The sequence below is a fragment of the Diospyros lotus genome, chromosome 1 (genome assembly GCF_014633365.1).
Source record: "Diospyros lotus cultivar Yz01 chromosome 1, ASM1463336v1, whole genome shotgun sequence".
Taxonomy (NCBI): domain Eukaryota; kingdom Viridiplantae; phylum Streptophyta; class Magnoliopsida; order Ericales; family Ebenaceae; genus Diospyros; species Diospyros lotus.
The window spans coordinates 24,531,907-24,603,995 of NC_068338.1; the positions used below are offsets into that span (position 1 = coordinate 24,531,907).

Genomic DNA, 72,089 nt, shown 5'->3' on the forward strand with positions numbered 1-72,089 from the left:
TGTATTGTGAGCTGTCAAATAATCTAAGCCCAATTAGAAGTGACCTGTTAAGTTTTGGGTTTTAATGTATCTAATAAGGTGTGGGCTTTTAATGTGTAGATACTTAAAGGATAATTATGTTTTCTTGATGGGTTGAAACATGATTATCAATAGGGTAACGGGCTGTTACCTCTATAAATACAGTGGTTATGGTCCCCAAGTCAGACGAACGAATTAGCTCTATTTCTGTATCCCATCATTAGAAATAAGTTACAGAGAGAAACTTAAAGGATTCTCTCAGAAATTCGTATTGATTTGGAAGGCTCGTCGCACGGATCAAAAGAGATATAATTGTTATGGATTCATGTACGTTTTCGTTTATTGTTTATTTATTTTTGATGATTTGACATGATTACTCTTGAGTTTAGGTGATAGTTTTCACAAAAGATTCAAAGTTTACAACATAATAATCAAACTTAACTATATGCTAAGTTTGTCATAACATGTTTTTTATAAAAAAAAAAAATTGTTAATCTTAAAATTTTATATTTAAATCATTTTAATCTAACACAATCATATTACAAGATTAAAATTTTGTAAAGACACTCAATACAATTTTCAAAAGTAGGTAAAGTGTTGGTGAAATTGTAAGTGTAAAATAATTTATTTAAGGGTTTTTAAATATCTAAAATTTTCATTTGTAAATTGATTTTTTGATACTTAACCCTCTTAACTTTTTTTTTTTTTTTTGGACTTGAAATTTGATCGACCTTTGAAAAGTGCATTGAGTATCTTTGCGAAATTTTTTTATATGAATATTTATAGCTTAGGTAAGTTTAAAATATTCGGGTATGTTTTTATAAGGTTAATAAAAAATTAATTAAAAGTGTATGTTGTAACAAAGCTCGAGTATATTTATAAAATTATGTCTTATATTATTTATAATTAAAACAAAACAAGCATTTGGATTTAATTTTTTAATCTAAATAAAAAAATTTACAGCCTTAAACCTAGAAAGACCATTTATTCTGATGATTATCTTTCCCAAAGAACAAAAGGACAGTTGATGTAGGCCAAAGCAGTTTAAAATTTTGACATTCTATGCACAAATAAACAAATTGTTTGAAAAAAAGAAACAACTAAAAGATTCGAGCACTACATTTTAAGTCCAAGTGTCCAACTCGTGTCACAACATAGAAATTCTTCAAGAGTGAAATGTAAATGAACAATATGTTACAATATCCCTAATTACATTTTAATTTGGACGGCAACTATGAGCCTGTTTGGTAAAAATACAACAGTTTTTATCTGCTTTCTTGGCAAAGTAGTGTCTGATAAACAGGTTAAGATACTTTTAAACAAAAATAGGTCCTTCATATTTAAAAAAAAAAAAAAAAAAAAAACACAAACAATACAATCAATTATGCACTTTTAGCATTAATATGCCACAACAGTATACAAAGTTACTAAACGCTACTTTTATTAACACTACTTTCACACAGCACAATAACCACAGCAAAACACCACCAAACAGACCCTATATCTTCTCACTGGGTCAGCAAGACTGTCATTTTCAGCAAGGTTGGGCAACATTTTCAAATAAGCAAGGCAGAGTCAATATAGATAATATCATCAGCATTTTTGAAACCATTTTCAAATATTGTTTCTGGGTGCAGCAGGAAACAGCCCCATGTTTTCACAACCCCTGCAGTGTAATCCCTCAAAACCCAGTAAATGATCTGTGCTACCCTCAAGAATATGATGAACACTCCATCAAAGGTTGCTCCGAAAAAAGAAAACAGAAAACAAAAAACGAAAACGAAAACAAAAACCAAAACCTTCAGTTGTTAGTCATCTCCCCAAGCATCATCCCTCATGTTCTGTCTGGAAACGATTCGGTTCCTTCTGGCTTCTTCCTGTTTTCTCAGCTCTTTGGAACCGAAGTTTGTAGATGGAAGCTTTATCCCCATTCCCTGAGCAATAAGCCTTCTGGCAGTGCTCGTTGATGTCTCGGGCCTTATACGTGGAGGGTCCAGATCTGAAGAGGTGATACAATTAATGTTACTATTGAGCGCACTCCAGCAAGGACCAAACACTCTTTAAGGAGGATGAAAATGCAGCAGATAGAGCCATTATCATATGGTACCTCTTGGAGGGATTGACTTCAAGAGCACATCCTCCTCCTCAAGTACACGGACAGTGAATGTACACTGGATCCGATTACATGCCTCAAGTGCTGCATTATCATAAATTCATAATGTTATAGTACCTTGAGCTCAAGCTTAAAACATACTTTGGACCATATGGTAAATCACAACAATGACAATCTACCCAATATGGCTGAATGTGAAAGATGGAACGTGAAATATATCAACTGTGAAGCAAAACAAAGTATTTGTAATGAAAATGAGAAAAGAGACAAAATCAGGGTAATTTGAAAAGGACAATACATAAAACTCCATATGTCATATCTATCATAGCCAGTTGAACCCAGGAAAGGGGAGGATACGTAGGTGGTCAAACAAAAATGTATTAAAAAAGATGAAATGAATGATACAACTTATTATGGTTTCGTTAGAAAAAGATCTTTGATATAGCACAATAAAACAGGATATAAAACGCTCCTTGCTTTGTGAGGGTTGGAGACTGATTGTTTTTGCATGCAGTCTTACACTTCGAAAAGAAGCTGTCTCCACAAGTTCAACCCATAAAAAGGAGCAACCTCTCTATTGCTATAAAGGCCCACCCTCAAGACAATCATCATTAATTGCACCTTATCCTTACTGGGGGAGGGTCAGTGACACGGTATGCATAACGTCAATTGACTTTTAAAAGTCACATTAACAATACAAATTCATGAAAATGAACAATGTGGCAAAATTTTATGACAGATGCCTTTCATGACACGGCCCTCTAGTGAGGGAATGATGAGATAAAGTTCCAAGATGCTGATGAATGAAGATAACTAAAATGGTTGCGTTCCATCACATAGTTGATATCTTAAAACCAACCCAAGTTATTGGAAGAAAGTTTCCGTTGAGTTGGGTTGAGAGAACCACATGGGATACCAAGAAGACAGAAGGCTACTCTCACCCACTAGTTTGATCACTTCTAAGATTAAGGTTTGGATTAGAATTGCCCCTGATAGAAAGAAGGGAATGGAAGTGGCAGGGTATGATAATGTTTCTAGTGCGTAATTCATACTAGGTATTATAGTCTTTATGTTTTACATTCATGATTCAATCATTCAATAGGATTGGAACAAGAATTTCAATATTAACAAATAGGAATATTGATAGAGAAGCATTTGTCGTCATGTTTGGCATTCTTTCAGGGAGATGCAGATGTGCAAGTGAACAAATAATAATAGACATAAAGCACCGATGATTCTCCACCCAGCCATGATTCTTTGTGCTTTACATAAAATAGCAATCAGAAGTCACAATTCCAGCTAACAGTTAAGGCAACTGATACAAGTGCTACTAAGCACTACCACACTACATATCTCAGCCATAGTATGCATTCCACCTTGGAAGTGGTACTCTCATCAAGTGGTGCACTAGATCTATTATGAAGAAGAGAACCATCCCTCTAATGGAGCGGGATTTGAAGAGAAGTTGGTGAATGCAGAACCAACCATTCAGCTAAATAGCAGTATTGATCGAAGAGAAAACTCCGTACACAAACCCAAGCCAAAGTAGGCACCTATCTAAGTTAGAGTAGAATCTTGTATCAGTCTAATTATCTAAGTTCAACAAACAGTACTCGACTCTTATCACAAGAGAACACCAACTGATTATACAAAATAAGTAACAAAAGAATGACCATCAAAAAAGTGCAAAATTTAGGTACTTTTTTTTCACTATACCAGAAAATGTCTATTATCTGATCTTTAAATCAATTCACAAGCTAAAATACAAAACTATTGGTAAAATATAGCATTACCAATTTTTTGTGTTCTAAACACTGCAAGTGCAGTAGTGTCATTGATCCAACGAATCACAAATCCCTGGTTTTTGAAGTTCTCCAACAGCTTCTCTAAGTCAGCTGTTTTGGTACTTGGAGGAAAGTCAGCAAGAACAAGAGCGTGACTCACACCATATTTCACTGCAAACATGGGAACAAACCTTTCATATCCAAAGCAGCACACAAGGAATGAACTCTGACAATGTAATCTTAAAACCTATCACATAGTTCTTATTTTCTGTAAAGTCCTTGTTTTCTTAACTAGACATGGTCTTGAAAGAAATGACCATGAGACGTAACAGTTGAACCACAACTCACACTGAACTTGTTAATAATGCTTTGAATAACAATAAAGAGATAATGGTTGAATTATATAAATTTCCAAAATTTGAAGCATAAAAACCAAAATGCCCAGGGTTAGCAATTTCCTCAAGGATTCCCTGCTTCATGCAATTGGTAACCCAGAATATCATGGGGAACCAATAAAGAACAACCAAAGCATTCAATCATTTCTGAAGCACATCTGACTAATTTTATCAGCTCCATCCAAAAAAAAAAAAAGGCATGTCAAAAAGCAAGGATTAAAATGTCATTCTGATGTATTGTTTCAGTTAACCTAGAAAAGAAACTGCTTCAGAAACATCTTAGAAACAAAACAGAGATGATAACAACTATTACAGACATATCAAAGTGTCTGAAGGTAAAATGAAAACCTATGCAAATTAATGTTCATAAAAACGCATTGATTAATAGCCACACACACACACACAAAAAAAAAAAAAAAAAGTCAATGGTTAAATGCTTTAACATGCTTTGGATCCAAACATCCTTTTGCATAAGGCACACTAATCAATTAGATTGTAAATTCAACACAAAGCTAGAACATATACCAAGCAAATCAGCCTTATTAAGTACACTTGTATTCTATGTAAGTTCCAACAAGATTTTACAAAATTATCAGAAATGCAAATGACTATAGTTTTAGTTTTATCAAAGATTAAGTTGTTCATAAGCATAGGAGATCCTCGATGCAAGCATCTTGAAGTTCTTTTCCATTACCAAAACCAAGGATAAGAAGTAAGATTTAATAAAGATCAATGATTATTAGATACTCATAAACAGAAAGTCTAAATAACAGTTGAAAAGAGTGGTTCAAAAAATTTGTTAGCTTTAAGTGATAGAGGAATATGGAACAAGAATGAAGTATTTCAGTGTAAGGTATATATAAGGACAAAGCAAGAGATCTAAGACTTCAATCATATCCATGAGTTTTGGCTTTGTATTTCTTATCTAAAATAAATTTATGATTCTCTTTTTTCTTTAAGAGTCTCTCTGAAACAAAAAGGTGAATAGGCCATTAAGTATTACGAATGCATGTCATACCAACCCGTTGTTCTAGAGATGTTTCATAGAGTTTTGAGGCCACTACACTTCGGTGAGAAACAGTGAATTTTTTTATTTTCTTTATCTCTGTGGCGCAGTCTCCTAGAAAATTCAGCCATTTTGATAGAATGAAATTATTTTTTTGCCCTTTATCAAAACAGGAGCTTCAAATAAAGTATCATTCATTAAAATGTCTCATTCATTGCACAATTTACAGCTCTAAGATTATTAGAAATTTTATTATTAAAAGATGATAATGGATCTATAAACCTGAAATGACTGCCTTTGCTCGGCAGCTTACAAACACAAGCATATTTTGCTAAGATAAAAAAGAAAAGCCTTAATTTAGTACAATGCTAATGTGTGGTGTTTGATATTTTATTCTTTCCTACAAGGCTAATGTGTTCCAAAACAATTATACCATTATGTCTTAATCATAAAGTGGGGTGTATGATATGTGTGTTGGAAAAGGTTGACGAAGATATGGATGCATGGAGTTTTTTAGCATTCAGCACACATCATCACAGGAAACTCAAAACAGTACTAGCATGTATAACCCGCATTTACTAGAAAAGAATATATTATAGTAATTAATTATTAATATTTTGAAGGATTTATATTAATTAATTTGATAGGTAATTTACTAAGTTTTGAAAGGTCCATACTTCCTGGTAGATTTTCAAGTTTTCTGTCTTTCTAAAGATTCTTGTACATTATCTAACTAAGACTAACTAATATTTTGTTTATACATTTCTTCACAGTCCATTAACTGTTGAAGAAAGGAGATACGAAAATACTTCTTGTTGCACCGAAGGGAGATAGGATGATAAGAAGAGGTTTGAACGATTCAAAATTAAAGCAAGCTGAGACTATAAAGAAGGGATAAGAAGTTAGAGATAAAGTAGCTCCATAAAGATAGGATGGGACAATTAAGTTTAAAATCCTATCTTATCTCCCATCTTATCTGTTGTATCCTATTTTAATTTGTATTTTGTATTCCTATATTCTAGGAGCAAACTGAGGCCTGCTCATGTATAAATACCTCATCTATGTTCAATACAAATTGGGAAAACAGTTCATTTGTTCATCTCCAATTATCCCTAAGGTGTTTCTACTTAGGTTTTTTTGTTTTGTTCATGGTATCAGAGCCACTGACCTTGTGGCTGACTTCTTATCCTTCCCTTTCACCAAGCAGTGGTTTTACAATGGCTAGCAATCCACCAAGTGAGACTTCCACTACCAGCCTTACACCCACCAGAACCACACCAATTCCAGCTGTTCTGATTTCTCTAGACAGCCATACCCTTCAAATCAGACATAAGCTGAATGGGACTAAATGGTCTTAATCAATTTTGTTGGTCATTAAAGGGAAAGGAAAAGTGAGATACCTAACCGGTGCCACATCTATGCCAGATCCTGAAGCGGCCACTTATGGAGTTTGGCATGCAGAGAATTCAATTGTTATGGCTTAGCTCATTAATTCCATGGAGCCAAAGATAGGCAAAACCTATCTATTCTACAAGACATCCAAGGAGGTATGGGAGGCAGTGCAAGTTCTCTACTCAGATATGGAGAACGCGACTCAATGTTTTGAAATCTAGTCAGCCATTTGGACAAGAAGACAAGATAATCTTTCGGTTACTAAGTACTATAACTTGTTGAATGAATTATGGTAGGAAATTAACCTATTTTATGACATTAGATGGGAGTGCACTGAAGACGGAGTCAAATACAATAAAATGGTGGAGAAAAAACAGGTGTTTGATTTTCTTCATGGCCTTATTTCTGACCTAGACGAGGTATGAGGAAGACTACTGGGGACTAAACCATTCCCATCAATCCGGGAGGTGTTTGTAGAGATAAGAAGAGAGGAAAATCGTAAGAAGGTAATGATGAACTCATTTTCTACAAGTGAGAATAATACTCAAAATTCAGCCCCGGCTACTTCTAAACTAAAAACATCACCACTATGTGGTGAATCACAAAGAGATAAACAGTGGTGTGATCACTGTCATGAGCCCTATCATACTAGAGAAACTTGCTGGAAAATTCATGGTAAGCCAACAAACTGGAAGGCAAAGAATCCAAAGAAGGTGACTCAAACAGCCTATATAACGGAATCTGAGGAAGGCAAAACCACTAACCTCACCTTAACAATGGATCAATTGGAGATACTCCATTAGGTATTAAATCAAACAAAGGTCGCAAAGTCATCTGATTTAGCTGAATCTCCTAAACTGACTGTGTCACTAGCAAAACAAGGTACATCCTATCAGTGTCTCTTATCTAAAACTATGTCTACTAACGTGTGGATTGTAGATACAAGAACCTCAGATCATATAACAGTCTCATTACATGGATTGTCATCCTATAAACTGTGTGATAGGGTTACAACTGTGACAATGGCTGATGAGACAATGTCTTATGCTAAAGGAGAAGGATAAGTATATATGGTTAACCTGCATTTAAAATTTGTTCTATATGTGCCTAATTTGAAGTGTAACCTATTGTCCATCAGTAAGCTAACAAAGGACAAGAATTGCAAAGTGACATTTCTTCCATTTCATTGTATTTTCCAGGACCTAACTTCAGAGAAGATGATTGACAATGATGAGGGAAAAGAAGGTCTTTATTATGTCAATAGAGCAGTCTATATTTCTACTTCATCTAGGTTACATAACAAATCTTCTCTTTCTACTGTCTCAGATTTCAATATCCAGTTTGTCACAAACAGTTAGGTCATCCTAGCTTTAGGTATTTGAAAATCTTGTATCCTCATTTGTTTATTAATAAAGAGAGTGATTGTTTTCAATGTGAGCAGTGCATACTTGCTAAACAAACTAAAGTCTCACCTCCTATTCATTCTTACCAACCCTCCAAGCCATTTTATTTGGTGCATAGTGATGTATGGGGACCAATAAGAATTCCTAATCTAACCAACAGATGTTGGTTTGTCACTTTCATAGATGATCATACCAAGGTTTGTTTGGTTTTCCTAATGAAGGAAAAATCTGAAATTCATACAATTTTCAAAAAATTCCACCAAATGGTATGCAACGTATTTCAAACTTCAATCCATATCCTTTGATCAGATAATGGTAGGAAATATTTCTCAAATGAGTTTAACACCTATTTGAGTGAACATGGAATTCTTCATCAAAGTACTTGTCCATATAATCCACAACAAAATAGAGTGGTTGAGAGAAGGAATTGCCACCTCCTTGAAACTGCCCGATCCTTAATGTTTACAAGTTCAATTCCTAATTCGTATTGGGGAGAGGCAATTCTTACAACTGCATAGCTTATCAATAGGCTTCCTACCAGGGTTCTAAAGTTTAGGACTCCCTTGAGCACTCTCCTTGCTAACCATGCATTACATACTAGAATGCTTAATTCACTATCACCAAAGATCTTTGGTTGTTTAGCATTTGTGCATAACTATTCTTTACTTCACTCCAAATTGGAACCTAAGTCTATGAGATGTGTGTTTGTTGGCTACTCTCCAACACAACAAGGTTACAAGTGTTATTGTCCTAACACTAGAAAATTTGTTGTCTTAATAATGATTAACTTATCAACAGAAGTTATTCATAGGTTCATAAATGAATTTTTATGTTCTCTGCATGTCCCAAATTCTTCTGAATAATAACTAAATGAAGTAATTTCCCATAGGTTCTTGTACATTTATGCTAGCAATAGTATTTTCAACAAACTTCCAAGATGAATAGGGAACTGAGACAGTAAGACCATAAGAAAACAAAAAATGATTTAACAAGCATAAATGTGACAGTATATAGATGTGAAGGCTTAAAATGCATTAAAAAGTGATGACATACAATTTCTTGTTTGGGTATCTCCTTCTGCACTACAACTTTTTTCTGAACTATCTCCTTCTGGATTATGGCTCAAAGCTTCATTCTCTAAAGATTCTATAACAGAGCCATAAGATTGCTGGTCACTATACAAGCCATCACTAGTGTATGAGAATTTTCCCCTTCCACGCCTCTTAGGATTTTGGGCTTTATTATCTTGCAGTGAAAGCTTTGAGACTTCAGGTAAGCATTGTGAAGAAAGTAAGTCCTCTGGGGCACAATCTGCAATAGCTTCCCAATCTGCAGGTTTCAGAACATTAACTTGGTTAGTAAATCAACATGTAATATTGGGGATAATTAGACAGCAGGCTTATCATCAGTTAAACTTCCACCCAGTCAGCCTCCCTGAAAAGGCTGTTTTGTTGCTAAGAGAGAATAAAATTTAATTGAACCAACAAAAGCCTAAATAAAGACCCAGACATGAAGTAGCCAGTGCACAACAAAAGCCTCTAAAGAAATCTGAAGAACAAATCCTACATAAACCAAACCTAATTAATCATGAGAAAACCAAAGAAATAAGAAGTCCAAATTATAGCCACATCTCTAGCTAAATATGATAAACAACAGCAAAGCCAAAAACCTACCTTCCTGACCATCTCCATCACAAGCCTACATCCCACAAGGTGAGTTCAACTACATGAATTCTAGCTCTTCACTCGTCTCTATCCATGTCCGTATCTTTTGTAAAGTCGTTATCTTATCTCATGTCTAAATCATGTACAAAGGTTTTTTACTAAGTTTTCTTTAGTCTCTCTCTTTATTTTCTGTTGCAAACTATTTCTATGCTATACATTTTCTTCACAGGTGCATTAACCATAAAATACATTCTTCTCCCATGCATTTCTATGCTTTTATTGGCATATTAACCAATCCAATTATTTTACCATTTTTTTTTTCAGAGCTTGCTCGACTTCATTCAGGTAAATATGCATATAGAATTGAAAAAAACCTTCCTAACCATATTACTAAATTTATAAGCCTTCCTGCTAAAAGCCAAATCAAAATATAGCCTGGAGGGAACTTTCAAGTGTAGAACAAGAAAAGCTTCAATTGAACAACCTTCCAAAGATCATGATAAAATTGGCATCTGAGAAGGGATGCTTTTGGGCTCAATTTGCGGCACCGCAAACAAAAAGAAAAAGAAAAAAAAAAAAAGACCCTACAGTCAGACCCTTGTGTCAATCCACACATTTTTTATTTGCAAAATCTTTATTTCATTTCTAGCAACAGAATGAAAGAATAACAAGGGACAGACTCCTTCCATTGACTCCTACAACTAGGTCCCAACTAATCATGTAATGTCTTCAGTGTCCTTGGAAGTCCAAATTGGAAGATAGAAACCATAAACTTGTCATTCCTATTCCTACTTATATAAGGAGTGTGGAGGAATAGCCATCCTGTGATGGAGATCAAGAGTTCAAATTATTGTTAACCATTATCATTCTACTTACGTAAGGGTTTAGTTATTTAGTAATTTTAACAGAGAAGGAATTTATGTATTTGTTTCTCACTTCAGTTTAGAATCCTATTTTGGGAGAAATATGGGTGTTTTCTTTCTGTTTCTTAATGTAATTTGTTTTCCTAGCTTGGTAGGGATGTGAGTTTATAAATACCTCATACGGGTGGGGAATTTTTATTTGATGATTTGAGTATTAAATACAAGGTTTTGCTTCTTCTCTTTCTCTATTTCCGCTCTCCCTTCATCTTTTTCTTCTTTGATTTTACATCACCCCATCTGGCGGTACCAACGCTGCTTTCAACTAGGCTATTGCCACTTATTCTAAGAATAGTACATAACTTCTTATCTACCCCAAACTTGCATCAATAAGCCAATTATCTAATCACACAAGCTTTTAGATCTGTTTTTGTCTCAGCATATAATGTCCAGCTATAACTATAAGATTAATAATGTTTTCCAAAGACAATTAAAACAATCTTCAAGGATATCAATTCACCTACTCCCACCCTTGAACCAATGTATTTTAAGTCTTTGCATTCCAATAAATTTTGCTGGTAAGTACAAAAATAAGCTTCAGGACAAGTATCTCAGTCCACCCTCAACTTCTATATAAAGATGAACCACTTAAACCATGGACTTGCAAATTCTAAGCCAAACAACTTGGACTCTCAGAAGAATAACTTTAAGTACTTCTGATACACTTGCACTCCAAGAAATGCATCTCCCTGCCAAGTTCATAAGCTGAAGAGCACAATTTTTTTCTTTTTCTGGAATAAGTTGATGAGCAAATTCAAACAGGATTTAACCGGACCACAAGAGCCTTAGAGGATGAGAATTGTTATTCTTAATAGATCATAATGAAATGACCAACTTCTTGTAAGACGTTTCTATTACCACTCACTGAGAGATTTTCCACATTAAAGAACCCAACATTGAATAATTAAAATTATAAACTGAAGCCTAATTCCTAAATATTACCTTAACACAAAGGAAAATGACCCATGACTACAAGAGCCGTTAGAGTAATTACCCAAAAATTCCCCATAAATCAACAAAGGAAAATGATATGAGATGGCACTCACTGTCCCATTGAAAAAGCAGCACAAATTCACAAAAAACCGACTGCGTCTATTATGAAATATCATCTAAGGCCCCACTGGCTTAGATTCTAATGTAATCTTTGCACCCCCACTATTGACCATCAAAATCACATGCAATGACTTCATAACTCATCAACCATGAAGGGAGGACACTCATCAGATCTTGACCAGCCTTCTCCTACCTCAACCATAGCCAATGCCTGATGCTACCTGTAAGTTCTACAGGTTCTGCTACATTCCAATATAATATCAAAGCATCCTAATTCACTGCCAAAGAAAACACAGCAGGGAAAGCCTTTAGCATCCGCAGATCTGCAGTCCACCTATGACGACAAATTTGAAACTGAAGCATCTAATTTGCACTATTTTAAGCTGGATATATTCACTGAAGATAAATGGTATTACAACTATCACAAGGAGAACATAAATGTGTATTTAACAATAGAGCAAGTCTCTCATGGAGCAGATATGACTAAGCCAATCACAAATAAAAGTTATTTGGTTGAATGAAATCATGTTCCTCAATGAGGAATGCCATTTAGGAGGAAAGATGATAAAGACATAAAAATATACCATTGTCCAGGGATTCCTCCCGAGGCAAAGAATTGTCAGGTAATACTGATGATTTCTCAGGATGCCGTTCACCTAAGAAAAAATGTAGCCACTAGTACCAATAATCAGTTATTTCCAAGAAATTCATTGAAAACTAAAACAAAACATAAGGAGGTGGATCATCATTTGCACGTGACATCAAGGATCGTAGGCCCCGTTACAAAGTAACCAGTACCCATTACCAAGGAAACGCATTACGCAATCCACCCAAATTATTCAGAATAAGCTTATTTTAAGTTCACCACACTTGCAGAGGTCAAATTAACAAGCGTATGAGATATAGGGGGAAAAAAGATCCCCCCCCCCCCCCCCCCCCCCAAAAAAAAAAAAAAAAAAAAAAAACAAAGAAAGGAAAAAAGAAAGAAAAAGAAACATAACAACTAGGAAGAGAAAATAAACCATGATCATTTGGGAATCCATCACAAGCTGAAGCCTCATAAGGTGTACAATTCTGTCCGAAATCCTCTTTTGCAGTCCCTAAATCCCTGAAAGCCAATGTATCGTTAGACACTAAAAAAAAAAAAAATACAATAAGGACCCAAAAATTGACAGCAATATTTCTTCGGTATTGAAGAAAATTGATCTGCACAAAGAATTATCAAATTTCTAAGTGCACATCACCCAAATTTCGTGTGTATTTTCCAAGAAACCAAACAGAGGAGATGAGGAATAATCAAGAAAAGGAAAAATAACATATATTCTCACATTTCTCATCACATAATGCAAACATATCGAAAAGCCCATATACCAAGATCTTAAATGCTTGTTTTCTTCCATGTTCCCTCTATTTTCATGGCAACCAACCAGAGAGCATTAAGCATAAAAAGAAAAGACGAAATGGGTCCAAACCTTAGAGGAGAACGGGTGCCATCATACCGCTCTCTCACGAGCAGCGCGCGAGAGCGAGCCTCGTCGGCCTTGAGAGAAAAGCCTTTGGCAGAGTAGAGCTTGGCCAAGTCAAAGATAGCGCAGGACAGTTGAAGAGTATCCAATTGCGACGAATTTAGGGTTTCGAGCTTCGAAACGACGGATTCGAGAAGAGAAATCGCTTTATCGACCTCACCAGCGTTAACAAGATCTTCCACAACCTCGCTCCAGTTGCCCTCTTCCCCTTCCATTTTTGCTGCGAACTGGGAACAGAGTTCTCCAAGTCCTCCACTTATATTGTAGAATAAAAAAATAAGGGTAAAGTCAGTCTTTTAATTGAATGGTGAAAAAAAAAAATATAATTATATTTCTTTATTCTTAAAATAAATAAATAAATAAGTAAAAATAATTATATTTATTTTTCACTTTTTACATTTTAAATTGGGGCATGAATGAAATAAAAATACAAAGACCCTTTTTCTTTTTTTTTTTCCATTTTATTATAAAATCATTATCAAATAAGAGAAAAAATCTCCCTTCATTTCTTTTCTCATTCTTCCCCTTTCTCTTCATATTTTAATAATAATTATATAAAATTTTACCCGACTATGATCTATAAGTCAATTTTTTTTTTTATATTTTTAATAGTCATCAAATATCATGCTATATAATAATTTGTTAAAGATAAGATCAAAAGACATAGATTTACATGGATCGAATTGAATTTAGCAGATAATCCATTCATAGCTTATGGAACTAATGATACTATCTTCCTAATGATATTTTCTTTATACAAGCTTTTATGCCAACTATAACTATGGAAATAATAAAAAATAATCTATACTAAATTGGTTAAATTATTATGCTCAATAATAAAAGCAACCGCTAGTCCCATGAATGAAATATCATAATATGTCTAGTTTTTGTCAATTTCAAACACTTCTATGACCAAAGTCCCCAACTCTGCATTAATTACAAGGCTTTGACGTTTCGTAATTGCTAGTTATCAAATTGTGAAAATTAATGATGGTTGTCGTGGAGTTTTACTTATCCATCATTTTGGCCATATAGATGCTTAGAAAACTGGTTGACCAATTGAGGCACATTATGAGCCTATGGGACTACCAGTGACTTTTATTACTAGAAAGGATACTCCAACTAGTGTACCAGATATCTCCCTTTTATTTTTGTGATGTTTGGATCTTATGGTAACAAAAAAAAGGAAAAAACCATATGATGAATATTATTATATTATTAGGAAGATATATCGTTAGATTTTTATTAAAATTTTACGAAATGAAAATGACAAATAGAATGGAATGGAATGAAAAAAAAGCATTTTTGAATAGCCCCTTAATGAACAATAACATTTTTTTGTACTTTCTGTAGTTGGATTGATTAATATCCCTATAAAAGTGCAAAATCACATAGGGGAAGAATGCATTTTTTTGGTAAACAAACTTATTTAATATGATCTTTAAATCAAAAAGGATATTTGACAAATGGGACATTCACACAAAAAAAGGAGACAATATTCTTTGTGGAAGTTATAGAGGGATCAAGTTAGTGAACCATATTATGAACTATGGGACAAAGTAACTCAGCAATGGAAAAGAAGAGAAACTAAGGTCTTTGAGAACCAATTTAGTTTTATATCTACTAAGTTAACAATGTAAGCTATCTACTTTTTGAGGCCTCTATTGGAATGGTCTAAAGATAAACAAGAGGATTCGCATGTGGTGTTCTTGGATTTAAGAAGACTATATAGAATCTTCAAAGAAGTCTCAATATCATTAAGCATATATCATGATGTCCAAATACTTGTATATATATCATTAAGCATAAACATATGTTAGTACTCATGGAGGAGATAGTGCCACTTCTCCAATTATAATTAGATTAATTGAGGATGGATCATAAAACACATCGAATAAAAGGTATTTTGGCATATCTTATATGTGGATGAGACAAACAAAGGCATGAATTCTAAGTTCGAATTGTGCACACCCCTTAAAATCAAAAGGCTTCAAATTAAGCCCGCCAAAAATTGAATATATGAAATATAAGTTTAGTAAAAATAAAAATGTGGATCATATCATAGTAAGACTTGAACATAATATTATTTTTAGAAAGAAGTAGTTTAGATATCCTAAATCAATTGTTTAAAAAGAATGGATGAGGATATTCTTCATAGAATGAGAATAAGATAGTTAAAAGTAGAGAAGTGCATCTAGCATTTTATACAATCATAAAATTCTTTTATAGTTAAATAAAAGTTCTATTTGATAGGTATATGACCATTTTTTATAGCTCGGAATGCTGGGTAATTAAGTACTAATATCTGCAAAATATAACTGAAATGAAAATGTTACGATAGATGTGTGATTATACAAAGAAAAAATATAATTATAAGAGATATTATAATAGTGTATACAAAAGATAAGATGTGTGAGGAGATGCGGATGTAGGAGGGTTGGCACGGGCTTCATAGGAGGGGCTGGCACAGGCTAAAGCCCGTGTCCTAGCCCCAACTAAACAGTACTATATATATATATATATAAAAGCCTAGGCAGCCCAACCCAACTAAACATTAATATAGCCTAGCCCCAAGGCCCCCGTACGTCCGTTCCTGCGTGTGAAACACTATTAAGATGGTTTAAGCATATAATAAGAAGATCAATAAATGTAACAATGAAGCAAATGGACAAAATACAAGCAGTTTATACCAAAAAAAGAGAGAATAAAAAATTTTGTGAAAGAAAATCCTTTAGACATGATTTAGGCATGAAATATGGATATGAATAGAGACAAGTGAAGAGCTAGAATTTGTGTAGTTGAAGTGTTGAACGCACCTAGTGGGGATAAAGGCCCATGATGGCAGTGGTCAGGGAGGTAGTTTTGTGGCCCTTGTTTATCATATTTAAATAGAGTTGTGATCAAAGGAGATCTGAAAATGATTAATGAGATAAGAACTTGTGCTTTCATTGATCATAGAGGTTTTGTAATAGGTTTCTTAAGATTAAGAAGCTAGGCTGGTCCCTTGCTAAGCAGGATCAATGAGGATAGTCCACCTCCCAAGAGTTACAAATCAAGCTGCTCCTTAGGCAGGTTCTTTGAAGATTACTGCTGATTTAGATCCTAATAATGGCCTTTCTTTTGGCCCTGCTGATGTAATCTTCACTTTAAAAAAAAAGAAAGCCAGACAAACTCTTTCTCTCTCTCTCTCTCTCTAGTGGCAGCAAAATTAAAATGCTCTAAATATATAACTTGAGATTTCTTCTTTCCTCGGTTCTATCATGACTAATTGGGTTTACTTTGTGTAGGTTTTGTTCTTCCGACATTCTTTGGAGGCTTTTGTTGTACATTTACTAATTTGTGTCTGGGTCTTTATCTTAGGCCTTTGTTGATTCAACTAATTAATTGTGTCTGGGTTGAAGTTTTAATTGATGATAAGTCTACTGTCTAATTGTTGTTGCCAAAATACAATAATTAAAATTTGTGATGTGGGGTCCACTCGAGCTCGGTGTTAGGTGAAGTTAGGTTGCCGTAAGAGATGTCGCCTCAAGGGAGATTGTCGCTAGGATGCTCGCTGCAAGGATTTGCCACTAGCTCTTGCCACAATCTCTTATCACTAGTTCTTGCCATTAGCTCTTGCCACAAGCTCTTGCTACTAGCTTTGACCACAAGGTTTTGCCACTAGCCATTGCCACTAGCTCTTGCCACTAGATTTTGCCGCAAGCTTTTTCCTTCGCCGCTAGGTCTCACCGCAAGCTTTTGCCTTCGCCACGAGGTCTCGCCGTAAGCTTTTGCCTTCGTCGCGAGGTCTCGCCGCAAGCTTTTCTTTCATCGCTAGGTTCACCGCAAGCTTTTGGCCTTGCTGATGCTCAAAAAATGGGTTAGAAGACTCGTAGGAATCTTCCCCCGCGAAAACCCTCCGATGCCAAAGTCAGTCTTGAATCCCAATGACTATTCATGAAAAATAGTAAAAGTGCATTCAAAGTGTCTAAATTTTATCGAAATTGGAAGTCCTCATCAATGTCCTGTAGCTGGGTATTTATAGGGCACAATTCTCAAGAGTGGCTGGTGTCGACACGTGGCGATCACTGAGTGGGTTGGATTTAACAAAAATAGGGGGAAATAGCCATGAAGCTGCCATGAGGCCGCTCGTGGCAAGCTGTCGCGAGGCTGGTCCTCGTGGCTAACCTGGCCGCGAGGGCTCGCGGCCAACAAGTCGCGGCAGGCTGCCGCGAGGCTGGCCCTTGCGACTAGCCTTGCTACGAGACTGGCCATCGCGACCAGCATCTGCTGGCCGCGAGGTTGGCCCCTAGCAGCCAGCAACTCGTGGCTAGCCTTGCTGCGAGGCCGGCCCTCGCGGCTAGCATCTACTGACCGCGACTTTATCCTGCCGTGAGGCCAGCTTGTAGCCGCGAGCTTGGCCTTTTGCAGCCAGCCTTTTCCCACAAAAGGGATTTTCTTTTTTTTATTTAAAAATCCCTCACTTTCTCCTACCAATTTTCCATGGCACAACACTAATTATTCCCCAATATTGCATGCTGATTGATTGACCAAGTTAATGTTCTGAAAACTGCAGAGTGGGAAGCTATTGCAGATCGTGCCCCCGAGAAACGAACTTTCTTCCCAATGCTTACCTTAAGTCTTGAAGATTTGACTGGATGATACTAAAGTTAATATTCACTTACATTCCATGGGGCTGGGATGAATATGTACTATATATATATGGCTAAGATACGTAGCATGGTAATGCTTAATTAACTAACACTTGGATTTGATCGTCGATTGTGAGGTCATTTGCCAACGTCCAGAAATGTCGAGATTTTTTTTCCTGGCACTGGCTTTTTTCCGGGGTTGCACAATACGGGTGTTTTGTCCACTTAAAACTAAAGTTTTTTAACCCCACTTTATTAAATACTAGGCGTTATTCCACGCAATGTGCAAGATTTCTTGTGAATAAATAATAATGATATTTGAGTTATATTTTTTTATAAATATTGTTAGTATTATTTTTTAATTTTTTGAAAAATAAATTTTTGCTTGGAATATATTATAGATTTTGTTAGCTTTGTAGATTAGTGTGAAATATTTTTTGTTATTTTATTTTTGTTGTTTGATATATTTTTTTGTATAATATATATATTTTATAAATTTTAGTATTGTAGCGGGATAATCTGTTTGATTTTTTTTTTTTTTTTTGTAAGATTTGAATTAGGTTTGTGAAAATAAATAATATACTTTCAATTGGAAAAAAAACTCTAATAGACATAAAATGAACCTAGTACAATTATAGTTATTTTTTTTTTTCAATTAGTTTTTAGTATAGTACCATTGTTGTTTTAGTTATATACCATTCAATCTTTTCATAGTAAGTGGCTATGTATAATTAAGTGTAACTATTGACATGTCTTTTATTGATAAAGGTTGAAATTTAAAAATTTATTATGTTTGAATGGTAAAAAATTGAAAATATCATAACTAATAAGAAATACTATATATTTTTGTTACTCATTATAAGCACTTAGGCAATCACAAAAGATATAAATAAGATACGAACCCTAACACTATAGGTAATCTGTTAACTAAATTAAAAATTTTGGTTTTAGGTAGGAATTTTAAAAGATATGTGAATTAATGTATTAATATATAACATGTGGGTGCAAGTACTTTGGTTTCATAATATTTGTTTAGCTATTTCAACATCAACAATACATAATGGACATATTATGTCCATCTTTTTTTCTCCTTATATTGAACTTTTTTTCTCCGAATTCCAATGGGTTTCTCCTACTAAATGCATGTTTTTGTTCAATGAATGTATTCATTTTTGTGTGGTGCTAGCATGGTTCTGAAAGTTTTTCTGCATTCTTGTAATCCTTAGTTTGTTGTCTTGTGAAGACCCTAATAGAGATTGAAGCAAGTGCACTCCTTTGTAGTGATTTGTTGTTATTAGAGCAATGGCATAGTTATATGTCTCTTGAGAACTACCTATTTCACTTTTCATAAGGGAATGGTGTAATGATCTTGTTGAGATTATACAACAAGATCTTAGGGTATTCACAGAGAATGATCAACCTTGAATACGATACCCAAAACAGGAAGCATAAACATTCATACACAAAACAGAAATGAAAGGAAACGAAGAACGAAAATAGGCAAGGATTTTACCGTCATTGACCTCAAAATGAGACTACGTCCACGTTGAGCTCTAGTGAGAAGAGCTCACTGCACTAAGATATAAATCAAAGATTACACCCTTCTAAAATCGTCACGAACTCTCTCTACCAACAATGGTTCGTGAAACAAAAATGCCCAATAATCACACAATACAGATTAAAGGCAAAACATATCAAACCATAGAACTAAAGAAGCTATACAGAGCATTTATAGAGAATGAAACAGAGAAGCAAACCAGAAACCCTAACCCGAAAATGAAGACCCTCTCTACTCGATCTTTCTTTCCCCTTTTCTTTTCTTTCTTATCGATTCTTTCGTCTGACTGGTTCACATCCTGAGGGGCGAGATTAAAAACAATGATGGACGGCTAGGATCAGGCCTCATAAAGGATGGAAGAAGGGCTGAGATCAAATCGTGCAAGCACGATGATTATTCCAACAGAAATGGAAGACGGGCAAGAAATTCAATCGGGCGAGAAAAGCAATCGGGTGCCATCAGGGAACAGCTGATGGTTGCCACTTGTTGCCATCCAGCAGGCGACACTTGGTAGCCTGCGGTTGCTACACGTAACCCTTCATCCAGCTAATTCTAACTACGTCGTTTGGTGCTTCACAACTAACAATCTCTACTTTAAAGCAACAAACCATAAGTGAATCCAAATCCTCTCAAGTGTAGCATGCAACAATTCTCACCTTCATAGCTCTGGTTGATTTGATCAACCAATACCCACATGCAACAGGTCCAAGCAATGCTTGAACTTTGTTGCAGTTAGCACCTTTGTGCTCATGTCTGCTGGGTTGTTTTCTGTAAGAACTTTTAGTATAATAATAGTGCCATTAGCCACCAAATCTCTAACATAATGATACTTGACATCCACGTGCTTTGTGCGTTCATGGTAGCGGATTCTTGGTCAAATGAATTGCACTTTGACTATCTGAGTACACCACCACCTTGCTCTGAAGCATGTGGATTTCCTGAAGAATACCTTAAAGCCAAACAGCCTCTTTTACAGCATCAGTCACTACTACATACTCAGCCTTAGTGGAAGACAGTGCAACCAAATGCTACAACTGTGATTTTCAGCTGATGCAGTTTCCACCTAAGGTGAAAAACAGAGCAATAGTGGACTTTCGAGTGTCTCTTTCATCTGCAAAGTCAGAATCTACATACCCAACAAGATCAAGTGTGTCAAATCTTTTCTTATACCTTAGTCCAACATTTACAGAGCCATGAATGTATCTTAATAAATATTTCAAAGCATCACAATGTAGTTTACCAGGATTTGACATGAATCTATTAAGGGAAGAAATAACATAAGGTAGATCAGGCCTGGTACTAATCATGGCATACATAATAGTTCAAATTGCATTAGCATATGGAACATTTTCCATTTTAATAAGATCTGAGTTGGACAATGGGCTTTGAGATTTGGTTAGGATAAAATGTCCAGCTAATGGAACACTCACTAGCTTGCAATTATGCATGCCAATTTTTTTCACAACTTTCATTAAATAGTCATTTTGATGAACCTTTAAGCTGAATTTACCTCTATCCCTCTCTATTGTCATTCCTAAAATTTTCCGAGTTGACCCTAAGTCTTTCATATCGAAATTTGTGTTAAGCATTTGTTTTAATTCATTTATCTTAGACTTAGATTTGCTAATTAACAAGATATCATCCACATATAATAATAGATAAAAAAGGACATTGCAGAGAATAAAATAGAGACCTTTATCATATCGACTCCTAATAAACCCAATCCTTAGGACAAAATTATCAAACTTTTTATATCATTGTCTTGATAATTGTTTTAAGCTATACAGAGATTTTTTCAGTAAACAAACATGTTTAGGCTTATCTAAGTCAATATATCCAGAAGGTTGAATCATATAAATTTTTTCCTCTAAGTCTCCATGCAAAAATACTGTATTGACATTTAATTGTTCTAATTCAATATCAAATTGAACAACAACTGCTAGCATCATGCGAATGATTTTGAATTTAACTACAGGGAAGAAAATTTCAGTGTAGTCTATGCCCCCCCTCTGAGTAAACCCCTTTGACACTAATCTTGCTTTATACCTAATTAAGTCAGTGGGAGACATTCATTCTTTTAATTTGTACAACCATTTACATTTGATCAATTTCTATTTCTGTGGTCGAGAGACCAATTCCCAAGTACCATTAACTTTAAGATAGGACATTTCCTCATCCATAGCCTACTGCCACTTTACACACTCATTGGAGCTGACAGCCTCCTCATAAGTGGATGGCTTACTGCTCTTTAATTCTAACCCTGCTACTAGTGCACAATACACTAGGTTAGAATAGGCATACCTTGTAGGGGGTCTAGAAACCCTCATACTCCTATCACAGGTTAGCTAATAGTCACTAAGATCTCGGGTTGAGCTATGATGCTCCACCTCAATCTCAGGTTCATCTTCTTATTCCTCTTGATCATCATCAAGATCAGAGGTTTGATTTTCATTGAGCACTGGAACACCTTCTAGGTCAGGTTTTATTGGAGCAACTGGTAGGTTGTTGCCTGCAGCTTGCTCCACCTCAATCTGAGGTCCTCCTAGGATAACAAAATCATCTAATCTTCTAGGAATGTTGGTTTCTTCTAAGTTTACAATTTTACAAGGGAAAATGGCTTCATTAAATATGACATCTCTACTGATAATAATTTTTATCCCACCAGATTATCTTTCCCATAGTCTAAAGCCTTTGGTCCATTCTTGGTAACCAACAAACACACACTTAATGGACCTAGGTTCTAATTTACCCTCTGACTTGTGAGCATAAGCTTCACAACCAAACACTCTAAGGTAATTAAGATTTAATTTCCTACAGGTCCATTTTTCTTCAGGCCATTTAAAGCTTAGGGCAATTGAAGGACTTCTGTTTACTAAGTAGGCAACAGTTGACAGAGCCTCTCCCTAAAAGGACTTAGGCATATTAGAGGTGAATAGGAGGCATCTAACATTTTCAAGTAAGGTTTGGTTCATTCTCTCAGCTACCCCATTTTGTTGGGGTGTATACCTCACAGTTCTAAGCCTAAATATTCCTTGGGTATTACAAAATTCATAAAATTCTTTTTTACAGAATTCCAGACCATTGTAAGTTCTTAAGACTTTAATCTTCCTATCTAGCTATTTGGTTTTCAACTATGTTCTTCCAAGTTTTAAACTGCTCTAGAGTCTGATCTTTAGATTTTAATAGAAAAAACCCAAACTTTCCTAGTGAAGTCATCTACTATAGATAGGAAATACCTATTACCACCGTGGGTAAGAACCTGAGAAGGCCCCCACAAGTCTGCATGAATATATTCTAGGCATACCTTCGCCAAGTGAGTTCCTTTATGGAAACTCAGTCTGTGTTGCTTGCCTAAAACACAAAGCTCACAAAAATCGAGGGACCCAACAGGCATTGATCCAAGGTAATCTTAGTTAGACAATGCCTTGAGACCTTTTAGGCTCATATGGCCAAGTCTCAAGTGCCATAATTTTGTCTTATCAGTTTTCGCTATGCATGCAGAATGTACATTAACAGAAGGAAAATAACAACCATCCAAAATATATAATCCATTTCTCTTAACACCAGTTAGGATTAGATCATCCCCTTTAAACACATGCATAGATCCATTTTCTGCTTTATAGGAAAACCCTAGCTCATCTAAAGTGCCAAGAGATATCAAATTTCTTTTCAAGCCAAGAACATATCTTACATCAGTTAAGGTTCTAGTTTTGTTGTCATGCAGTTTGAGAGATATGTTACCTATGCCTTTAACACTACAGGATTGGTTGTTACCCATGTACATAGTTCCAGATTCTTTGTTGTTAAAATTTTGAAACCAATCAATGTTAGGACACATATGGAAAGAACAGTCTGAATCCATATCCATAATCTATTCATTATCAACAAAGAGATATGAAACAGTAAGAACTTCAGCTAAACAGTTTGAGTTATTAGCATTAGCATTTATATTTCCCCCTTGCTTTTGTTTTTTGATAAAGTCATATCAATATTTTTTAATGTCGCCTCTTTCCCACAGTGATAACATTTCTATTTTTGCTTACCCTTTTTGTCTTTGTTTTTACCCTTTTGCCCTAACCCACCAGATTGATCAGTGTTACTTGTAAAGTATTTTTTCTCATTCTTACTCTTTACAAACAAATTATTTCCAGATTTCTTAGATGTACCTAATTCCAGTTCCCTAGCCTTAATGCCCCGAAATTACAAGATCCAGATTAGGTACAATGCCAGTATATCTTAATGCATGCTTAACAACATCATAGTCATCAAGTAATGAATTTAACATAATCATAGCTTCACTAATGTCACCCAATGCTTGATCAGTACCTATAAGTAATAGTGTAAGCCTAGTAAATTCGTCTATGTTCTCATCCATTAACTTAGATGTATTCATTTTAAAGTTAAATAGCATGCCTTTCAAGTATACTAAATTAGGTGTAGTCATAACAGAAAACAAAGAATCCAATTTATTCCAGAGGTCTAGAAGAGTGGACATACCATCTACCTTCCAGATTACACTGTCACCCAAATGGACGAAGATCAGATTAAAGGCTTCTTCTCTGATCTCCTTTGTGCTCGCAAATTGGTCTACTGACCATTTGCGATCATCCGCCTAAAGTGCTATCAACACTTTATGATGAGAGAGTAACACTCTTATCTTCTTTTTTCAACTTCCAAAATCTCCTTTGCCTCAAATATACCGTTTTTATATTGGGTAGACGTCATCTTCGCCTTGCACAAAGGTAACCTAGGAAGCTCTAGACATTGACTGAGACCAACACAACAAACACCTTGCTAACAAGGATTCTCAGTAAAACCCAGACCACCCACAAACTAAAAACAACCCTAGATTTGAAAGAAAACGGATTGAACTTTCAAAACCCTAAGAGCCGATCTTAACACGGCTCTGATACCACTGTTGAGATTAGACAACAAGATCTTAGGGTATTCACAGAGAACGATCAACCTTGAATACGATAGCCAAAATAGGAAGCATAAACATTCATACACAAAATAGAAACGAAAGGAAACGAAGAACGAAAGCAGGCAAGGATTTTATCGTGGTTCACCTCAAAATGAGGCTACGTCCACGTTGAGCTCTAGTGAGAAGAGCTCACTGCACTAAGATATAAATCAAAGATACCCTCCCAAAACCCTCACAAACTCTCTGTACAAACAATGGTTCGTGAAACAAAAATGCCCAATAATCACACAATACAGATTAAAGGTAAAACCTATCAAACCATAGAACTAAAGAAGCTATACAGAGCATTTACAAAGAATGAAACAGAAAATCAAACCAAAAACCCTAACCCAAAGACGAAGGCCCACTTTGCTCGATCTTTCTTTCCCATTTTCTTTTCTTTCTTATCGATTCTTTCATTTAACCGGTTCACATCCCAAGGGGCTAGATTGAAAGCGATGATGGATGACTGGGATCAGGCCTCATAAAGGATGGAAAAAAGGCTGAGATGAAATCGTGCAAGCACGATGATTATTCCAACAGAAATGGCAGACGAGCATGGAATTCAATCGAGTGAGAAAAGCAATTGGGCGCTATCAGGGAGCAACTAATGGTTACCACGTGTTGCAATCCAGTAGGCGACACTTGGCAACCTGCGGTTGCTACACGTGGCCCTCCATCCAGCTAACCGTTAGGGGGTCTAGGTGTTTTCGGGTATTTTATTTTGACCTCAAAATTTTTGCTTTAGTTAATTAAAGATTGAAAATATTTTTTTTTTTTTATGGAATAAAGTGTAAGTGAAAATAAGAATTTAGGAGTCCATTCAAATGGTATTTAAAAATGTGGGAAAAGTCCAAATGAATTGGGCCATTGAGATGTGTTAGAATTTTAATTGTGAATGTGAGACGCCCACCTGAATACCCCAGTCAAATCGAAAAACCCGAGCGATTGTCCACGATGGGTGTGACCCCGTGATTAGTGGTTAATTTTATAAAAATTTTGTTATAATTATATCATTCTTTTGATCTTAAAAATAGTTTAAATTAGATATTAATATATATTTTATGGTTATATGCAAGTTTAAATTGAAAAATGAATGAAATGAAATTTTAAAGTAAAATTTAATAATAATAATAATAATATATAAAATTATATATAATACATATACATCATTATATGCATTCATGTAATATATATAATATAATATAATATATATATGTGCCATGTGTAATACATATATATAATATATAATTTATTAATAATATTAAATTATTTTTATTTTTTTTAGGCATGAAGAATTAAAGCCCATGAAGACTTAAAGTCCATGAAGAATTCAAGTCCATGAAGGAATCAAGTACATGAAAAATTAAAGTCCATGAAGAATTTAAGCCCATGAAGAATTAAGGCCCAATTTGAGCAACCCATGGAAGATATTATTTGGAGAAGGCCCAAGGATTATTTTTAATCCTAATGAAGATTAAAAATCAATTTATAGAAATCTATTTTTATTTTTTATGTGAGAGCTTTATTAGGTGTGTTTTTTAGCTAAAATCCACTTAACTATTAGGTGGATATTATAGCTAAAATCCATTTAACTTTATGAATGCTTTATTAGGTATGTATTTTAGCTAAAATCCATTTAATATTAGGTGTGTATTATAGCTAAAATCCATTTAACTTTAAGTGTGTGAGTGCCCATTAGATATAATTATGTCTAGTTGAATAATTGAAATTGTGTGGTTTGTATTGCATCTTGTGGCCTATAAATAGATCACTTGATTGCATTTGTAAGTGTGATTATTATTCTTGAATCAAAGTTTAGTTGTTTCCTTATAATTCTCTCTTTGAGAATTGTTCTTGTTCTTTCCCCTTTTCTTTAGTATTCTCTCTTGTGATCTTACTTCCTTCCTTTCTTCTTTTAAATTCTTATGTCATTTATTATTACTTTATTATTCACCGCCTAAATGGCCGGTTAATTTGTGCCTTTAAATTTCTGCAATTTTCATTCTTGTCATTTAATTGTTCACCGCCTAAATGGACGGTTAGTTTCTTGCCTTTAAATTCTTGCAATTTTAATTCTTGTATTTTAATTATCTACCGCCTAAATGGCCGGTTAGTTTCTTCTATTTTAATTCCTGTCATTTAAATTCTGTTATTTAAATTATGTCATTTAAATTGTTGTCAATTAATTTAATAGAGATGAGTAGCTAAATCTAATCTTGGGTTAAGGCAAGGACAGTGTCTAACGCCAATGATTCCCAAAGAAAGCTACGCTTTAAATGGGTAACATTGGTTTAAACTTCAATATGAGTGTGTTTTGATTATTGAAAAATCACTAGGTTTGGATTGGAGCGTAAGCCTAACTTAGAGCTTTCATGTCACGCATGAGAGTTACTAGAACTGGAAACGCTATCATACCCAAACCCGAATGATTAATTTAGTTGTTTTGTGTATTAATTGTAATTGAATTTATGGTAGTTTCTTAAATTAGAATCTCGCATATCATGTATGGGGATTGCTTAAACTAGAGCTATCATTATCTTTAATTGCATTTAATAACAAATCCTCATATCTGAAATTAAATTAATGTTGCTAATCTTTTATGCTAATATTTGGGAATCAACGGGTTGGCACTGAAATTGTCTTAACTCAAGTACTTTCCAATTTCATATTCTCACGTTTAGTATTTATTTCAACTTCTGTCTTGCTTTATTTTCTAGTATTTGTTATCTAAAAAAATCATAAAAAATCATGTTATCAATCCATCTAAATGCGTGTGCGTGTGTGTGACATTCTTTTTTTTCTTTTGCCATAAATAAATCTCTCAGTGGACGACCTGGACTTATCCAGAAAGTATAAATTTAAATTTGAACTACAACTGCACTCGTACACTGACGAGTATAAACCTCTCGCCTAAATAAATAAATAAAATATAAAATTTTTATTGTGTTTTGTTTTGTGTTTTAATTGCAGGGTGAGAGTGCAGTCAAATTTTGGCGCCGTTGCCGGGGAGATTGAGGCAAAAACAAAAAGGAAAAACAAAATATAAGAAGAAGCATCTCCTGATAAATTCGGTAACTCTGTTTCTTTTTACTTTATTTTTATTTTTGCATAGTGTATGATACTTAGGTCAGGTAAAACTGTAGAAAATCAGTCACTCATGTCTCAACACAATGAGAACATGCCACTTCCACAGAACATGTCTGCACGTGGTAGTGACCACGGTGACCCTGATCCCATTGATCAGGAGATGATCAGACCCCTTAGGGAGTATCTTCATCCTCCTAGGCAGACAACCCCCTCATGCATTATTCTTCCCATCAATCATTATAGGTTTAACTTCAAACCTGGCACAATCCAATTGTTGCCAACTTTTCATGGCATGGATTCTAAAAATCCATATACTCATATGAAAGAATTTGAGGAAGTATGTAGCACTTGCATGGACCATACAGCAAATGAGGATGTCATAAGATTAAAACTCTTTCCATTCTCACTGAAAGATAAGGCAAAAATATGGTTAAGCACTCTCCCACCTAGATCTATAGGAACTTGGAGAGAAATGCAAACAACTTTCTTAAAAAAATACTTCCCTGCCAACAGAATTGCTACTCTTCAAAGACAAATCATGAACTTTGCCTGTAAACCAAATGAGAATTTTGCGCAAGCGTGGGAAAGGTTTAAAGACCTTCTTCACACTTGTCCGCACCATGCTTTTGAGCAATGGAGAGTGGTCAGTTTCTTTCATGATTCACTCACTCCCCAATTGAAAATGCTAGTTTCTACAATGTGCAATGGAGAATTCTATGAGAAGACTCCAGAAGAAGCTTTCCACTTCTTTGACACATTGGCTGAGAATACAAGGAACTGGGAAGTTGGTCCAACATCTGCTCTTGATTCAAGAGAAAATCCACAACCTAGAGGGAGATACCAACTGAGTGAGAGTGACGATTTAAATGCAAGATTAACTGCTTTAACAAAGAAAGTTGAAAACATGCAACCCAAAAAGGTGCAATCTGTTAATCAAGTGGAAGTAAAGTGTGCTGTGTGTGATGCAACAGATCATTCAACTGAAGAATGTCCTACCCTACCTGCTTTCAAGGAGGTATTGTATGGGCAGACTAATAACAATCATTCACACAACTTTGAGGGGAGACAAAATCAAAATCAGAGTGGAGCCTATTATGGGAATAATCAGAACTACAATTCATACCATCCCAATAATAGAAATCACCCCAATTTTTCTTGGAGAAATGATTCTGGAAATCATTCTCAACCTCCCTTCCCTACACAACAACATACCTTCCAACAAAATCAAGGTTCTTCATCCAATGCTTACCAACCTCCTCATAGGAGATCTTTGGAAGATACCTTGCACCAGTTCATCCAAAGTCAAACAGGTATCAATAATCAGGTTGCTCAGCTTGTCAAAAATCAAGACCAAACAAACAGAGCCATAGAAGACATTAGGAGCCAGTTGACCAAGATAACACAAACATTGAGTGTGAGAGAACCCGGGAGGTTTCCATCCCAAACTAATCCTAACCCAATTAGGCAAACCAACCAGGTAGAAGCTTCAAATAGTGAAACCAACACTCATGAACAAGTGCAAGCAGTGACTGCCCTAAGAAGTGGAAGAATAATTGAGAAACCAACTGATCCTAGGATAAACCAACATATTGATGAAGAAAAAGAACCAAAAGATCATGAATCCACCGATGAAAAAAATGAGAAAAATGAAAAAAATGAGAAAAATGAAAAACAAAAAGAAGATGAGAAAGAAATTCAATACAGAACCAAACCACCTTTTCCACAAAGGTTGAATCATTTGAAAAAAGAGCAACAAAATGCAGATATATATGAAGTGTTTAAGCAAGTGAGAATCAACATCCCGCTGTTGGATGCAATCAAACAAACACCTTCATATGCAAAGTTTTTGAAAGATCTGTGCACTGTCAAAAGGAAAACAAATGTGCATGAAAAGGCATTCTTGACTGAACAAGTCAGCGCCATTCTCCAATTGAAAACTCCTCCCAAATACAAAGATCCAGGCTGTCCAACCATTACATGCATCATAGGAAGTCAAAAGGTTGATCGGGCACTCTTGGATTTAGGAGCTAGTGTCAATTTGTTGCCATACAGTGTGTATCAACAGTTGGGATTAGGTGAGCTTAAACCCACTAGAGTGACCCTTCAGCTGGCTGATCGATCAGTCAAAGTTCCACGAGGAATTGTGGAGGATGTTCTGGTACAAATCGATAAGTTCTACTTTCCAGTGGACTTCATCGTTTTGGACACCCAGCCGCATCAGGGGCCTCAACCTCCTGTGCCAGTCATCTTAGGTCGACCATTCCTTGCCACATCAAATGCCATCATCAACTGTAGGAATGGTGTGTTAAAGCTATCTTTTGGGAACATGACTGTAGAAATGAATATCTTTAGGGTAGCCAAACATCAGGACACTGAGAGTGAAGTGGAGGAGGTAGACTTGATCCAAACACTGACCAATGACTGTTTTGAAGAGTTCATGAGAAGACCCAAAGAATGAAATCAAGATCTCGAAGAAATAAAAGAAGTGGAAGTCATAAGCAAAGAAAGTGAGAAGCCTACATGGATGCCTGGTTTAGAGCCATTAAGGAACTTGGACAGTAAGCTCATGGCTCCTGATAGCCATCAGTCCACGCCTGAGAGAAAGCCATTGCCCAGTGATTTGAAATATGTCTTTCTAGGAGAAGGGGAAGCATTCCCAGTGGTGATCTCTTCAAGTTTGACACCTCAGCAAGAGCAACAACTGATAAAAGTTCTAAAAGCACACAGGAAGTCATTAGGATGGACCATTTCAGATTTGCAAGGTATTAGCCCTTTGATCTGTACTCATAAGATATTCTTGGAAGAAGGAGCAAAACCAGTTAGGCAAATGCAAAGGAGATTAAATCCCAACATGAAAGAAGTTGTCAGAAAAGAAGTGCTTAAGCTATTGGATGCTGAAATAATTTACCCAATCTCTGATTCTAAGTGAGTAAGTCCAACACAGGTAGTACCCAAAAAGTCTGGAGTCACTGTTGTAAAAAATGAGAACAATGAACTGATTCCCACGCGCATCCAGACAGGATGGCGTATGTGCATTGATTATAGAAAGCTCAATTCTGTGACAAGGAAAGATCATTTTCCTTTGCCTTTCTTGGATCAAGTTCTGGAGAGAATAGCAGGCCAAGCCTACTATTGTTTCTTAGATGGCTACTCAGGGTACAATCAGATAGAAATTGCACTAGAAGATCAAGAGAAGACAACTTTCACATGTCCATTTGGGACATTTGCATACAGGCGCATGCCATTTGGGTTATGCAATGCTCCAGCCACCTTTCAAAGGTGTATGATGAGCATTTTCAGTGAAATGGTTGAGCAGATTGTTGAAGTATTTATGGATGACTTTTCTGTTTATGGAAGTAACTTTGAGGCCTGTTTGGAGAATCTGAAAAAGGTTTTAGCAAGATGTGAGGAAACAAATCTGATACTCAATTGGGAAAAATGTCACTTCATGGTGAAACAGGGCATAGTCTTGGGGCACATCGTTTCATCTAGGGGGATGGAGGTAGACAGGTCAAAAATTGAAACAATTCAAAAACTCCCCATCCCTAGGAATGTGAAAGACATCAGAAGTTTTTTGGGACATGCAGGGTTTTATAGGAGATTCATTGCTTCCTTTAGCACCATAACAAGACCCTTGTGCCATTTGTTGTCTCAAGATGTTCCGTTTGAATGGAGTCCTGCCTGTCAAAATGCTTTTGATAAATTGAAAGATGCACTCATTTCAGCACCTATCATTCAGTCCCCTGATTGGTCCCTCCCGTTTGAACTTATGTGCGATGCTAGTGATTATGCGGTAGGAGCTGTGTTAGGGCAGAGGAAGGATAAGAAACCTCATGTGATATATTATGCTAGCAAAACTCTTAATGAGGCACAAAAGAATTACACCACTACAGAGAAAGAGTTACTAGCAGTTGTCTTTGCCCTGGACAAGTTTCGATCTTACCTCGTAGGGTCACTAGTGATCATTTTTACTGATCACGCTGCTCTGAAGTATTTGTTCACAAAGCAAGATGCAAAACCCCGTCTGCTCCGATGGATCTTACTCCTGCAAGAGTTCAACATTGAAATCAGAGACAAGAAGGGAGTAAAAAATGTGGTGGCTGACCATTTGTTAAGGATTCCAAGTCAAGATCTCACACAATTTGATGAACCAATTCATGACAATTTCCCTGATGAGCAACTGTTTAAAGTGAATGTTATTCGTGCATCATCTGTTATCCCTTGGTATGCCGACATTGCGAACTACCTGGCAACTGGTCTGATCCCAGACCATTGGAGTAAGCAAGATAGGCATAAATTCTTCAGAAAAGTCAGAACATTCTTTTGGGATGAGCCCTACCTCTTCAAGTATTGTCCTGACCAAATCATCCGTAGATGCATACCCGATCATGAGCAACAAAGTGTCATCAATTTCAGTCATACTCTTGTATGTGGAGGCCATTTTTCTGTCAAGAAAACAGTTGCAAAAATTTTTCAGAGTGGATTTTATTGGCCGACACTGTTCAAGGATGTGTACAAGTTCTGTTCAAATTGTGATCGATGTCAAAGGTTAGGAAGTCTGTCAAGGAGAAACATGATGCCATTACATCCGATCCAAGTGTTAGAAGTTTTTGACTGTTGGGGTATGGATTTTATGGGCCCATTTGTCAATTCATTTGGTCATGAATACATCTTACTTGCTGTTGACTATGTGTCCAAATGGGTAGAAGCAATCCCGGCCAGAACAAATGACCATAGGACTGTCGTGAAATTTTTGAAAGAAAATATATTCAGTCGATTTGGGATGCCACGAGCAATCATCAGTGATGGGGGTTCCCATTTTTGTAATAAAGTAGTGGCAGGATTAATGAAGAAATATGGTGTACTGCATAAAGTTGCAACACCATACCATCCCCAAACCAATGGTCAAGCCGAGCTAGCCAATAGGGAGATTAAGCGCATATTGGAAAAGACTGTTGCTGCTAATCGTAAGGATTGGTCCTTAAGACTAGTAGACGCTCTTTGGGCATACAGAACAGCTTACAAAACAATTTTAGGAATGTCTCCCTATAGGCTAGTATACGGTAAATCTTGTCATCTGCCGGTGGAAATTGAGCATAAAGCATATTGGGCAATTCATAAGATCAACAAGAGTTTAACTGAAGCAGGCTTATCCAGGAAGCTCCAATTGAATGAACTTGAGGAAATTCGGAATGAAGCATTTGAAAATGCACGATTGGCCAAGGTTCACATGAAAGAGTTACATGATCGGCACATCATTCGAAAAAGCTTTCAGGTAGGGCAACGGGTACTCTTGTATGATTCTCGATTGCATCTATTCCCAGGAAAATTGAAGTCTCGATGGGTCGGCCCCTTTGTAATCAAGTCCATCTCAGGATATAGGGCATTTGAGATAGAAAATCCAGATTCAGGACAGCTTCTAACAGTCAATGGTCATAGGTTGAAACCATACCAGGGTAGTGTTGAGGAGAATGAAGGAGTTGTGGATTTAGATGATCCATCATCATCTGATGAATAGGGAAAGTTTCCTATCGTCTGGGAATCTGACGTTAAAAGACCACCTTTCCATTTAGGTTAAATGGATGTTTATAGATCTGAAAAAAAAAATAAAAAAAAAATAAAATTAAATAAAAAAAAGAAAAAAATAAAATAAAATAATAAAGAATTATATATATATAAGTTGTTCATTTTCTGCATTACTTAATTAACTTTGATTCAAATAGTGTTTCTCTGTGTGCAGTCTAAATAAATTTTTTTTTTTGCATACGAGTTCATGCATTGAAGACCACCAGGTATGCCTATCTTCTATCCTTTTATTGTCGATTGAGGACAATGCGCAATTTAAGTTGGGGGGTAAGGTGTACTTGATTTTATTGGTGTTTGAAACTGATCTATTGTGCAAATAATTTTGTTAGACTCGATAATATTGTCTTGTGTGGTATGTATGATTTTATTGGGCCCCTTTAAAAAAAAAAATTAAAAAAATAATAAAATAATAATAAAAAAAAATTTTGAATTGAGAGAGACAGAATTGACGCTGGTGGTAGCTATCTTTTCTTGGGCAGTGCAATCACACTGCCCTATAAAGGATAAGGCACACTACCAAATGTTGAAAAATGAGGCACCAAGCGTTGAAAAAGAGACGCCAAGCATAACCCTGTAATTATGGCATGCCTCGAGCCGAGTGTAAAATAGTGATGGTCATTGCTCTATAAGAGACTCCATATCTGTATAAGGCAAGCCACCCTTCTTGAGCTCAGTCTTCTCTCTTTTGTGTTATTCTCCGATCAGGTACTCTCATCCCTTTTGTAAAGTTTATAGTTCTTTACTTTTTTTTCTTAGTATAGTTAAAAAAAAAAAAAAAATGGATCTTTATCTCTCAAAAATTCACAAGTACTATCCATCTCTCCCGCAGAATGATTTGAAAAAAATTTATGTTGCTAGGTGTGAAAGACTTAGGTTGTTGATGCTTAATAACATCCCTGAAGATATTCGTTGGCTGATCGAAGCAAAAGTTCGATTAGCTGGTGAAACTTCACCTAGTTTTAAGCATTTTCCAGGCTTAGGGAAGAGTAGTTTTGCGAAGAAAAGAAGAGCGAAAAGAGTGAATGGTTGTTACAAATGTGCTCGATGGACCTGTAACACACGATGCAAATCTGTGGGGTTTACGTCCATAAATCGAGAAGATAAAATTAGTTTCATAAAGGATGGACTGAGGAAGGAGTCTCTGGATGATATCCGATTGACTCTTGAGACGCATCCGTGTGGAATAGTGCAAAGAGAACTTCTTGCTTTATGGACCCAGTTCAGAAGTGACCACCAACGCTATAGTCTTGGGAATCTGACTAAAAACGACCCTGTTTGCCAATCTATAAGAAAATTGGATGTGAAGCTTATCCCCACTTCATAGAAAGTGTTTAAGCCGTTTCTGGACGTAAAACCAGAGGAAGATGTGAGCCACAATCACAACTACTTATATATACGCAAGATTTTTGTTTGTATTTATTTCTTGTTGAATTGTTGTATAGCTACTTTTGATCTCCAAACTTTTTTTCAGGACATACAAAAGAAACAAACATGGAAGGGCAGTTCGTTCGTCAAATTAAAACCATATGTGTACTTTGTGGCTCTCAACTTGGGAGTGATATTTGTTACGCACTTGCAGCGAACGAACTTGGTAAAAAATTAGGAGAGAAAAAAATTAATTTGGTATATGGAGGGGGAAGTCGTGGATTGAATGGTTATATTTCACAAGCTGTACATCTTGGAAATTCATCTGTGGTAGGTATAATGCCAATCCCTTTAGCTGAACCACATATTTCCGGGATTACACGCGGTCAACTTATAGAAACGACTTCTATGTCTGAGCGCATGGCTTGTAAGATTTATCAGTCAGATGCCTTCATTGCTTTACCAGGAGATTTTGGAACACTTGAAGAAATCTTTTGTATAATCTCCTGGGCCAAGAGTAATCTCCATACCAAACCCATTGGACTTTTAAATGTTAACCATTTTTTCGATGGGTTACTCTCTTTTCTTGATCAGGCTGTGGACCAACAGTTCATTTCTCGTTCAGCAAGAAAGATTCTCATTTCTGCATCCACCATTGATAAGCTGTTAGAGAAATTACATGCTTATGTTCCACAGTACGATCCTCATGAGCCTCGGATAGACTGGTCTAAGGCAATTAGTAACAAGCGCCCAAGGGGTCCGATTAATTTAGATTTATCACTGTGAGAAATGCTCTTTATTAAGATGGCTGAGTAAGGAGTACTTTTTGTACTCTTGAGACGCATCTAGTTATTGTACAACTTGCAGGATTTTTTTGGTTGTGTTCTTGAAAAAAAAAAAACAAAAAAAACAAAAAAAAACAAAACTGTGGAATGTTGTTAGCAAAGTCTTTGATAAGATGGCTGAGTAAGGAGTACTTTTTGTACTCTTGAGACGCATTTTGCTTATCTTATGACTTGCATGAAATTTTTATTTTGGTGTGAAAATATAAATATATATCTATATGGTGTGCTCATTTGTTGTTTAAGTTTTAGCAGTTCACAGCAAATCTATGGACTTGTGGAGTTACAGGTATTCCTAACAACCCTGATTTATTACTGCAATTCAAGTTGGGGGGTGTAAGGTCTAGTCATGAATCATCTGGTTTATATTTAACTGTGAGTTTGTAATTACTAGTTTGTAGTCTTGTGGGAATTGATTGTCTTTATCTACTCTTATAAAAAAAAAAAAAAAATTTATTATGTGTTTTAAATAATGCTATTCCTAAAGCTTTAAAGTTATGCACTGATAGCCGGTTAAGTTTGCAATACGAAACATGAATGCATTGATTTCTCATTTGAAAACGTTTATGCATGAGAATAAGTAATTTACATTCATCAGGGATTCAAAATTTAGAAATTGGTTATCGGTCATAAAGTCAAAGGTAACAGTAATTAGCTGATTAGTACACTGTATGATCCCTCAACAGAAGTGGAGACTATTACCCAAGCAAGTGTTTGAGCCTAATAACCGTTAATTCTGAGTGAAATAACACTTACTCTAAATATGCTCTCTTGTTTATCTTATCTTTTCAATGGCTTCAAAATATCAATTCGCTTTGAATGTCTAGTATGATAGCGGATGAATTTGACTGGTTTCAAACTATGAATTAGATGACTGAGAAGCATGATAGGGGAATCAATTTCTTTCATTTTGAGCCTATTTTTTTAAATCAACCTCTTGTTAGCCCATTTGAGCCATTTGTAGTACAACTTCTTTCGTTATCCTTGTTTAACCCATAACCATATGAATTTTATCTAATCTGGTGTGATTTTGGGAATTAGTCTGTTTATCTATTTTCATATTTAAAAAGAAAAAGAAAAAAAAAGAAAAAAAAAAGAAAAAAAAAAAAGAAAAAAAAAAATTCCCGACACACCCTTTGCACACTCTACCTTTTCTTTGACAACCCGTATTAACCTTATAGCCCCATTACAACCCAGTCTGGTCCCTTTTGATGCTATAAATCATGTGATCTCAGAATTCGAGTTTGGAGTAGGGAATCATGTTTAAATTCAGAAGTTACTCATCTAGAGCATTATTCCAATCATGAAGCTATGTCAATTTCCTTATTCTTTCATGAAAATACGTTCCTTGTATTTGGGATGGCACCGAGTTTTGAACTTGTTCTGCATTTACTCTTATAACGGTGCACCCCCTTGTGTGTACACCTGAGGAATCCTTTTTATTGGAGAGAAAATCCATAGTAAGATTTGAAGTCAAAACTTCGAGGGAGTAAGTCTGTGTGTTGGTTATCCTAATTTCCATTCCTGAGATTGTATGACCTTTAACCAAAAATCTGATTTAGAATGCTAAATTATTTATTTAATTTTATGCATTTCGGTTTCGAATTTGAAATTTTTACATTCATACAGTTATTGTGAATAAAGTTTGGCAGGTGTATAATCTGATTGCTAAGGGACTAGCAATGTTTAAGTTAGGGGGTATGATTAGTGGTTAATTTTATAAAAATTTTGTTATAATTATATCCTTCTTTTGATCTTAAAAATAGTTTAAATTAGATATTAATATATATTTTATGGTTATATGCAAGTTTAAATTGAAAAATGAATGAAATGAAATTTTAAAGTAAAATTTAATAATAATAATAATAATATATAAAATTATATATAATACATATACATTATTATATGCATTCATGTAATATATATAATATAATATAATATATATATGTGCCATGTGTAATACATATATATAATATATAATTTATTAATAATATTAAATTATTTTTATTTTTTTTAGGCATGAAGAATTAAAGCCCATGAAGACTTAAAGTCCATGAAGAATTCAAGTCCATGAAGAAATCAAGCCCATGAAGAATTCAAGTCCATGAAGGAATCAAGTACATGAAAAATTAAAGTCCATGAAGAATTTAAGCCCATGAAGAATTAAGGCCCAATTTGAGCAACCCATGGAAGATATTATTTGGAGAAGACCCAAGGATTATTTTTAATCCTAATGAAGATTAAAAATCAATTTATAGAAATCTATTTTTATTTTTTATGTGAGAGCTTTATTAGGTGTGTTTTTTAGCTAAAATCCACTTAACTATTAGGTGGATATTATAGCTAAAATCCATTTAACTTTATGAATGCTTTATTAGGTATGTATTTTAGCTAAAATCCATTTAATATTAGGTGTGTATTATAGCTAAAATCCATTTAACTTTAAGTGTGTGAGTGCCCATTAGATATAATTATGTCTAGTTGAATAATTGAAATTGTGTGGTTTGTATTGCATCTTGTGGCCTATAAATAGATCACTTGATTGCATTTGTAAGTGTGATTATTATTCTTGAATCAAAGTTTAGTTGTTTCCTTATAATTCTCTCTTTGAGAATTGTTCTTGTTCTTTCCCCTTTTCTTTAGTATTCTCTCTTGTGATCTTACTTCCTTCCTTTCTTCTTTTAAATTCTTATGTCATTTATTATTACTTTATTATTCACCGCCTAAATGGCCGGTTAATTTGTGCCTTTAAATTTCTGCAATTTTCATTCTTGTCATTTAATTGTTCACCGCCTAAATGGACGGTTAGTTTCTTGCCTTTAAATTCTTGCAATTTTAATTCTTGTATTTTAATTATCTACCGCCTAAATGACCGGTTAGTTTCTTCTATTTTAATTCCTGTCATTTAAATTCTGTTATTTAAATTATGTCATTTAAATTGTTGTCAATTAATTTAATAGAGATGAGTAGCTAAATCTAATCTTGGGTTAAGGCAAGGACAGTGTCTAACGCCAATGATTCCCAAAGAAAGCTACGCTTTAAATGAGTAACATTGGTTTAAACTTCAATATAAGTGTGTTTTGATTATTGAAAAATCACTAGGTTTGGATTGGAGCGTAAGCCTAACTTAGAGCTTTCATGTCACGCATGAGAGTTACTAGAACTGGAAACGCTATCATACCCAAACCCGGATGATTAATTTAGTTGTTTTGTGTATTAATTGTAATTGAATTTATGGTAGTTTCTTAAATTAGAATCTCGCATATCATGTATGGGGATTGCTTAAACTAGAGCTATCATTATCTTTAATTGCATTTAATAACAAATCCTCATATCTGAAATTAAATTAATGTTGCTAATCTTTTATGCTAATATTTGGGAATCAACGGGTTGGCACTGAAATTGTCTTAACTCAAGTACTTTCCAATTTTATATTCTCACGTTTAGTATTTATTTCAACTTCTGTCTTGCTTTATTTTCTAGTATTTGTTATCTAAAAAAATCATAAAAAATCATGTTATCAATCCATCTAAATGCGTGTGCGTGTGTGTGACATTCTTTTTTTTCTTTTGCCATAAATAAATCTCTCAGTGGACGACCTGGACTTATCCAGAAAGTATAAATTTAAATTTGAACTACAACTGCACTCGTACACTGACGAGTATAAACCTCTCGCCTAAATAAATAAATAAAATATAAAATTTTTATTGTGTTTTGTTTTGTGTTTTAATTGCAGGGTGAGAGTGCAGTCACCCCGTCGCTAAATTTTAATTTTTATTTAATTTACTTTTATTTTTTAGTGACATGAATATCTTGTCGCTATATCACTACAAGAAAAACGACATTTAGCGACAGAAATATTCGTCGCTAAAATATCAAAATCCGTCGCTAAAAAATTTAGCAATTGGTATCTTCCTATTACTAAAAATGGCGGCGCTAAATTTTAGCAACGGATTTTGTGACAACACAAATTAGCAACGAAAAATTTCATTGCTGATTAAAAAAATAAAAAAGAAAAAAATATTTAAAAAATTAAAAATTATTTTAGTGACGAAAATTTTTCCATCACTAATACATAATACATAATAAAAAATTAAACATTAAAAAAATTAAAATAAATTTGAGTCAGCAATGGAAAAAGTTCTGTTGCTAATCAGCGACGGAAATAGTTTCGTCGCTGACTTTTATGTTTTAAAAAATAAAATAATTAATCCAATGATCAGACACGTGCACGCACCACCTTACACGCCAAGCAACACCCCCTTAAGCCGCCACGTATACATTGGGATTAATCTCCCAGCACAACTCATTTCCCTTCCCCTCATTAGTTTCGATCCCTAGTCTCTCGAGTGAGCGCCCCGGCATGACTGTCCGAGCTGCAAGCATTCTTATTACATATACTGCACATATTAATTATATACTATATTTAGCTGCCAGCCTTTTAATTTTATTTTAAATTTTAAATTTTTTAAATTCATAACTTAATACTTAAAAAATAAATATTGTAAATTTTTAACTCAACTAATGTACCACTTGTTGTAATTAATTAATCTTTTAAATATTTAAGTTTTATTTGATAAAAATTAGTTTAATACATATTTGTTATTATAAATTTTACAATATCATATCAATTTACATATTTAGATTTGTAAATAAAATACATAAAATATGCATGCTAAAGAATTTTAATTTTTATTTAATCTTTGTTCAATACATAATTAACAAATTTTATTTTTTTTATTAATTTTTTCTTTTTTAGTGAAGGGGTTATCCTGTCACTAAAGTTTCTAATTATTAATTTATTTTTTTAATTATTTAGTGACGAAATATTTTGTAACTAAATAATTTTAATTTAATTAGATAAAAAATGAAAATTTAGCAACGGGCTCACACTCATCGCTAAAAAATAAAAAAAACTAAATAAAAATTAAAATTTCAACGATGGGGTCACACTCGTCGCTAAAAAATAAAAAATTAGCAACAAGATAACCCCGCCGTTAAAAAATAAAAATAAAATTAAATAAAAAATAAAAATTCAGCGATGGGGTCATCTCGTCGCTAAAAAATAAAAATAATTAAATAAAAAATGAAAATTTAGCAATGGGATAACCCTGACACCTATCTCTAAAAAATTAAATAAAAATTAAAAATTCAGTGACGGTGTCACATCCGTGGCTAAAAAATAAAAAAAATATTTTTTTAAATTATTTAACTACGGAATATTCTGTCGCTAAATTTAAAATTTTAATAAAAAAATATTTAGTGATGGAATATTTCGTTGCTAAATTTTAAAAAAAATAAAAAATTTGGCGACGGAATATTCAGTCCCAAATCTGTCGCTAAAATTTAGCGGCGGAAAAATTCCTTCACTAAATTATGAATTTTTTGTAGTGATAAATTTTTTATTTTTTATTTTTTAGCGACGGGTGTGACCCCGTCACTAAATTTTAATTTTTTATTTAATTAAATTAAAATTATTTAGCGATAGAATATTCTGTCGCTAAATAATTAAAAAAATAAATTAATAATTAGAAACTTTAGCAATGGTACAAATTCGTTGCTAAAAAGGAAAAAATTAATTAAGAAATAAAATTTATTAATTATGTATTAAACAAATATTAAATAAAAATTAAAAATCTTTAGTATTAAATGCATATTTTATGTATTATATTTACAAACCAAAATATGTAAATTGATATGATATTTTAAAATTTATAATAACAAATATGTATTAAACTAATTTTTAATCAAATAAAATTTAAATATTTAAGAGATTAATTAATTACAATATCTAAGTGGTACATTAGTTGAGTTAAAAATTTACAACATTTACTTTTTAAGTATTAATTTATGAATTTAAAAGATTTAAAATTTAAAATTTTAATTTAAAATAAAATTAAAACGATTGGCAGCTAGATATGATATATAATTAATATATGCAATATATATATTAATAAGGCTCGCAACTTGGATAGTCGTGTGCGCGCACGCCCACACGAAGGATCAGGGATCAAAACTAAAGAGGAGATGGGAAAGAAGTTGGGTTTGGGATTAATTTCCCAACGCTGCATGTGGCGGCTTAAGGGGGCACGCGCACGTGTCCGCCCTACGCGTGCCATAATTATTTTAATATTTATAAAATAAAAGTCAACGATAGAACTGTTTTCGTCACTGATTAGTGACAGAACTATTTTCATTGCTAATTCTAATTTATTTTAATTTTTTTATTATGTATCAGAGACGAAATATTATGCCGCTGAATAGCAATGGAATATTCAGTGATAGAATATTCGATCATTGAATAGTGACGGAATTTTTCATCACTAAAATAATTTTAATTTTTTAAAATAATTTTTTTTTTTATTTTTTTAATTAGAGACATCATTTTTAGTGACGTGACGCTACCCATCGCTAAATGCTATTTTTCTTGTAGTGTTGTGGATAAAACTAGTCGTGTAAAGGAACCATACAATGCAACATATAAATGAATGCAATGGCTTTTGCAGGATAAATATGATGTCAAGGCTTCCATAAGCTAAGCATCAGACCATGCTACGCCCACATAGTAATTCTCACATATGAATACTCTACATGCATATGTTCACCTAACATACACAAGTCGATACTCAATAGGCCAACTGTGTCATGCCAATGCTCACGCTCCCAACACACACAAACATGACCCCCAATGAATGCAACCTATCTCCCAACATCATCATGCGAAGCAATGTAGTAACATAGTACAATGTAACATAACCACAATCAGAATTACACAACCAACCTAATATCAACATCTGAAACCTATCCCCTTAGCGTACAACATCATTCCATAAAGAAATATATGGAGAAACAAGCCCTTAGTGAATAAAAATGCAACCAGAACTGCTCAATAAGACTCCATCAATTCTCTAAGAAATTTGTTAACAAAAGAAGAAACACATAGACTATTAATGGCTTTCAACCATACTCAAATCATAACCTAAGAAATTTATTTATTTCTCAAAAATTGGAGAATGGCGGACTACCCAAAATAAAAAAATTTCAGATTCTGGGCAAAGATTGGCAGGGTTACTACGGGTTCAAAACATACCAAAATGATCCAAGAATTATGCCAAAATAAAGCTTAAAGAGTCTAGTTTATGGAGCAAAAAGCGGATTTTAATTTGGATATCTCTACAAAAATATTCTATTCCAAACCGAGACATGGTCGGATTATGATGAAACAGAGATTTTCAAATTCAAGCATGAAATTCATAAGGCTCCTACCGGTTCAAGACTTGGCTAAATGATCCAAATTCTATCTCAAAACAAAGCTTATCGAGTTAGGGTTGCAAAAAAAAAAAAAAAAAAAAAAGATCTTAATTCTGATATTGGGACAAAAATTTATGGTCTAAAGAGTAGAAAGTGCGCAATTTGAAAATGGAAAGTCGACTTTTGAAATTGAAAAGTCAACTTCTAGAAAATCGACTTTCGGAATTAGAAATTCGACTTCTAGAAGAAAAAGTCAACTTCTACATCAACTTGGTCGACCCAATCGAGAGCTTAATATATAGAGTCAACTTTTACTTAAAAGAGTCGACTCTTTAGACCTAGAAATGAAAATGGATAAAAAAATGCAATGCAAATCAACAATATTTGCATCTAACCAACAAAATGCCACTCCTTGAATAAAAATGGGATGAAATAATCCCGATGGAGACTTTTAACGAGACTCAATAACATCTTAAGAAAAATTTATAAAAATTCAAGAAATTAAAAGAAAAACCCATTACTACAACAATGGTCTTTTTCAATGTTACAACAAGAACAACCCATGATCATTAATACTATAAAGACATTTCAACCATCATTTAGAAGAGATGAATATTGGAGGTTTGCTCGAAAGAAGAAGGGTAAGAACTTGCCTTGATGATGGAATCCCAAAGAAGAAGTAATATGTTAGAAGTTTAAATCATCACCTCTTGAAGCTCCAATCAAGAAGAAGAAAAAGAAAAACAATTGGGAGATGGAGAGAGTAAGGCAAGAAGAAGAAGAAATGAGGAATGGGGGAGAGTGGCCTTCCCCCAATTTTCAACAACCTCCCATCAATTATTTGTTTTTCCATTTTGCCCATCTGCACAACACACCCAACTAAAATATCTTACCCCTTAGGGTAATTTGCCCTTTTTCATTTCTTTTCTTTCCTTTTTCTTTTATCAACCCACATTATAATACACATGACCCAAGCCCAAATCCACTAGCCCAACTCACATTGGGGCCCAAAGGGTTTAACCCTTCAACTCAACAACGTACACAATTTTGGATGTCCACATATGCTAATTCACTTACTATTTATTTTTTTCCCCAAAATAACAATAATTATTATATTTTTATTAATTCTCCCCATAATCCACTCTTAAAATATTTTTCACTCTTTATCTCAATAATACCGAAATTTAATTCACCACAATATAATACTAATTTAAATAAATGCTCTAGACCCATGTTGTTACATGTATATATATGTTTATTTATTTAATTATATATTATAATTAATAATTAGAAGAAAAATCAAAATTAGACATTCTTACAAATTTTAAACTTAACCTAGTTATGACTTATCATCTTTCTTCCCTCTCATTTTGTTATAGACAAATTAAGTTGGTATTTTTAATTGCTTGATATATTCAAATAATTTAAAATATTACGGTTGTTATTTTTAGGTTTTTGCTTGTATTAATGTCAGCTTTGTTCATTATGAAATTGTTATAAAAATTATTTAAATTATAAATATAAATTTATTAGAATGAAATATATCCGAGTATACGTTGAGTACTCATTGCTCTATGAATATGGGAATAGAGGGTTAAACAAAGTACCTTAATTAATGATATGTGTACGAGAATGGGACAATAATAAAAAATAGGAGTACAAGAACAGACAGAGAGATCCTTTCTCCATACTCTCCCATCGTCATTCCTAGATATTATATACTGAGAGCAACAACTGAAATGACTAATATTTAAAGACCCGCAAGTTACTCCAAGCATTTTTATTTATTTAGTCTTATTCATATTAAAGAGTTCAGTTTGGTTCTTCAAATCTTTTCTTGAACATTTAAATAAATTCTGCATTCTGATTATGTAATCTTCTTTTGCAAAATTTTGATGAGTGTATCAAAAAGATTGAGCCAATAATATTGCCGTCAATTATCTCTGCAAACGAGCTCAACAAGAAACTAATTAATAATAGTGGTTCTATAATTTCCAAAATTTATATGTAACCAATATTGCTCACCACTGTTAATTAATATCAGCTTTAAAAGAACTATATATGTTGCTAATCAAACTTCATTTTTTTATACAAAATTTAATCGTGAGTAAAAACCATCAATAATAAATTCAAGCTGACTTGAATTAATGATTGAGCAGTTAATGGTTGAAAATTGTTTTTTGTTGATCATGATCTGAAATCATTGAGAGAATTTGCTCGGAGTGTGACGTCGGAAAAGTCTGTTAATTTGCTCGGAGAAATTTTGGAATTGGCTCCAAAGTTTGGTTCCTCCCAATGGTGATAAACCTTGGCTACTCCTGGGTGATCTTAATGAATGTCGGTCTCCATAGAAATGATAGGCGTTGTTGCCACAAAAATGATAGGTACGTATGAGGTACTTCAATGAATTTTTGTTATAGTAGTGTGATTTATGGGATCACAACTTTGAGAGGGTTTTCCACACGTGGACTACAAACAAATTAGGATTATTAGCAAATCCTCCTGGGTGATCATTTTAGCAATATTTAGAAGCAGTAAAAGAATATTTGCCTCATAGAGTATCTTAGACCATTATCGATCCAGTGACATGATAGGCGTGCTATATAAAGCTAGTAGAAGGCAAGGTCTCTTTAAAATTCTTAACAACTTTTTAGAAAATCATTTGCTCTTTAGGGGTACGATCATGCAATCTAGCTAGTTGCTCCCAAAACTTTGATAGGTACTCTATGTACAAAGTTTTCAGGAAAGGTTAAGGCAATCAAGCATCAATTGAGCAGCTAAATAGTTAGGTGGGCAATATTTTTGTAAGAGTTGAGGTAGCTCCGGGGGCTTTGTCGATTGTCATCTCATTAAGTTTAGATTGGACAAACCAAACTGATGCTTTACTCCATACTCATGAGAGTGAATTGTTAAAGTAAATATTTTGAGGACTTTGGTGCAAGAGATGGAATTTTATAATTAAGTACTGGAAAAGAAAGGTGCATTGGCTAAGGAAAGGAATAAATCATGCAAAAAGTATTTGTCAAATCAGTTGTAACTTGATAAAATTGTAACAAGATTCTACAATTACAGAGGGTAGATGGGTCTATGACTTAAGAGTCCTCAAGAGGTTAAATTGAATATTTTGGACTTCTATAAACAATTATTGGGCACATATCATCTAGAACAATAATAATTTCTTTTGTAGATATTCAACCTTATATTCAGTGCTTTGTCCATGATTTACTCTTTCATGTGAAGTGACAAATGAAGAGATATATAAAAGGGCCATTTGTTTAGCATTAGTGATGACAAGGCACTTGGTCTGGATGGTTACAAAATGATTTTTTTTTTAAAGCAACTTGCAACCAACCGTAGGAATTATAATTATAGCTATCAAAGATTTCTTCACCATATATTAATTATGGAATTAAACGCAACAATCATTAGCTTCATTCCCAGGGTTATCGCCTTTCATCAGTTAGTTTAGACTTATCTTTTATAATCTATTCTATAATATGATTTTACAGGTGATTGTAAATCAACTTAAGCACGTCCTCCCGTATATTGTTAATTCATCTTAGATAATGTTTGTGTATGATAAGAGTATTAGAGATAATTTATTATAAGTACGAGAGTTACATACTATTTAGATATCATCATCGAGTAGGTTCGCCTAGAGGTGTTAAAATATTGGTCTCAACTGGAAAATCAGGTTGAAATAGTTGGTTCGATCTAAGACCAAGTACATCCTAGTCCGATCTTCGGTCTGGGATTTAGGAGGATTTACTTTTTGGTCCAATCCCAGTCCAAGAAAACCAAATTCTTCATATAATATATTATAAATCATTTATCTTATATATAATATATTATTTATATTATTATTAAACCCAAATTTCTTTTTTTGTGGAAAGAAAATTAGATGTTAAAATTATGTGAGTGTATATATATGTCCTTGTGTGTATGTATACATGCATATATATATATGCGTGTACTTTTTTCCAAATTGGTATTAAAAATAGAAGAAAGAAAATGGCTTGGACTCTGGACCGAGCTAGTTCGATCCCCCTTTAATCGGTTTGGTCTTTGATTTGTCAATTTCTCATTTTCTAGTTATGATATATTCAATCAAATCTGATTTGGATCAACTGAACACTCCAGTTTAAGTCAACCTCAATTTACAAGTATGAGAGTTGATATAATAATTAAAGCTTTATGATTTAGTTAGCTGGTAATTTTTGTTAACAACTTTAGAAGTGATGGGATTTCCACCGGCCATGATCAAGGATTTCTCATTGCATCACTTTGCACTCAGTAGTCAATCTCAAGCAATGGAGAATAATTGGTTATTTATGAATGATGGATGAATTTGATGATTTGGATATTTTACTTCTTGGTTTACCACTTGAGGGATGCCTGCTTAGTGATAGTTGTAATTTTTGTCATTTTGCTCGAGAGATGCCCAAGCGTATATATGTGGGATGTAAGTTTCAATTAGTGTTTCATTCAGCTTAAATTAGTCCAAAATTGGTGGATGTGTCTCAAACTCAGTTTTTAGCTCAGAATATGCTTTACCTTTTGTCTTATAAAAAGACCTTTAAGTAAAATTGCTCGGGATAATGCTCTACCTAGAGTCTTAAGACCCTATCTCTGTAAAATGTTCTATATTAATTTTCTTACTCAAAAAGGAGAATAGAACACCAATATGTAGACTCAAGCCTACATGGCAATATTCATCTTTCGTGTATATATAGGCTACGTACGGAAGAATTATGTATAAGGACATAATTGTGGCACGCTTTGTCTACGGGCATGCATGTCTACCTATTAATGACGTTTGATTTATATTCACATCAATATTGTTTTAAAGAGTTTAACATATTTCAAAAGTTTAATTATATTTATGAGGCTATGTGATTTTACAAAACAATATAATTAAGATCGATGGCTTTTCTTTAATATACAGTTTTAATTGTTATTAATAGAAAGAAATGAATTACGTACGTTTCCTAACAAATATGCATGTGAGGTACGTAGCCTGTTACGGAGGTAATTAAGATATGTCTAAGAAGCAAAAAATAAATAAATAAATGGATAAGAGATTTATTGTATTACGAGGATTTGTACTTTCCCAATTTTAAGCTACATTTGTTTTAGTCAATTTCTCTCAACTTATATATATTGTGATTCATGTGGATGGTACTCTATATATAGATTGAATCATATTAAATTTTGGGATAAATTTGACACTCTTGAGGTTTAGTGAAAAAATACAAAATTCTTTATATTTTTAAAAAAGACAAAGACCCTATAATTATGATTAAAAAAATTATTTTACCTTCCTTTGTCTTTCTCTTTCCTCTCTCTTGTCAGTTGAATGCGCCACTAGGTTTGACTAGAGTGAAAAATTAAAATTGAAAAAATTACTGGTGGCCTTCAACTATTATTATCAACCACCACCATGGCCAGATAAAACTTAGCATCATTGGGTTTGCCTAGCGACTAACATGGATTGTGGGAGAGAGAGAGAAAGGAAGAAACCTTATTGGCCTCTATCATCAATGGGGATGATTGCCAAAGAAAAAGAAACATATTGTCATTATTGTTAGTCTCTTTCTCCCTTCTCTCTCGCACTAACTTTTTATCTTCTTTCTCGATCCTTGCTGGTTAAAGTTGACTACTAGCATAAGGGAGAGAAGGTTGGGGGGGTGGAGTCATGCCCGCCTTCGAGTTCAACCATGGTTTTCTAACAAAGAGAGAGAGAGAGAGAGAGAGATTTAAGAATATTTAGTCATTTTAATTAAGACCCACAGCCACTACTAACTCTTTAGATTGGAACTATAATTTCTCTTAATGTTCTCTTAATGTAGGGTAGTGTAAACATACCTACATGCGCTTCAATATGCAGTACTTTTCCATGCGTAAATGTTGGAATGTACAAACGAAAAATTCTCACAACATATATGTATATATATGTAGATTCTGTATATCACCATATTAAACTCATTTTCACAGTTCAGAACTATGAAGCTTTATATATATATACCAACTACCAAAAGCTTCAATATATATAGAATATACAATCCTCAACCTTAAACACTAAATCTTTTAAGTTATATGAGCTATGGCAAAATATACTACTGATGTAACTTCCTTATACCATCTTTACACTAAACATATATAAATTCTCCTCTACCCGAGCTGGAGGAACAAGATTGATTAATTGCCTGTGAATTTTCTCCACTTTCCTTCTCTCCCTGCAACATTGGTCTTTATATAGAATTACCTGCAATTTATAATTAAGGCAGTAGTAAAGTGGTCTTTTTTATCGAGTCGTTCAAGCCACAAAATCTGGCAACAACTGGGCAGCAAAGCGCTTCCTGTTCTCAATGTTGATGCTCTCGTATCCAGAGTTGGAATGGGAGGGCTGTGTGCCGCCGCTGAGGCTGCCGTAATGATGAGCTTCGACAGGCCCGGCCATGTCGATTCGGGTTCCCAGATGGATGCTCTGGTTGGAGAGGAAACTTTGGGTGCCTGAGAGAGACAGGTTTTCACAGTGTGGAAGGCCAAGTGTTAGTGAGACACTGTTTCCATGGAATCTGGTGGCCAAATGCTCAGGATTGAATCTTCCAATATCCCCCATTGGGTATGCTCCAAATGCACTGCCATGGCTAGCAGTGCCTGGCAACAATGAGTAGCTCTTTTCATTGAATCGTTTGGTTATGGTCTCGCCATGCTTCATCTCCATGTCCATGGAAAGGATGCTACTTGGTGAACTTTGCAGGTCTGAGCTTCTGGGCTTCTTTGGACTTCTCTGAACAATCCCTTCCATTTCGGAGGATCCTATTAGGGTGAAGGCTCCTTGAGGTTGGTGGGATCCTCCGAGGGGGGACGTTGAAGCCGTGGAATTCGAGATTTCGGTGGGAGAATTAGCAGCCTGAAGGTTGGTTGGCCTCTCATGCATAGATTGATCCATTTGGAAAGAGGTGTTCTCTTGTGGAGCTGTGGACTTTAGCCCTGCTGGACCCTTCTTGTTGCTAGTGTTGTTTTCGGAGCCATTTTGGTCTTCATGGTCTTTCATCTCCTCCACATACATTTCCTCAACCATTGGCTTCCATAGACGCACCCGGGCGTTAATGAACCAGTTAGACACCTGCAAGTCATCATGTAATCCTCGGTTATGGATATGGTTTTCTTCAAGTGAAGATAAACAATGCAAGTTATGAAGATCCTTATGAGAAACACGGGACTCAAAATAATCCAACTTTGTATTGCTTTGAATGAAGATCAATTTATAATATAACTAATTCAGAGTTGAACTCAAAAATACCCCGAAGAGATCGATGAGCCAAATTATTATATTGAAATGGGACGTTATTTAACTTGTTACCTGGCTCCTAGTAAGCCCTGTTTGCTTCGCGAGCAACTGTTTGTCCGAGTCTTTAGGATAGCTGCGTAGCAAAGCGCCATATAATCAATTGATCAGTTAAATTGAAACTGAATATACCAGGACATATCTTAGGTAAGTTTTTTTTAATTATTCCTTGAAAAATTAAACACATACGGATGAAGGAAGTGCTCGAAGAGCCAAGCGCGAAGAACCGAGACAGCGCGTTCCGGCAATCCTCTCTGGGGTCTCCAAGCATTGTGCTGGATCATTCCCAACTGTTGAAGAGCCCGCTGCTGGCGAAGCTGATGATCCACAAACTTAAGCCTTGAACCCTCAGACTTCGCTGCCAAGTTGTCGTCTTCCCCGAGGCTCTTCGATGTGGCCTTGATTTGGCCGGCGATTGCATCTTTTAGACACCGGAACTGCTTCGAGATTGTCTGCAAAGCGAGGGCGGTGTAGGACTTTGCCGCCCCAATTCCGGCTGCTTGCTCGAACGATGAAACCACAATCTGCATTTGCTGATGGTACTGTCTGTATCTTCGCTCCACCTTTTGCACAGAACGCCCAAAATCATAAGTATTTCGGTTGAAATACTAAGATTACTTGAATAAGCCAATAAGATAGAATTCAGAGTTATATAACTAGTTTTGTACTTTATATATCAAAGTCCTATCTCTGTAGTTGTAGTTCTTGATAGAAACTGGCCGGGTCCAGGGTTGGACCTACTCTTCTTGACCCACACAAAAGGGTTAGGCCAAGTCTGTTGTCAATTCTGAGTTATCAAATTTACCCATTTTTCATCTGTAGCAATGGCAGTGAATCCCCTCCGCAGATGCAGCAGAAAGTGGTATTTCTTCCTCTCAAACAAAATGAAAATTCTTAGAAATTAACCTAATTTGGCAATATGGGTTTTGGACAAAGATCAGATCAGACCACTGGACTTTTAATTGAGAGAGACCCATTTCAAGTTTGAACCAATTTTAATCTAAATTCTAATTTTAAAGTTCGAAGATAATTGCAAACATAAAAATTCATTAAAACTTTGAATTTGAAATTTCAATTATAGAATTTTTTAAGTTTCAAACAATTAATTAGTGATGAAACTTGAATTCGTTATCAAATTGATAAAATCAAATGAATTTGTTCTTTTTTTGAACTTCTCTTACCTCATCAAGCATGGTGACAAGCTTTGCCTTCTTCATCTGAAGGTCCTGTCTTTGGGCCGTGGAGAGCTCAATCCCACGCCTAGAGCTGGTCTCTCCACCGCCGCTGGAGCAGTCACCGCCGCCGGCTGTCGATTCTCCGTTCATCTTCGTCTTCTCTCTGGTTCCCTCGCGGGCGTCGGCCTTAATTGGCTTCCCCACATTAACAACTTCATCAAGAAGTAGCTGCGCCGCCTTCAAATACTTGGAGCCCAAAATCAGGCTTTGCATACCGGAGATCCCGGTCGACACCGACGATGACGAACCACCGGAGCCGTGGACGTTGTCTCCGCTCGCGGGAGATATTACGGCCACCGGGGCCTGCCCGGAAACTCCATGCTTTCCAGCAAGTGACCCGTAACCCGGCTGTTGGGAAGAAAGGCTCAAGGACAGGCCTTGCTGGGTAGTCGGCGAGACCACCGGCCGATGAAAGTTGGAAACGTCGGGGCCGCCACTTTGGTGGTTTCCGGCGGCGGCTGGGTCGATGTTGCCCCACAGATTGTAGGGGAAACGGGGGATGACGCCATGCAGGGTCGGAATTTGGGACGGACAGTTGGGATCTTCGGACTTGCCCGATCCAGTGGTCGGGAGTGGGACGCCGACGAAGTGGTGGCTTTGTGGCGGCGGCTGCGCGTGGGATATACTGGAGGAGCAAGGCGCGTTGCCGGCGGCGGAGCTCAAGAAAAGCATGTTACTGGCCGGTTGATTGTTTTGTGTGTCAGAGTAGCCTAAGTAGTTAGGGTTCATCAAATAAAGTGTCTGCAGGCCATCCGCTTGGATTTCTGAGCTCCCATGAAAGTACGTCGCCATGAATTTGTCTCCTGTAACTTGGAGTTTCTTCGAGAATCGATCAGAAAGTTGTTCTAGATCAAAATTTCCATCTGGGTACGATATTCATATGCACCGTCAAATCCTGGAAGAAAGTGAGAGAGAAGAAAGTGATGATGAAACCATGGAATACCCTAAAGATCGCAAACATTTTCAACACAGACCCATAAATCATGAACTTAAAATTCCGATCCAGATCATAGCTTCGTGAATTGAGGATGACTTTGGAAGAAGAAGAAGACACATATAACATATGTGTGAGCAAGCTCTTTATATATATATGCATATAGATAAGGAAACTAGTTGATAATTTTACTTACAGTGACATAAACCCATCAAAGATCATGATCATGCACAATTAAGAATATAGAAAACTAGAAAAACAGAGAGAGAGAGAGAGAGAGAGAGAGAGAGAGAGAGAGAGGGGATGAGTAGCATGATCCAATAATGGCTAAAATACATCAAGAGGAAACTCACACGTCTATCTATATCTTGGTAGCTTGGGGGTGAGAGCAGTGGCTGATCTCTTGTCAGGATCAATTTCTGCAACTCTCCAACTGAAAAGGAAAATAAATAAAGAGAGGAGTGGGGTTCAAGCTTTAAAGACTCTCCCAATAAAAGATACCCTCATTTATGACATTTATGATCTTCTTTTTCATTGGACGCAAAAATACACCAAACATGAAGAGAGAGAGAGAGAGAGAGAGAGAGAGAGAGAAGATAATAATTAAAATAAAAGGAAAAAAGAAAAAAGAACACAAAGTAAATATATAATTAATTCTGAGCTAATCGGCTTACAACACTGCAACCCTCTCTTTTATATTATTATTATATATATATATATATATATTTCAGTACTGACCCGACCCTTCTTTTCGTATCATTTCATGCAACCATATTTGGATCTAAAACCCCCCCACACACACATATGGAGAGAGAGAGAGAGAGAGAGAAAAGGAAATGTCTATTTTCACACTAAAGCTTTGAGAGAATAGTTGGAAGGGGACCCCTTCTTTCTTCCTAAACTCAACCATTGTGTGTAGTGTTGTGTAAAACAACAGACTTGAATAATGACGAGGAATACTTTGCTATATTCAATATCAAAATATATATCACCTATTTATAGATTAGATTTTACAAGATAGCTTAAAAAAAAAAGTTTTGCTATTTAATTTTACCTTCTCCAATGTCACTTCACTTGTTCCTCTTCCTATTTCACCAATTCCTCTTCTTTCGTCCTTTACAAGTTTATGCATCAACAACAACAACAATAGCCACAAAGAACACACAAATGGGTTGCAAGATTTTTCTCGTAATTCAATGAATTTACTAAATATATTTTAACGTACTATAAGTTATTACATAAAGATAAAAAATTTAAATACAAATCAAAATTAGTATCTAAATAATAATGAAACAAAATAGTTAGTATTTTGGTTGTTTATTAAATAATGAAAACGACCGAACGTATACTGCCACCAAACCTTAGACAATTAGACAACGGCTGCAAAAGAAGACTGGGTGAAGGTCCCCTGCCTTCCTCACTCAAAAGTTTAAATATTATCTCTCTCTCTCTCTCTCTCTCTCTCTCTCTCAGCATATAGATATATATGTGTTTATAACTTTAATTATGTGATTCATATTTGGGAAGAGCTTTTTTAATTACCAAAAAACAAAAGGGTCTGGAATGTATCCCAGCAAGGCTTATTATTCTTATTGTTATATCTCCGAACTTTTGTTATTATTCTGTTGGATGGTAAATCATTCATGCTGTTCAGTGCAAAAGTTTGGAGATCAAGAAATAGAAATAACAAAAAGAAAAAAAAAAGGGGGGGGGGGGCATTTGGAGAGATTGGCAAGCAAAGATTATAAGAAAAAAGTTCTTACGAATAACTCAAATATATAAATCAATTTTCACCTTTATTGATTAAATTCACTTAATCAGTATGAATTAATTATTATTTGACAACTTTATATAATTCCTTTTAGTACTTTATCATATTTTATATATATACGAATGATTTGCCACGTGACATCTGTCTATATGAAATCATCATAAATGTATTGACAGGTACCTAAAATATTGAAGGAGATTATATATTGAAACTCTTCTTCACCCAAATTATAATAGTGAATCTTTGTTTTGGCAACATCTGCCTATATATTTGGAGGGCACTAGTGACGTTGCCTAGCTAGACCATTTACACCATTGTTTAATGCTTAGAATAATTGTGCTAGCTATTTTCTGGTTGAAGTTAAAATTGCTCCAGAACTTGTAGGCAGTGAATTAGGCTGATGTTACGTAGTAATTAATAATATGAAATTGACTAAAAGTTAGCTGCAGGAGAAAAAGGAAACAATGGAAGGGACTGAAGCCATGTCTTTGAAAGCTGCAGAGTTAGTATGAAACCATAAATTTGTCCAATTACCTCATTTATACTCCATACGGTGAAAGCTTAATTTATGAGTTAGCATCTTACAGGAAGTATTATGATTCTTAATATATATCTGTTAAAGGTAGAAATTAAGAACAACTTTTCATGGATCCTTTCTGAGGATTATACATGGAAGATTCATGGAACTGAGGCAGGGTGATTCAGGACGAGTATATATATGTGGTGGTGTGTATATATGAATATGTATATCTTTCTGCACTAATATGTCTGTAGTGTACGAGCACTTGCATGGAGAGGAAAGAAGGGTTGAAACACTCGAGTGCAGCTGCTATAACCATGCATGCATAAGAGAGTCTTAATACATATATATATATATATATAGAATGATCATTAACCAAGTAAATAAGTTAGCTCCTTAATTTCAATTGCATTTTTGGGCAATGCTACCACTATGCTTAAGCTTAAGGTATATATATATATCCATAATTTATATAACACAGAGGATGTGTATTCATTTTTTATTATTTTATATAAAACATTATTCGCGTTGATTAATGATGATTCACTTCACTTGTGGGTACATATATCCCTGTCTTGTCAGGATCTTTTTGGGGCTTCTGTCATGACCTGCTGCAATGCAAGGCCTGCCTGATCCAATTGGGAAAATGACTTTAACAAAATAAATAAATATATATAAAACAATTGAGAAAGAGCTAGAAGAGAAGCTGTGATAGGGCTTCAAAAATCAAAGTATTCACGGTGGCAACTTCTAGGCGGGTAGCTGCCAGCCCTGAGGGTGATGAGGGGTATTTGATTTTTCCTTCACCTTATCCAGAGGAGGGAGAGGAGGAAAGTGTTTGGTTTGCTGTCCCATCACCAATTGGAGAATGAGCGACTGATTTTAAGCTCCCATAAATGACGCTGAAAGCTATATTTGCGCTACGCTTGCCACACATCTATACATGTGTGTGTGTGCGCGCCCGCGCGTGTGACATTAAATTAAGAGTAATATTATTTATTTAAATAAAAATATATTTTCAATTTAATTGATACATTATTATTAAAAATTAAAGAGTTGTAGGTGTTCATGTCTACACGTGTATTTTTTAATTTTTTAATAAAAATATTAATTAAATTAAAAATTTATCTCTAATTTAGATAAATAATATTACTCTTAAATATATTTATGTATGTATACAATTTTTATATAAAATTACATAACTTATCTTTGTTCGGATGTTGAAATTATTATTGACATATTATTTTATTACATAATTCTATAAATAAAAATTGTGTAGAAATTATTATTTTTGTAGATATATACATCGGTTTAGTGACTCTCAAGAAACACTAAATTACATTCTCTCTATTTGAGAATTCTAGTCCACTAGACTAGTTCATTAATTTGGACATGTTTAGTATTGATATGTTATGTTAATACTGTGACTATTAGGTGATGTGATGCTTTACTTTTTATTTTGTTGTGGTGTGAAATATTAATATTGGTTCAATGTATAAATGCATCCCTCTAACTTTTTATTTTTTTTTTTTATTGTGACATCCTCAATTTTATTCAGTATTCTATTTATATTCCTAAACTAATTATATGAGCATTTGACCAGTTTTGGAAATGCCTTTAAAATGCACATTTCCACCTAATGTCTACATTAGTGCACTTAATTTTTATGATTTGGTGGTAAAATTTGTCCATGTTTAGGTTTGCATTGAACAAATCTCTTTCTCTAAAAAAATATAAAAAAAAAAAAATTGGACGTTAGACAAATATCTTTCTTTACATTTTCCGGCGATCTCATTCAGTGAGAAAACATGGAAAATTTCACCAACTATCCTGAATTGAGCTACAGATGGTTGTTTGATTCAAAAGAAATATAGCCCTAAGTGTACCATAGTTTTGGATTAATTAGCAATATATATGGATGCATGGTAGTCATCATGATTAATCGTCTTCATTAGTCATAAGAAATAGCTTATTAGATAAATTATTTAAAAGCGAAGAATGTACTGGAGACGGGAAAAGGGGGCTGAAGAAGTTGATTGAAGAGAGAGAGAGAGGGATTATAATAAAGAATTGCAGTCTCGTCTTGTGTGCTTAAAGTTTGGCACTTATGATTTTAGATGGCCATTATGGTTGCAAGGGAATAATACTTAATTAGATATCTTTAATTATTTTATGTTCTTTTGCTGTGACCTTTTACTTTTTACTTATCAACATCACTAAACTCAACTGTTGCACAACATATCACCTAATTAATTATAATTATTTCTTCCCCAGTTTGGGCTCTTCTGCCCAGATTCCATTTCCACCTGTCAAATCCTATCAAATACAAATTATATATAATTGATTTTCAAAACTATTTCAAAATTTTATTATTAGGTCATCAATTAGTTTCCAAAATCATTATCCAATGTAGCCAAATTATCATCATTCTTTTTATAAATAAATAATGAGAACCACATAATTAATGTTTTTAAAGAGCCTAAGCCACCACCCCTCACTTCACACTAAATAAACCATACCTAAATATAAGGACTGAGAAATAATATATATATATATATATATATTAAAATAAAATTGGAGTTGTATGTTTATATAATATACTAAAGGAGTGGACTGTTAAAAAAATAAATAAAATTCATTAAGTAATATTTAATAGTTACAGTTTAGTTTTTAAACAAAATGGGTCTTAATTACTGTAATAGTTGAAGTTATTTGAAAATTAAACTATTATTTAAAAAATAAAAAAAATGTTTAAAAAAAATACTTTATTGACATGACAGGCCACCCCCCCACTTTTGAGATATCCTATCCGTGAGCCACCAAATCAAGAGCCAAACAAGGCCTAAAACATGCATGAGCCACCGAATCAAGGCCTAATTAGGAAATTTGCGAAGAGTGATTATGGGACCCAATAATATCTTTCCAGGAATATATAGAAAAGGCATTATTGAAATAGAGGCAGTGCCCTCAATCAAAAAAATCCCCACTGAAAGGAAGAGGAGGTCTCCCTCCTTGCTGACTAATAATTAAGAACCTATATATATATATATATATAGTTAAGGTAATTGAAATCTATATATATATATATATAGTCTTTTATTTAAGAATCAACCTCAAAGGGGCAAGAGAAATCATCTCTCCCACGCTTAATTAGTCCCATCTTAATTCATCCCCAATTTGATATTCAATTTCATCTCATTTAAGTTGCAAAGGTTGGTTTTGATAAAATTTACAAGCAATTCTCACTAGGTTCGATCCTGTCTTTGCCCAGACACCACCATATATATATAAATAAAGCAAGCCCTTGGCAATAGCAATGGATATAGAGCTACAAATCTAGGCCTTAGGCTGCACCTACCATTTATATGGTCGAGAAAGAAAGGTTATATATGCTTTGATTCGACCCTTTTTTTTGTTTAATTAGTGCAAGTAATTTCTGGCTCAACAAACTAAATTTAAAATCTCTAATCTTCGTCGGTGCATATGTAATGCTGATTTATGGTTCATGTCACATTAATTAATGGTCCACACACCATCCATCCCACAAAGTCAACAAGTCTACATGTCCAAAATCCCCACACAACAAATATATATATGAATCTTTTTTGCACAGCGCCTAATCTTGACATTGGACCACGCATTTGACCATTACTATCAAACCCAACCCAACCCAACATTTATAGAGGAGTAGGATTGGTTTGCAAAAGTTTGGAGCAAACTTTTAGGACTAAAATAAGTAAGTAAATTACAATGTAAATCCTTAAGACATTAAGAAAATACAGGAAGTACTTTCTAATTTTTAAAATTACACTTACACGCCTAAAGGCAACCGTTACCATCTTGCCATTTAATTAATTAAATGAAAAATCTATTAAAGTAGCAGGATATTTCGATTCTAATTAAGAGACTAATTAAATTACCTAAGTTTATGTATTAAAAGTGGCAAAATTATAAGATCGATCATGTATAAAATTGATCCAAAAAAATATTATTATTATATATTAAATTAAGTAAGTAAAAAATGTATATATATATATATATATCATACATATATGCGTACAAAATGGACTGTGCTAGCTAGGCTACAACTCCAAGCAAGAGCTTTACGGGTTGTGTCCACGGTTACGTACAGCATATGAGCAAGTCCATTTGGCACGCTGGTTTGAATTTTTTTAAATATTAAAAGCAATTTTTAATAAGACAAAAAAATATGTGCTCAAGATTGCTCAAATACATTTGTATTTGTATTTGTATTGAATAACACATCAAATTAATATATCACGCTGATACACTTCAAAGGATGAATTCACAATAATGAACAATAGTTTATGATGATGTTTAGAAAATATAAAAAATAGGATAAATGACAATATCATCCAAGTTACACTATAAAAGTCAAAGTACTAATCAATGCCCAACTGATATAGATCGGCATTAGCGTATCTGAACAAGTACGATGGAAAGAAGTTGAAGATATGATCGTAATGGTCTGTGTTTGATATTATGGGCGTAAGATTCGCATTCGATATTCGTTTTTAGCTCATAATATATGTTTTTGATGTCGTGTTTTAGTTATTTGAAATTGTTTTTTATGATTATTTATGATTTCTTTATTTTTGTTTGGATTATATTTTATTTTTGGACATATTCTGTACGGCCCAGCCTAGTTGGAGTCGGTAGCCCATTGGAGCATCGTATTTAAGACCTTTTTCAATCATTGTAGTTTTTTTGGTTGCTTGTGGAATAAAAATTGATGATCTTTTTTCGTCTTTACAATCTGAGTTTTGAGTGTGATCGTTAAGGGTTGTAGGTTTTCCTACATCACCAAGCATATCCCAAGTTTCGAGTCAAATGTTGTTTGTTACGTACATAATGAAAATGCACGTCAGGCATTGCTTTCAGCAAACAACAATACTACTAAATGTTATTTAGATATCATACACAGTAAAGAAATGACTCATGAATGACCAATCCTTAGTCCTAATACTTTGATTCAACCGCTTATGTTCTTCTCCAATGTTCTAAGATGATTAAGTGAAGCCTGATCGCATGTACTTATTTTAAGGACAAGATGTTTGATAACTTCTCGAACGTACTTTGGCTAGTGGCGAAAATCTTTTGAAATGTGTCAAGGAGGAGGCCGTCAAGGAATAGCTCTATAGTAAGGAAAAAAGTAATTCTCGTAGGCTTGGTAAGGATATATAAGTTGAAAGGATTTAGTTCGAACACTAAACAAACAACAACTTTTCAAGTATTTGAAGAAAAGCAACTCTAAAATAACGAACCCAAATAGAGGATAGCTCGAGATAATCTCTCAAATAAGGATAATATTTGTTAGGACACAGTTCAAGTAAAAAAACATCTTAAGAGTACCAATCTAATAATCACTCTTTCATAGGTAATTATTACATGATAAAACCTATGCACGTGACAAATTCCAACAATTCCAAAGGTAGGTAAATCCAAGTCTAGTAATGAAAGTCACATGAACAATTCCAAAAGTAGATAAATCCAAGTCTAGCAATGAGAGTCACATGATGGGTATTAAGAGCCTTCTTGATATCACATGTCCTAATATCTATAAACCTAAAGCAAAATATCCCACACTTATCCACTTATTCCAATTCCAGTCACTCGGAGACTTAACTAAACTAATTCTTTATGATATTGAAGCAATGCAAGTGAATTTTCAACATGGACCTGAAAAATATATAAAAATCTCAAGGATTAGTTAAAGATACAACATTATACATTATTCTCTATTCTCTTGATCTCTACATAAGTTATCTCTAATATCTTTGCTAATTTAAATATCAGAATAGTATCATCATAGCTAAAATGCAGAATAGTCACTATTGTTTCAGGCATGCAATAAGTACGGAATCGGCTCAGTTTTGAAACAAGATTCAAGTCTCACAAATATTTCAGTTCCGAACTAATCACATTAACTGATAAATAATAAATTTACATTTTCCAAATGCTAAATCATGACAAAAATGAAAACAATTGTAACAGATAATAGTTAATAATTTAAAAGATGTTGGAATCTTTACAAAATCTAAGCAGCATCATCATCATTCTCCAATTATTGGGTCTTCATTTGGCACATTTGAGGTTATGTATGGGGTTATGTTTTCTATCAATTGGGAATTCAAAATTCAAATATTGGGTCCTTGTTCTTGCCACCTTTACATATATATATAGTTGATACGAACGTAGAATTCATCGACTTTAATGTTAATAAAAATCCTTTATATATACACATATATGTTGACCTTATTCAATTATAGAAAAAATATTTAAAACCATATAAAAGGTTATTATTAATAAGAGTATCGGATTAACTTTATTTCTATGAAAAATTCGTATATTAGCTTAATTTCCATTTAAAAAAAAAAAATGTTTCTCACTAGAATCTCTAGTGAGTAAAAAATCTCCCAATCTCAAATGGATCTCACTGCATGCCCTCCTATAGGATTTGCCTATTGGTGCACCAACCCCTTTCATCCTTTTGTTAATAAGGGGTTGATGCTGTTGGGGCTCTACCTTAATGATTAATTCTAGTGTTACTGTAATGAAAATAAACATACGATTACATTCGACATTATCATTTTGATGAGTTGTGATCTAGTATGATAATTATTTACAATAATAATTTCCTTCTATTCTTAATTATATGTTTTCATTTGAAAACCAAATAAGTTTTTTCTTATAACATTGAAAAAAAGATGTGAAGGAAGATTCCAAAATCTCTCTAGGGTTCCTAGAGTGAAATGCTAAATTAAGCACCACTATGGCTTCGTTAGCCATTCCTTACTTCTTGGGATTTCACCTTTCAATTCCCTTTCCCTTTCCTCTTTCTCTTGTCATCTTTTCCCTCTTACATTCTTCTCTAACCTAGTTCCACCCGAGCTTCAAACTCCAAACCTTAGCCATCCCTAAGATTCGTCTTATTCATTGAGTTTTAGTTTACCTTCCACTTGTTGCCAAATCCCACAATCTAGTCAAATCTTGTGTTTTGGGAGTGTCCTACTAACACTATATATATATATCTTGTAGTAAGTGTCACCTTGGCACCAAGAGCTATTGATGTTTTGGATCCAAAAGTCGTTGTCATGCATTCACCAAATCTTATGTCACTCGATCTTCAGCTTCATTACCATTTGGCATCAACATTGATGTCCTTTCTACTCTAGTTATGTTACGTCGCCACCAAATACGTACCATAGTAGGAGTCAATTAGGTTCTAGAACTTCTTGTTGTTTTAAATTTATAAGTTGGTATCACACCTCTCACAAATAACATAGTCCTTGTCGCGACACCACCAAATCTCACCAACACTTTTGATCCAAATCCCATACTCTTGCAAATGCATGACCCATGGTGGTGAGCTCTATTCAAATAACCTTTTTATGATCTATACAAGATTGTGTGATCTATTCATGAGATATCAAGATACATCTATTAGATTGCATTCTCTAACCCTATATTCGAACAAATTAATATCAGGATATGCAATTTCATTACCAACAACCTCTCTAGAAGAGATAGTGTTTTTTCTAGGCTATTTGACACGTAATCCTTCTCTTACACCACAATCCCTTGTGGCCTAAAGGTTAGTTATTTAATCAAATGGTTACTTTTGTAGCCAAGAACTCTTGCAGATAGTGTAACGACCTTAAATAATCTTGTTATTCTTTTGTCAAGAATCTAAAGCTATACATAATAACTTCCTTTCAAAGATTACAGTCCTTGTTTAAACTTTTCAATACTTGGCTAATTGGATTGTTGTTTGGGGTACTATGAGGTCTTTCCTCCTTGGATTAGGTTTTTTTGCTTTGTGAGCTCATCAAAAGATTCAAGTTTATTTGGCGATGGTTTAATTAGTTTGTGTTGTTGAATTTTGTCGCTTCATTGTTGATCATTCTACTTTGTATTGTGGGCTATGATGCACAAAAATTTCTTGGGGGCGTTGTTTTGACATTTTTGAAACGTTTTTGTTTCTAAAACACCAAGAAACGTTTTTAGGCTACTTAATTTTGTAATTTTAGAAATTTTTTATGACTATTTTATAATATTAAAAAAATTTCAAAAACATGTTTTCGATTTCGAAACGCATTTCATCCACAAATAGAAATAAAAAAAAATTCGTATCTAACGCAATTTTTTTAATTTTTTCTAAAATTTGTTTGAATACATTATGGGACTTAGATTGTGCACTCTGCTTGTAGAATATAAAATTAAAATTATTTTTGAATATTATTTTTGATTGTGCACTCATATTATTTTTTATAGAAATAATTATTTTTTATAATTTTTTATTTTCAAAATTATAGTTATAAAAAGGCCTCTATATTTTTTTATTTATGTATTTTGGTTTCTTATTTTTTTTTAAGAATGACGTTTTCCCATTTCTGTTTCATATCATATCCGTTTTTCATTTCTATTTCTATGTAACTTAGATTGTGAGTGGGGTTTTTTTTTATATTAGTAATGATTGCTTATTTTTGCTTTTTTTTTTTTTATCTATCAATGAGTTTTGTAGCCCTAAAGGATCTTTTGCTTATAATTAAGGCTAATGCCTAGCTGGTTCTTTCAATATAATTTTATCTAAAGAAGAAAAAGAAAAAAAAGAAGTAAAGATGAACAACTCTTGTCACATAAGGAATTTCACATCTTCATATTTTTAGGGTAAAATATAAAATCAAAATTACTCCAACCTAGTTTGAATATACCCATTTTTTCTTGATTAAGAAAATATTAACTTTGACTTATTGGAAAAAGAAAATATTAGAGTTTATTTAGTTATGGAGAACATTTTTCTAATTTTTAATTTCAGTTTTTCATTAGATCTTGCATTAGAAACGAACAAAACTCATTTTTTAAATATTTTCTATAGCTAAAGATAAATTGTCAATAATAAAGTTATTTTTCTTTAATAAAAAACAGTCACCAATATTAATTATGGGATTTTTTACGCCTCATTGGCATAGTACAATCGTAAAATACTTGAAATAAGTGTAACGACTTAGAAAATAGAATTATTACCAGAATGCAATATTTAGTTAAAAGGTAACAGTAAACTGAAAGACAAATTTCACATAGACCATTTCGAATGTCTAATTTTAACTGTGTATAATTTATGATCTTATTTAAATTTACCTTCAAAAAAAAAATATTTAACCGATTGAAACTTAACATTTTAGGTGAATAAAAAAAAAATCATCACAATATTGGTTGATAAGGTGAGATTTGTCAAGTAGAATAGTATCAAGACACATACGTACATGGGGACATGTTTTTATTTATTAGTTTTGACTAATGCTTGAGGAAAAAGGACAACCCTACCAAATTGTTTGAACATGAGAACCAACCATCGCTAGTACTTGACTTTATTAGAGTATATATATAGATATATATATATACATACACGCATGCAGTATTAATTGAGAAATTATCTTGAATCCGTATTAATTTCGATGACTAATTAGAAACAATATACAGACTTGGGATGCCCTCCTTTACAGGGGTCTTGTCGTTCGATCTTATAATTTTTGATATGAAAATAAATCTGAGTCTAATCCATAATAATTATGCATAAAATGAATTCGAATTTGAAAACTCAAACCGCCCACCACTCCTTGGTGATCGCTAGAACAACCTAAAAGACTACAATATACAAACTTTGTCGTTGTAGGTATGATATTCGTTGCCTAGGTAGCTATCCATCACTACATAATTAATTATATTTTTATAAAAATATAATATAATGAAGCTAAAAAATGCTACTTGTACAAATAATTGAATTATCTAGAAAATGATTGAAAACACCAAAATTTAAAAATATTCTTACCAAATTTTTTGTTGTTACTACCTCTAGACGAGGCCTTGTCGGACTTCATGATGAAATTCGGTTAGACTTTATGATTAATGAAATCTGATGATTAATGATGAAATCTGATAATTGAATTTGTACATATTGTCAGTATATGTAACATAGTCCAATAAAATTTACATGACATGAAAAAATATTTCACATAAACATTGTAAAGTGCGTGTATTAACATTATATATAATCATTTTAAAAAGTGCATGTGTGTTAATGTTACATCAACAATTGGAAATTAAGTGGCACATGTACATGCATTCGCACTACTAGCTTTCCTTGAGCCCCCACAAAGCCAACGAAAATGGTTTGGACAAAGCAGTTAGCGTTTTCTTTCTTTGTTTTTAGGGTAAATTAGTAAAAAGGGTTAGTTTAAAAGTTTTTGTCAATAACAAATTAATAGATCCAATTAGACCCGTTTACCCAAATTAACTTGTGTTAATTTAAAAATAGATTATATTTATATTAGTTAGATTTCAATACTCATTTTATTTTATTTTTTTAATTTTTGAATCGTTGATATAAACTTAAAAAATAAAAAATAAAATCATGATCTCTCATCGTTACACGAAAAAACACGTTTTTGTTTGATTGCACTACCATCCACCTTGTGTAGATTCTAGCATATTTTCAACGTACGTGTTCATTACCATCTCCACCTCCTAGCATTCATCACATGTGCGGAAATTCAATCTAAAAAATAAAATAATAACATTAGTCAATAATAAATTATTTATTCCACATCAAAAAAAAATTATTTGTTAGGGAGTAATGATGATCCTGACAATGCGGATAACGTAAGAATAATATTATTGGTATACTTTTGTGTATATTTTAGACTATATAAATATGTATCAATGATAAAATATATTTCATGAGGTACATAGAGGTGCGTGAGGTGCATGGAGACGAGGGATATTTTAGTCATAATATACTTTTGTGTACATTTTAAACTATACAAAGGTGTATCAATGATAAAAATATTCCTCATGAGGTGCATTGAGGTGCGTGAGATAAGGAGTATTTTGATCATAATATCTCTTTATGTAGGTTAAAATGTACAAAAATGATATACATCTAGCATGATTTATAATGTAAATTGTAACTTTAAAGAGTTTAAGATCGTACATCAGATCGGCGTATCAGGCTGCAGAGGAGAAAGGTGCACTGGGTAACGGTAGGCGAGGGAGCAGGTGATAAGTTATTCCTTATCTTTGAAAAAGCAAGGACGAGGGGTTGAGAGAGAGCCGCGTAGGGATGCACTTATTGGCAAAGAGGGGGCCCGCACGCGAGGGCCACGCGTGTGGGCTTTGGACTTTTCTGCTTAGGCTTCATAGCTGGTGGGCCCCCGATGCTCCACACGCGTCGAGTTGTGAGCGCATTCCCGTGAGTGCTGGGCCCCAGCGCACGAGATTCGGTCTCCCATGTGGGGCCCCCGCGCATTCAATTGGTGGCCTTTTCTTTTTTCTTTTTTTTTATACGGAGCGTGGGAGCGGACGAATCGATGGGGACCACGTGTCGAGAGAGAGGTCAATGGCCCGGCCAAAGGGATCGGCTCTGCTTTCCGCAATTATTTCGAGGGGACACGTGTCGCATTGTAGTGGACGGTGACGTGGGCTACCCCTTCCCACCTCGTATTGGTTATTGACACTTCCGGCTTCGGAAGTTAGGGCCATCACTTTCGGAAAATGACACTTCCCCCCCCCCCCCGCCCCCTCACTTTTTGAAAATCCCCATAAAACTGTGATGAATAAATATCCTGTAGCTTCATTTAAATTCATGATTACTTCAATTAATCCGAGACAGTTAAGGTTAAATAATTTATTAGAAAATGATATTACGTGTATTTTTACCATAAGCCACCATTTTGTGTAGTTTTCCCGTGCATTTGCATGCATGGTAACATTAATTATGATGTGGTATTGAGATCATCTAATTGCCTATGAAATGGAGCAACAAATTTCCCTTCGCGATTCCAAAATCTGGATAATATTTTGACGTCAATGTGACAATATATAGAATTACTTGGGACACCTTCAAATTTACTTTTCAATACTTCATAAAACAAAATATTAATAAACTTGTATGATTAAAAAAAAAATTAAGAGATAAAGAATGGTTTTGTTAAAATGTACGAAATAAATTTTTAATTTTTCCACGCACCACCTTAAACCCTTCCTTCAAGAAAGACCCAAAAAAATATTTTCAGATCATTTTTATGAAAATGTTTACTAGAAAGATATTTGAAAATATATTTTTGTTTTATAACTATATATGTTAAACACTGAAGCAATTCCATCTTTACTATTCCAACAACCACGTTAAAGATAAAACTTGTATTTATATTTATTTAAATAAATAATAAAATTCATATTTATATTTGATTGAATAATCATTTTTTTTATAGTAAAAGTTATATTTACAAAAATATATATATTTTTTTACATTTTCGTTGACTACTTTTTAAAAAAAATGTCATTCTTTATTTTTAATTTTTATTATATATATTTTTAATTTTTATTTTGTGCAACCTAATATATATAGGGCAATTTATACTTTAGTATTTTAGTTGTTGAGGTGAGAGGCTCTGTAACCGTGCGATGGTCACAATGACTTGGGAACTCATCATTGTACTGGATGGATCACAAAATGCCCCGTTCATGCATTTGGTTAAAGATGGAAACTTCGTGGTAAAGACCAAAACCAAAAGGGTGTCGTGATATAATGTTATTAAGGATGTTGACTTGATTGCCTAGCCTACCTAATTAATATATCTAATTGGGGTTCCAATCCATTAATGTTTTATAATTTTGGTTTTTGATTTTCATTATTATTATATCTCATGAATATGTTGTAAATCTTTTTCTCTTTATATATAATATAATATAATATATTGAGGAGGAAAATATTACCCAACTTCATAATTAACTACAAAATAATTATTAATCTAATCTTAACTTGCAATGCATTAATATTAAAAATAAATAACAAATATTCAATTAATACTTCATTATTATATCGTATGCTTGTAAATGAATAAAAGGTAATGCTAATCATTAATGCCACGAGGGAACAATGATTAAGGTATAATTACTTTGTTTTTAAATTTAAAAATATTTTTACTAATTAATAGTAAATATATTGTGTTTTTTGGTATTTTTTTCGATCAATAAAATTATTTTAAAGTTAAAAATAAAATATATTTATTACATCATGATTATTGACTTAAAAAAGTAAGTGACGTTGCTTAAAAAAATCCACTATATTCACTAACGTACCGAGATTATAGAAAATGTGACAGCTTATGATTAGCTCAAGAAATATCAAATTTTAAATGATTAGGAAATATAAGTTTTCTTTCTTCATCCCCAAATGGAGGTCATAAGATGTACTTTATTTTCATAATTATACATTATTTTTAATACTAAAATACTTTTAGTGATTGTAGTGACCCAATCCTGGAAGCCAAAAATAAAGGGGGGAAATGTTAGAAGGGCTTAGTAAACATTCAATATTAATTTAAATAAATTATAAGGTATATCACATCACCAAACTTATCGAACCCAGTAAAATGACTGTAACAGCGTCACAAAAATAAAATAGAGCAGAGTGGAAGAGAAAAAGAAGGGGGTGGGGGTGGGGGTGGAGTGGTCTTTATAGGACGGAGTGCAATGTGGCAATGGCAAAACATTGCTTTATTGACTTTAGATAGATGAATTATATGATTATTAATTAAGAGCCCCCTCCCCCACCCCAACGCCACCAAGGGGAGGGGTGCTTCGTGCATGAACCCGTACGCTCCCTTCCTTCCTTTTGGAAATTACCCCCTCCCGTCACTTTTAAGTACTCTTCCATCGGCTTCCTCACGTGCCCCCTAATTTCTCACTTTTTATTTTATTATTATTATTATTATTATTATTCATTCACCATAGTTTTTGACTTATATATTTTTATTATTATATGTTCAACCCACAATCTATTAATAATTACTTTACTTGTCATTTATTTATATCTTAAATATATAATATAATAGTTTATGATTTAGAATATTACTTTTATTAATAATTACCATGTGTTTAAAATTTAAATATATATATATATAATTGGTTAATGTTGGACTATATATAATAATAATAATAATACTATATAAAAATATCATTCATAATTTTGAAAATATTTGTTATGATGCCAAATTAAGAAGGTGGCTAAAAGTTTTGGTGTAAATGCGCAGTAACGACACAATTACTTACTATGCACCAATATATATTGTTGCTTAATAAATAAATAAATAAATAATGTGACGTTTAGTTTTATAGTGAAGTTTGTAAGGACTGTTAAAACAGTTGTTGTTTTATAGGCGAAAGGAAACAAAGATAATTTCTCAGCAGACGAGTCGTGCAAATGATTGGACCAAAAGGAGGCCTTCTGGTCATAGACATTATCACGGGGTGGGGGTGGGGGTGGGGGGTGGCTACTTCCACTTCCACTTCCACTTCCACTCCCAGTGCCTACCCAAAAGATGTTGAAATTGACAATTTATCCAACAATTTTTAGGCTTCATTCTTTCGTTAGTTTTGATTAGATTGAGATTAGAATTCTTAAAAATATCGAATTGGTTAGAATCAAGACCACCGTACGTATTGGATCCAACTAATTTGGTCTAGTCCCATTTGGATAGGTTTACTCATTTTTTTTTTTTTAATATAAAATTTTTAAAATATATGAATTTATATATATATATATATCATTCAAGCAAAAAATTTCACAAAAAAAAATATAAATAATAATCAACTAGTTTACATTTTAATAATATATATTATATGTTATTATTTATTACTAATAAATAATATTGTTTATTATTATACTCATAAATATCAGCAATCAAATTAAATATCATAAACTGAAATGTACGAAATTAAGTTGATGATTTGAGAATTGAAATTGAGGATTTAGATATATGTGTGATCTTCAAAAGAGACATTATTCATTGGCATTAGAGATCATGCATAAAGTGTTACTTACGAGTTTCTCCTCCGATATATATTGTGTTTTAATCACTATAAACATTCATTTACACTCTCTCTCTCTTTATATATATATATATATATGGACTGTACTGGCTCAATCAGATCTGGTTCGATAGAGGCTCAAGACCCTTACCGATCTTCCTGGCCCAATCTCTACCCCATATCTACTAGCACTGATCATCATTATCTTTGTACTTACAACACTATCACGCTCACTACAGGTTCCATCAACATTTAATGTAGATCTCGTCAACACCACATCTCTATCAGAAAGCCTTGCCCACATTGGATGCCATCACATCTTGTTGCAACACCCAAAGGTTGTTTGCATGTTTAGAGAATCATTTTTTCATCTATATAAGTTAATTTGTTTATAGATTAAGATATGTTTTTTTTTTAGTCTATCGACACTTTGTCAGCTCAATTCCTTACTCACTTCACCATCGAAATGTTTTATAGGTATTGCCACCTCCCACTCCAATCATCGGGATCAGATCTGACGCTTCCATAATCTCCCCATTCGGCAACCTTTGGGAAACAATATATATATATATATATTGTATAATAATAATAATAATGATTAAAGATGATGTTGTTACACGTTACCGGCTAGCTTTAGAATGCAGATCAGGAGTCCCCCAATTAAAAGTGGAAACGTGCTTGTTTTGGGGCTGTTGCTTTGAGTTACTTTATCTGGAACAGAGAATGATGCATCATCATGGATCTCATTAACATCATCAACTCTTGATGCTCCCCAAGTTTCTTAATTAATTAATTAATTGGGATTTGGGATGCCTAACCCCTTCCTAGTATTATTATTATTATTATTATTATTATTATTATTATTATTATTATTATTATTATTATTATTAATACAACTTTTCCCAATCTAACAAATATATATTATACTAAAACGTCCATCACAATTACCTAAAAAATTAATATATTTGTATTTAGTTAATCTTACAGGTATCTTATATTTACTTAGGTATGTATTTATGTAGGGGGGGAAGGGATCTTTGGGGGGTACAAAGATTATTTAATTAATTGTTGCTTCTGAAGCTTACCCTCTTATGTTTTTTTAAGGACGTATTTATATAAATTGGGTCATTAAAATAATTTATGAATCTCATCAAAGAAATAATTTATAAATAAAAAAAAAATCATATTCTTGTGGTTGTTTTTATTTTTCAATTGAAAAAGAAAACTAATAAAGCAATATTGCTACATTTTTTTAATAAAAGCACACCTTGCTAGCTTTAATTGGGTCTTTGATTTTGGGCTTTAAGTCCAGCTTTTCTGTAGTTGGACAAGTCACGTTTCTAATAGCAAGTCCTATTAGAACTGGGCCTGGGCCCAAACTGAAAGATCTTCTCAATTTTTAGTACTTAGGCCGGCCCCTGTCCACTTGTATGCAAGCTGAGATGGGCTTGGGTTTTAATATCTATATTTATTATATTACATAAACAAACATCATGTTTGATATCATGAAATACCTACTTTTTATATATCTTGCTTAAAAATTAAAAATTAATTCATGATCTTTAAATAATAATTGATATCTTAAACAAGTTTAGCACTATATATAGTAAACATCATTTTATTTTTAAAAATTTAAAAAGTTAAATTGTAATTGTCAAAGAAAAAGATCACCCAATGAACTTTCATAATTTTTTTTTTTCTGTCACGGGGGTAGTTCGACCCACCTCTCTATTGCGTGCGTGTGTGTGTGTGTGTGTGTATCCATCAAGCCATTTGAGTAATTAAGCTTGATCCATTCTACTTCTGTGTTCCAAATTAAAGATGCAAGCTGCAGGTCAATTCAGTTGTATATATATATATTCTCTCTCTCTCTCTCTCTCTCTCTATATGTGTGAGATATGTGTGTGTGTGTGGGGGGGGGGGGGGAGTGTAGAGTGGTATCTAAGAAAGCCCCAACTTAATATTGACATGTATATGTTTTGTTTTATTGCAGCTCAAAAGTATGAAATCCCAAGTTTTGATAGATATGCTGTTGACTTGTGTGGTTTATGTATCTCAGCTTCATGCTCGAAGATGATGCATCTCCCTTCTATTATATCACAACAAAAAGGGTAAAGATATTTCTTTCACATCATCATCATCATCATCATCTCTCTCTCTCTCTCTCTCTCTCTCTCTCATGATGGGGAATTGATTTGCTCCCAATTCCATGCTTGCTTAATTAGTCAGTCCACCGCCATTGTCATATTGTGACAACTCCGTAGGAATTTCAGGCCACTAAAATGATTCATTCTTTCTCATTATCTTCTTAATCAATGCAAAGATTCATAATAAATCACAACTCCAGTCCAAGTGTGAACCCATATACATATATGTATATATGCTCCATTAATTGAACTGCTGGCTATCTAGCTACCCATATGCCAATTAAGATAAGAACCCATTTATTAATTGTTGCATGTCAACACACACACACATATATATATATATATATATTTGTCAAGCAAAAGCGAAACAACAGTTCATCAAGATTCTCAAAAGCTAGGATTTCAGGATCAATCGCAATCGCAGCCACAGCCACAGACAGCTACTTATAATAAATTTCAACGACTTGTTACGTACAACATATATATAGCCATATATATATATACATAAAAGCACAAGTAGCTAGATACGTACGTACGCATGCCAAGTACACTTAACTAGAATGAAATCGAATTAAATTGGATTAATTAGAACCAGACAGTAGTAGATGTAATTAATTAGACTGATGAATATAATAATGGTGACCCTGTATGTATGTATGTATGTATTGTCATA

At 33.9% G+C, this 72,089-nt stretch overlaps 2 protein-coding genes across 5 annotated transcripts; both read right to left on the minus strand.

Annotated features, from left to right (window-relative positions):
- Positions 1–1,391: 1,391 nt before the first annotated feature.
- LOC127800104 (uncharacterized) lies at positions 1,392–13,522 on the minus strand. 2 transcript variants are annotated; one of them, XM_052334539.1, is made up of 7 exons: positions 13,221–13,522; positions 12,771–12,856; positions 12,333–12,404; positions 9,165–9,440; positions 3,925–4,086; positions 2,126–2,215; positions 1,392–2,017 (listed from the first exon to the last, which is right to left on the minus strand). In XM_052334539.1, exons 1-7 carry the CDS (start codon positions 13,487–13,489, stop codon positions 1,827–1,829), a joined length of 1,146 nt encoding a protein of 381 aa, XP_052190499.1. In that variant the 5' UTR covers positions 13,490–13,522; the 3' UTR covers positions 1,392–1,826. The 2 variants fall into 2 exon arrangements, with proteins under 2 accessions (XP_052190499.1, XP_052190507.1); XM_052334547.1 differs by lacking the exon at positions 3,925–4,086.
- Positions 13,523–48,488: 34,966 nt separating this feature from the next.
- LOC127814279 (BEL1-like homeodomain protein 1) lies at positions 48,489–52,599 on the minus strand. Of its 3 annotated transcripts, none has more exons than XM_052355696.1 (5): positions 52,437–52,599; positions 51,096–52,044; positions 50,104–50,477; positions 49,930–49,990; positions 48,489–49,692 (listed from the first exon to the last, which is right to left on the minus strand). In XM_052355696.1, the coding sequence occupies exons 2-5, from the start codon at positions 51,939–51,941 to the stop codon at positions 48,877–48,879; spliced, it is 2,097 nt and encodes a 698-aa protein (XP_052211656.1). In that variant the 5' UTR covers positions 51,942–52,044; positions 52,437–52,599; the 3' UTR covers positions 48,489–48,876. The 3 variants fall into 3 exon arrangements, with proteins under 3 accessions (XP_052211656.1, XP_052211664.1, XP_052211673.1); XM_052355704.1 differs by lacking the exon at positions 52,437–52,599 and adding an exon at positions 52,280–52,411; XM_052355713.1 differs by lacking the exon at positions 52,437–52,599 and adding an exon at positions 52,124–52,265.
- Positions 52,600–72,089: the final 19,490 nt, after the last annotated feature.

Excerpts from the sequence above, each read along its gene's own strand:
- LOC127800104 (XM_052334539.1), bottom strand. The coding sequence starts at position 13,489 with ATGGAAGGGGAAGAGGGCAACTGGAGCGAGGTTGTGGAAGATCTTGTT. Across the intron at positions 12,857-13,220 it reads GGCACCCGTTCTCCTCTAAG|GGATTTAGGGACTGCAAAAG; the intron begins GTTTGGACCCAT and ends ATTGGCTTTCAG. Across the intron at positions 9,441-12,332 it reads GGAGGAATCCCTGGACAATG|ATTGGGAAGCTATTGCAGAT; the intron begins GTATATTTTTAT and ends TGAAACCTGCAG.
- LOC127814279 (XM_052355696.1), bottom strand. The coding sequence starts at position 51,941 with ATGGCGACGTACTTTCATGGGAGCTCAGAAATCCAAGCGGATGGCCTG. Across the intron at positions 49,991-50,103 it reads TTCGAGCACTTCCTTCATCC|CTATCCTAAAGACTCGGACA; the intron begins GTATGTGTTTAA and ends TTTGCTACGCAG. Across the intron at positions 49,693-49,929 it reads CAGGGCTTACTAGGAGCCAG|GTGTCTAACTGGTTCATTAA; the intron begins GTAACAAGTTAA and ends GATGACTTGCAG.